Here is a 72,089-nt window from a genome sequence, read left to right as displayed (position 1 = left end):
GGACCAATAAAAGATAAACAATACTAATCATTTTTTTTCAATTTTCATATTAAAATAAACTGAGTTTCAAAGGTTTGAAGATGACCTACAAATTCGAAAATCAAATAACCCACATATTCTAATTAAAGATTTATAACCTCGAAACAAAAAGGCCAGCTTCCTTTCCCCGTTTGACAAATGCAACCAAACGGCTATTTTTGCAAATGTGGCCCCTTCCAAATCTCACATGAATTTTGAGGCCGGGGAGGATTATTTTGACACTTTACAAACTTGTCCGTTCTTTTACGAAAATAGCCTTTTGACAACTGAAAGATACTCTAAGGCTATTTCGGCAAGAACGGTTTAAGACGCGGCCGAAGCTGGCTCGGCTTATTTTTGACTAAAAATCCAAACGGTATTCACCTGACCGCTGACTCTTTGTTTTTTTCTTTTCAAATTACAATAAAAACCTGGTGTTGCAAACACGGCCCTTCAGCACCTCGGGGACGAAGATTTTTAAGGCTGTGTGGGTCAACTGGACCAAATCTTAAAATGACCCAAAGGTGGTTGTTTATCCAAAGTCAGCCTTCCGTCGTCCCTTTTGGGAACATTCGGCTATGTCTTGATAAAACAGTGTCACCCCACTTCTTTATGACAAAATTAAAATTTGACATATTTTTTTTGGCTATTTTTTTAGCAAAAGGGGAGGTTGGACATCGCCTGACTTATTTATGACAAAAATTAAAATTTTGACACGTTTTTTATTTATTTATTGGTTTTTGGCTATTTTAGCAAAAAAAAGGGGTTGGACCCGATGAGGGTTGCCTACGTATCTAACATCCGGTGAGAATCAAACCCGCGTAGTTCGGGCCAATTAACCGAACTATTTTAAAACAGGATTTTTTTTCTTTTTCAGCAGCAAATAACAAAACCACTTTCCAAGCACGACTCTTTCATTTTCATTTTGGCATTTTCAGAAAATAATAATAAAAAACTATTTTAAAAATAAGATTCTTTTTTCATTGTCATTTTTCAAGGGAAGACAAACTATTTTCCCCGTTTTTTTTTATTATTTTTTTGAAAAAATAAGACAGAACAACGATTTTTTTTTCTTTCTATTTTTCTTTGCTTTTAATAAAACAAACTAATAAGACATTTTTTTTTTCATTTTCTCAAATTTTTTGCAGAGTTTTGACGGTATTCGGGCATTGAGTTTTTTCAAAAATAAACAATCAATTCCCTAACCGCTATTTTTTCAATTTCAAAATATTATTCCTTATATTCAAAAGTCAGTCAACACACAAGTCCGAATCAAATAAATGCGCAAGTAGCAGCAAGTAAGATGCATCAGGATGGTCATTTTCATTTTTTGGTATACCTGTCCTAGACAGACCCAACCCCTGTGTTGAGCCTCCAAAGTCAAATGCACGTGATGCAAACAAACGTTCCTACTAGGGATCCGGCATGAAGCTGAGTTATTCTAAGTGAAAAACCTGAGGCATATTGTTCTAGCCCTGGCTTACCCAAGTGGACAGCTTGAGCCGAAATGGGGGCAACGTACCGGGAGCACGAAAGTCTGCCCGGCCTAGTTACTTGTCCCAACTTCGTCTTATTTGGTATGACTTCTAACAGAAAGGTGGGCCACGCGCACATGTACACCATAAATTCAGAAGACTCAGAAAGAAGAAGGGTTTCGTAGCAGTTTTATATACACAATTCAGATAATATTAAAGCGGTAAAAAGCAACATTTAGCACGTTAAGCATAAACATGTAAAAACAGATAATAAATAAAGCCAACTATAACAGTTATTTTAAGCTCGAATTCTTAAACCCTGAACCAGTGGTTCTCGGTTACAGAAAGATATCCCCAGCAGAGTCGCCAGAGCTGTCACACCTCCTTTTGCGCCCCCGCGAGGGGTGAAGGAGTTTTTTCCAATTAAAGGACAATCGAAAAGGGATTTGTTTGTTTATTTCAGAGTCGCCACTTGGGAGATTTAGGGTGTCCCAAGTCACCAATTTTAATCCCGAATCGAGGAAAAGAATGACTCCATATTATAGTCTGCGTACCCGAAATCCGGATAAGGAATTCTGTTAACCCGGGAGAAGGTGTTAGGCATTCCCGAATTCCGTGGTTCTAGCACGGTCGCTCAACTGTCATATTCGGCTTATTTATCTGATTTTAATACAAATATGAACTTATGTGTCAATTTTAACTTTTTACCGCTTTATTATTATTATTTTAAAAGGATGTGAACATTGTTTAAAACATGTCTTTGGAATACGTCACATGAAATGCACCCGCAATCCGAAACACATTTTTATTCAATGTTTTGGGATTTGGATTTGGGTCGCATGAAATGCACACCCGAGTTTGAGAAGGTAAGCTTATTAAAATGCGCGCCTGAAGCAATTAACGTATTATTATTTCTGGGTAAGGCCGTGGAATTTTGCTAAACGGCTCATCCCAAAGTCTAATTAATTTTAATTAAACATTTATCGAGGGCCCCATAATTTTGTATTTTTATTCGGCGAGGCTTGTCTCATTTATTTTTAAAAGACAATCATAAAATGCCTACATTATTCTCTATTAAATTTGTCTCTACAAAATAAAATAAAAAATGTCTTAATTTATTTACATGCTGAAATTAACCAATAATATTTAATTAAACAACATTCCTCCAAGTTCCAAAATGGTCTATTTTGATAAACTAACGTGCTTTTTGAGACATGGTAATCATCCAACAATAGCGAATTAACTAGACGAAGTTACTACACCATTTATTTATTTTAGGCAATATATAGATAGTTCGTCCGTTAAGCTATCATCCGATGTTTCACTATATATATTAAACAGCTACATGATTCTAATTAGAGTAAGCTAAACAATTTATATATACAAATAAAATTTAGAATATAATTAAAATAAATCTGAAACTTCAACTCTTCATTTTCGTATTCATGCTACATGTTTCAGTTTACAATAACCAGCGTGTCAGTTGTGTACCTGATATTGGAAGCAAAAGAAAATGAAGATGAGAATCAGCAGCAGTAATAACAATACAGCACAGCAACAACAGTCCAGCAACAGTAACAACCCAGGAACAGACCGGTGGAGTAGTAATCCCAAAACAAAAGCTTCAAGCTCTTATGAAACAACCAACAATTAATGCTGATTTCAAAACAATGAATGAAAGCAGAAGATTTTTTTTTTTTAGTTTTTTTTTTTATTTTTGAAAGTTTAAATATTTTTCGGAATTTTTCTTTCTCTCTTAAATATTCAGCCCTTTTTTCTCTGTCCGTTTTTTTTCTGTCTCTGTGTTCTCCTTTCTCAGATTCGTTCCCTATTTTGATTCAAGACCTCTCTATATATAACACATTCCCAAAATCAATTAAAATCAATCACTTTCTCCTACCAAACCCATTATCTTCCCACTCACCCCCATTACATTAAATAAATATATCAACCCCACCCCATTACATTTTGTCCCTCATGCCTAACATAAACAAATACAAGATTCCTCCCCACTAAATTTTGTCTTGTCCTCCCTTTATATTAAACAACTATATCACAACCCACCCTATTATATTTTGTCCCCCATGCTTCACATAAAAAATTACAAAAATGTACAATTCCTATACTACCCCTCCGACCTTATTGCAATTACTATTTTACCCCCAAACGTACTGCGATTTACCAAATTACCCCCATCAGCTATAACAAATCAATTAATCAAACTCAACCAAAATATAGCCAATATGACCAATTTCTACATAAATTCAAACAACAAATCTCATGAACATGATTTCTTCAACATTTCAACAACAAATCACATGAACATGATTTCAACAACAAATCATATGAACACAAATTGAACAACAAAGAACAACTAAAATTTGATTGAACAATATTTTTAGCAACAAACAAACCTATTTTCAGATTCAACAACAATAATCAAACAAGTATATTTAGATTTCTAAATTCAATAATATTGAACTTAAAATCAACTCTAACAACATTACAACAAACAATTCCTATATTAAACTTTAAATAAGATTATGAGACAAATTCAAGAAATAATCATAAATGGTAAACAAGAAATCAAGCTATACAAATTTCGGATTCAAGAACAATCAAACAAAGTATGAACATGAATTAAATCTATTTTAAACAACAAACATGACGGATTAAATGACTCAAACAACATTAATAATTTCTGGAAAATACATAACAACATGAAACAAATTGAAGAAATAATCAATTAAATTTCAATTTGAATCTAACAAACATTAAACTAACAAATTTTTACCTAAACAATAAAACAAACATGAAAAACAAATTAATTAATTTCCCATTTGAATCTGAAAATTAAAATCAACAAAATACATGAACAAACTAAAAATTAATTCAAACGATAGACAAACAAAACAAGAATTGAATTATTTATAGATTCTGGATCTGAAAATGACGAACAAAAATTACGGACAATAAATGAGATTCATAAACCAACTAACCGGAAATGAAACGACGAACAACGATTGTAAACAAATCTGTCCGGGCCTCGACTCAACGAAAGACCTTCGAACTTTGACGAAACGAAGAAGACGAAGCAACGTGAAGCACGGAGGAGCTGGAGGTCGACGAATCATTCGTCGTCGATGACTGGATGTAGCAGCTGGTCGTTTGGACTTAAGGTTGAAGGCAACCATGGACGTCGAGCTCAAACTCGAGCTTGACGTCGAACGACGAAGATGAAGCCGCGATGGTGGTCGTTTGGTCGGAGACGGAGGCAGCGGGCAGTCCATGGCTGCGTGATGAAGAGGAGGGTAGCCATTGATGCTAGGGAGGGGAGCTTGAGGAAGAAGAAAGAAAAAGAGGGGGGGTGGCGGATAGCTTAGTCCTTTTAGGGTTTTTCTTGGTTTTTTTTTTTTTTTTTTATGAAAAATGAAAGACAAAGGGGGTTTGGGTCTTTTGGGTTATGGACTGGGTCGACCCAGTTCGAAATGGACTGGGTCGACCCAGTTCGAAATGGACTGGGTCGTTTGGGAAGATTGGGTCTCTTTGGGCCTATGACTTAAATTTGAGCCCAATTCCGATTTTTTTTATTTTTTGCTCTCTTTTCCTCTTTTATTTTTTCTAAAACTAAATTATAAAAATACTTAAATTATTATTAAGAACTAAATTAAGTTATAAAAGCGCAACTTAACTTCCCATAACAATTAACGCACAATTAAGTAATAATTAAGCATAAAATTGTATATTTGGACATTAAATGCTAAAAATGCAAACGATGCCTATTTTTGTGATTTTTATTTTTTGTAAAACAAACTTAATTACTAACAATTGTAGAATTAAATCCTACATGCAAAATGCGACATATTTTTTTATTTTTTATTAATTTAACAAATAAACATGCACCGACAAATACAAATAATTATTCAAAATATCACAAAATATAACAAAATTGCACACCAAGGAAAATTATTTTATTTTTGAATTTTTTGGGAGTAATTCTCATATAGGGCAAAAATCACGTGCTTACAAGTATTATTTAATACATCACTACAAGATGCCTAGTTATGCAAAGCGACAAAAATTTACAGAATAATAATACATGAAATAGTCTAAATACAATTAGTAAAAGAAACAAAGAAAAAGCTAAATTAAAACTTCAAAGTTCAATTCTTCATATGTATTCATGCTTTCACATTTCAGCTTACAATATGCCAAAGTTACAGTTGTGTACCTGGCATTGTCAATACAAGAAGAAGAAGGTCAGCAAAGTAGTATATAACACATCAACATACAGCAGCAGAAAGCCCAACACAGTAGCTTCAACACCTCAATCCAGAAATCTCAGCAACACGGAGAAAACTAGTAAAAATGGAGAAGAAAAATAGTCCGGAAATCTCTCTTTATTTTTTCTTTCTAGCTTTGAACTCTCTATGGTGTTCTTCCGCTCTCAATATTTCAGAAAATTTGGTTCTATCTTTTTTACTCTCTCCAAAATGAATTATGTCCCTGTATATCCAGTGTATCCAGAGTATATATCGAATGTATACCGCTCTCTACGCCCCCTCTTTTTTTCTTCTCTCTATCTATTTTTTTCTCTTTTTTGAACCCCCTTCTTCCTAAATTTTCTTTTCTATTTATAGCAAATTTTTTGAAATTTTCAGATTTGTTTTTTTTTATTTTTTTTTAATTAAAAGAAATCCCACTTACAAATTGCTTTTATTTTTTTAGAAAAATAAATCCCAACTTTATTTACTTTTATATTTAAAATTCTAAATTTAATTACTTTTATCTTATTTAAAATCCCACTCTTTATTTTTTTAAAAGAGAATCTCACTTTATTTAACTTTTCTTTAAAAAAAAACCACTATCTTTTCTTTTTCTTTTAAAAATGCTACTTTCAATTACTTTTAATTTTTTAAAATTTTTAGATACCTTTATATTTATTTTTTAATTCCAACCTTATTTTACTTTTTAATTTTTTTAAAATTTCCACAAAACTTTTATTTTTTAAAATTTTCTACATTCTTTTACTTTTTTTAAAAGAGAATTCCACCTATTTTTACTTTTATATTTTTTTATTCAATACTTCCCTTTTTCTTATTTTTTAAATCATTCCCGAATTTTTATTTTTTTTTAAAAAAAAATAAAATAAATATTTTCGGATTTGTTTATATAAAAAAAACAAATAATAATAATAAAATATTAATAGTGATAATTCACCTTTTAATTTTTTTTTTTTGGTATTTTTATCATATAATAAAAAGTGTAATAAAGCTAAAATAATAGTAGGTTAAAACCCCCTAAAATATTTACATAAAAGAAGTGATAAAAAATATTAGGTGTTCACAGCGAGTTCTGATGAAGAGACGCCTGCATCAGCTCGTGACTCTGTTGAACACCTCTTTTCTCGTGGGTTTGATGATGAAAACTCCAACTTGATTTATGAGGAAGCGCCTCTTGCCTCTTTTCTTGTATTTATTCCAATGGAATCCCATTTGCCTACTCCTACTGTTGCTGCTACTACTCCGCTGGAAGCTATTTTGACTTCTTCGACCGTTCATACTGCCAATACTTCTCGTACTGAAATTGGTTCTTCAAGTGGAAGTAGGGCAATGAAATAGATTACCATTGAGGTTCCTACCGATAGTAATCTTCTGAAGAAGTCAGGTCAGGCTGACGTGTGGTTGAAACCTTTAATAGGCCCGGTTGAGAAGTCAAAACTGGAAAGTCATAGTTCTCTAACTTGGATGAACGACATTATGCAGTCATCCTTGAAGGTATAAATTCCTACTTTTTATCTTATGTGATTTTCCTTTCGTTAGGATCTCATCCCTTTTTTATGTAGGTCAATCTCATCGGTACGGAGATGATGAAAAGGGTTGCCCATACGAAGCAGTTAATGCATGACTACCATACTGAGGCAAATAATTGGAAAGAGCAGTACGAGAGTCTTTAACTTGAGATGAAGGTTTTAGAGGAGAATAAATGTACCTTGGAGCAGCAGATAAAAGTTATGGTAGCAGAACTAGCAGTTGAGAAAGCCTCTTCCAATCAAGAGGGCAAGGACAAGAACCTTCTTGAGTCTTCTTTTGCTGAACAGCTTTCTAACGCCGCAGAAGAGATCAGAGGTCTGAAGGCCCTGTTGAATAAGAAAGAAGTTTACGTTGGTGAGCTTGTTCAAACGCTCACCCAAGCTTAAGAAGATCTCCGGGTGTCTTCCGATAGGGTCCAATTTTTGGAGAGTTCATTTGCCCCCTTATAGGCTTCTTATGATGTTGCCTTAGCTGAGAAGGAAGAGCTTAGGAATGAGATTGAGCATTGGGAGAGAGATTACAAAGCTCTTAGGACAAAGCTTTTGTTGAAGTAAGTTGGGTTTTTTTGAATACACGCCATGATACTCTTATGGAGGTAAGCCGGGAAGGTTTCAACTTGGCTGCTGAGATAGCAAAGATTAAGGAAACAATTGAGAAAACCCAGCAAAGCCAGAGTTTTTCTTCACCCGTGGCTGATACTCCCGAAGGTGATGAGGCTAATCCTAGTGAAGTGGTTGTTCAACCTTTTTCTGCTCAAGCTGCCCATCCTGGCCGTGATGATACCGTTGTCGGTTCAGATTCTGCCCCCCAGTGAAAAGTTTTTAAGGAAATTTGAATTGTTTTTTTTATTTGGTGGAACAGTTGAAGGTTTACCCTTGGTCCCATTTAAGGGTAATGTTTTTTGCGAATATCATACCCCTAGTCCGTTTGGATTTTTTTTTTTGTAAAGACAATTAAGTTGGAACCAAGTTTCTACTTAGTTTTAACTAAGTTATTAAGATATTATAAAGTTTTTTGTTCAACTTTTATGATATCTTTATTTTGAGTTTCTGTTTTACTCTTTAGTGGACTACCCATACTTTTTTCTTTGTAAGTTTGGGGCTTTACTTTCCACTTTAATTTTAATACGTGGGTTTTTATTGTACCCTTTAACTATTGCATTGAAAAATGCTTTGTTAATTTCGTGACTTTTTGAATCAAGTACGAATTATAAAAGAAGGCACTTTTATATACAACACTTAATAAAGAAGACGTCTCAACTTCATAATGGTGTAAATATACGAAACAAGAAATAGGAACACACATGTTTCTTTGAACGACTTTGAAAAAAAATTTGTATCATTCAAACTTTCGAATTAAGTAACACTTTACATGTATTTAAGTATCATCTATAACTCTTTCATAATTATTTTCTTTACAACAAATTTGTAAAAAATTTCAAAGGGTATATCTTGGCAACCCATGACTAAATATTGCCTTTAACCTTAACATTCGTAAGATTTTGGAATTTATATCCATGAGTGTATTCTTCATAGGTTTTTGAATCAGGCTTGTGTTTTTGTCTTGTAGCTTTGCTCTGAACTTTTAATTTGTTGGGTAGACTTTAGGCTTGACTTGAATTCTAATTGTTCCAGTCTTCTAAACATTCCCTATACATATATTATATAGTCCCCCAAGTGTTTGAGCGTTGAAGCATGAAATTTCGAGCACTTGATTATTCCTTCCACGCGGCCTTTTTTCGGAAAAGGAAAATATACGGGATTCGGAGGTATAACTTAGATGAATACTTCTTAACCCTTTATATTTCATCAAAAAATTTGTAACCCTAGACCGAGAATTATATTTTTTTCCGCGTGTCTTTTAGGTCTAATATCATCATTTGGTGTGAGCTAGCTTTTTGCCTATCATCTAAAAAATTTAGTATAATTTTAACTATTCAAAAATAAAAATTGTAATTAAAGATACCTGACCGTGGGTATTTTCTTTTCTTAGAAATAATACTTTTTCAGGTGAACAACATTCCAACTTGAGGGTAGAACCTTTCCATCAATGGTTTCAAGTTCATATGACCCTTTTCGTGCGATACCTCAAACCTTGTAAGGTCCTTCCCAATTTGGACTCAACTTTCCTACATTGGATGCTCTTATTGATTGAAAAATTTTCTTGAGTACGTAGTCCCCAATCTTGAAGTATCTAAGCTTTCCGATTGTAATATCGCTCAATAACTTATTTTTGCGCAACCATCCTTATCAAAGCTGTTTCTCTCCTTTCTTCAAGCAAATCGAGATTTACCCGCATCTCCTCTACATTTGACTCTTCGGTTGCTTGAGCATATCTCGTACTTGGATCCCCTATTTCAACTGGAATTAAGGCCTCAGCACCGTACATAAGTGAGAATGGTGTCTCTCCCGTACTTGTTTTTTCTATTGTTCGGTAAGCCCACAAGACTCCAGGTAGCACCTCTGGCCACTTGCCTTTTGACTCTTCTAGTCTTTTCTTCAAGTTATTAACAATAACTTTATTTGTTGATTCAGCTTGTCCATTGGCTACTGAATGATAAGGTGTCGAAGTAATCCTTTTAATTTGCCAATTTTGAAAGAATTCTGTGATTTGCGCGCCTATGAACTGCGGGCCATTATTGCACACAATCTCTTTTGGAACTCCAAACCGGCATATGATGTTTCACCAGATGAAGTCTCTGGCCTCTTTTTCTCATACATGTTTGACGGCACCTGCTTCTACCCACTTAGTAAAATAATTAGTGAGTACTAATAGAAATTGTACCTTGCCTTTGGCTTGTGGTAGTGAACTTACGATATTCATCCCCCACTTTATAAAAGGCCATGGTGCAACAACCGGATGTAGTAATTCTGTTGGTCGATGCATATTGTTACTATACCTTTGGCACTTGTCACATTTAGCTGCAAAATTTTCTGCTTCTTCTTCCATTTTTGGCCAGTAGTACTCTAGTCTAATTAAAGTTTTCACCAGGGATCTTCCTCCGGTGTGATTTCCATAATGTCCTCATGTACTTCCCTCATCACATATTCCATTTGAGAAGGTCTGAGACACCTTGCTAGAGGGTCGCCGAACATTTTTCGATATAGATTGCCTCGATCTAAATAGTAATGAGTAGCCTTTCGATGAAGTGCCTGAGCCTTTTTCTTATCTTCAGGTAGTATTCCGTACTGCAAAAAAATGACAATCTCATTTCTCCAATCCCAAGTTAAATTATTAAAATTTACCTCATTTTTATCTTGGTCGAGTACCGAATGAAACAAATGTATTACAGAAGCGTTCTCTTCATTTGTCACTTCTGCAACGGATGCAAGATTAGCTAACGTGTTTGCTTCGACATTCTCATCTTTTGGTATCTGCACAATATTCCAAGTTCGGAATTGTCTAATTAAATCTCGTGCCTTTTTCAGGTATTGATGCATTCTTGCCTCTCTAGCTATATAAGTCCCCTGCATTTGGTTAACCACGAGCCACGAATCGCTTTTGATTATGACCTGCTCTATTCCGAGCTCTCGTGACAATTCTAGACCTGCAATCACAGCTTCATATTTTGCTTCATTATTAGTAATAGGATGTCATTTATGGCTTGTTGTATAGTCTCTCCCACGGGTGGGATCGAGATAATGCCTAAACCTGCTCCTTTTACATTTGAAGAGCCATCGGTAAATAAGGTCCAAGTACCTGGATTAGACCCGTTAAATACCTGCAGTTCTTTTTCTGCCTCTGCTACCATCCCTGGGCTAAAATTTGCCATAAAATCTGCTAAAATATGTGACTTTATTGTAGTTCTAGATTGATATTGATGTCATATTCACTTAGTTCTATATCCCATTTGGCTAACCTACCTGATAACTCTTGTTTATGCAGTATATTACATAAGAGGTAGGCATTTACTGCAAAGATGGGATGACATTGAAAATAAGGCCTTAATTTTCTATATGTCATAATTAATGCTAGTGCAAGTTTTTCTAAATGAGAATTTCGAGTTTCAACATCCAATAAAGACTTGATAACATAGTAAATTGGAGATTGTTTACCTTGGTCCTCTCGAACTAATACTGCACTTACTGTCACTTCCGAAACAGCAAGGTAGATGAGTAGTTTTTCCCCGTCCTTTGGTTTGGCCAGCAATGGTGGGTTTGACAAGTACGCTTTTAAATTTTTGAGCACTTGTTGACATTCGTCAGACCATTCAAATTGACTTTGCTTTTTCAAGGTTGAAAAGAACTTAAAGCATTTTTCCGATGAATTGGAAATAAATCTTCCCAACGCTGCTATTCTACCTGTCAAACTCTTCATTTCTTTTTTGACCCTAAGTATATCTGGTATTTCTTCAATAGCCTTAATCTGCGTGAGATTTACTTCAATGCCACGGTTAGAAACAAGGAATCCAAACAACTTACCTGACGACACGCCAAATGCACATTTCTTAGTATTTAACTTCATGTTGAATTTGCGGAGAATCTGGAACGTATCTTATAGGTGTTGAATATGTTCCCCTACTTATTGTGATTTGACCAATATATCATCTATATAAACCTCCATAGTTTTTCCTAGATATTCTTGAAACATCTTGGTCACGAGCCTTTGGTACGTGGCCCCAGCATTCTTTAGACCGAATGACATAACTTTATAACAGTAAGTCCCTTTGTCTGTAATAAAGGAAGTTTTTCCTCACCTAGAGGATCCATCTTTATCTGGTTATATCCTGAATAGGTATCTAAAAATTTAATAGCTCATATCCTTCAGTAGCATCAATTAGTTAATCTATGAGCGGTAATGAAAAAGAATATTTAGGGAAAGCTTTATTTAAATCAGTATAGTCTACACAAACTCGTCACTTACCATTCTTTTTGGGCACTACTGCCGTATTAGCTAACCAATCAGGATATTTTACCTCACGGATAGACCCAATTTTTAAGTGCTTTTGTACTTCATCCTGAATTACCTGATTCTTGAAATACCCTTGCTTTCGTTTATTTTGTTTCACATATGGATATGTTGGATCTTCATTCAGCTTATGGGTCATTACCTCCAGAAGTATACCTATCATATCTGAATGCGACCAAGCAAAACAATCTGGGTTAGCTTTTAAAAATTCAATTAACTTACTTTTCATCTCCGGGCTGAGATTTGCTCCAATGTATCTGTCCGGCCAATCTATAAACAATACCACAACTTCCAGTTCCTCGATTGTTGTTTTGATGTTTTCATTTTCTTTTGGTTCTTGAATAGTATCGGGCCTTGAGTCTATATTTGTTTGTCCGTTTACAGTTGAAGCTTGCGTTGCTAAGTCCTCAACTGAATTCTGTAATTGCTATTTTTCATCGCTTTTCGCGCTTAAGTCTGCTACTAAGTTAATGCTTCGAGAAGCCTGTTGGTCACCACGGATTTGTCGTATTCCCCATTGTGAAGTAAACTTGATAACTTGATAGAGGGTAGACAGAACAACATCCATTTCGTGAATCCATGGTCTGTCGAGAATCATATTGTAAGTCATATCCATTTCTATCACTTGAAATTTGATGTCTTTGACTACTCCTTCTGCGAATGTGGTGAGTATTATCTCCCATTTTGTTACGACGCTCGAGTTGTCAAAACCAGACAAGGTTCATGCCTTGGGTATCAACTTATCATTGGCTTGCATCTCGTTTACCACTCTTAACAGAATGATATTTACAGAACTACCTGTATCAATCAAAACTCGTTTTACGTTAGTATCATATACAAGTAAAGATATTACCAGTGCATCATTGTGTGGGATCAACACGCCATCTGCATCTGTATCATCAAATATTATACTATCTTCTTTCGAAACTTGACGAACTCGTTTCCTGTGGGTAACTTTGATTTTTGACACCTTCTTTGTTGCCGTATATGTTACGCCATTGATCTCTTCCCCTCCACTTATGACATTAACCGTTCTCTTTAGAGATGGAGGTTTCGGCAGTTCCTGTCTATTCTTCATATATGCTTGTTTTCCCCTTTCACTAAACAATTCAGTTAAGTAACCTTGTTTTAATAGATGCTCTACTTTACCTTGTAGCAATTTGCAATCCGCTATTTTGTGACCGTGATTGTTGTGAAACTGGCACCAAAAATTGGTATTTCTCCTATTTGGGTTCGATCCCATTTCTTTGGGCACTGTACCTTATCTCCCATGCTTCTTAAAACAGCCACCAACTCGGATGTGCTAACATTAAAACTATAGCCACCAATTTTTGCTTTTGAACCTCTGTCGTCATCTCACGTGTCTGGCATGTTTCTCTCCTTTCCGTACCTTGACGACGAACCCGATTCTCTATCCCTTGATCTAGGGTCATACCTTCGATTTTCCTGTTTTGAACGTGAATCCCTTCCTGCTGGTCCCATATAAGGTTCGTACCTATTTTTACCATACCTTTTTTTCAGTTTCTACCCACCTTGAACTTACTACTTCATCTTTCCGAGACTGAGTGATAGTATCTTCTTCTATCCAACTTTGTGTTGTATCTATTGTAAACATCATTCCAAGTTGTTGTAGGAAATTCTCGTAAGCTTTATTTGAGTCTCCTCGTGGCTTCCGAGCTTTTTTCATTCAGATTAGTGGCAAAATCCATAGCCGCCCAGTTATTGGGTACACGTGGCAGCATCATCCTTTCACGATGGAATCTGTCTACGAATTCCCTAAGCAGCTCTATATCTCCTTGTTTTATTTTAAAAATGTCTTCCATTCTTTTTTCAACTTTTTGAGCTCCTGAGTGTGCTTTTATAAATGAATCTGCAAGCTCAGCAAAAAAATCAATAGAATTTTTAGGTAAAAGAGAATACCATGTCAGTGCTCCCTTCGTGAGTGTTTCTCCGAATTTTTTGACCAATACTGATTCAATTTCTTGCTTGGTCAAGTCGTTTCCCTTTACGCCAGTTGTAAATGCAGTAATGTGATCCCGTGGATCAGTTGTTCCAGCGTACTTCGGGATATCGGGCATTTTGAATTTCTTTGGAATTGGTAAAGGAGTGGCACTTGGCTTCCAATGTTGTTGAGAGTATTTCTCCATATCTATTCCCTTGATTACAGGCCTAGGTATCTACTCTATGTGATTGCTCTGTTCCTTAAGCTGTTTCTGCAAAGTTAGTACTAAACTTTGTAAATCATAATTAACTGGGTTGCCTGACCCTCCATCACGAGATTCACTGGGAGTTCCTCTTCCATCTGAGTTAACGAGCCCTGAGCGGGGATTTTCTATGGTTGCGGTGTTGTTTGGAGGTAGAGTTGGTGGTACAGTCGACAACCTGCTAACAAAAGCTTGAAGAGCATTATTGACCTGTTGGGCGATTAATTGCTTCAACGGTACATCAATGGCTTGATCATTCTCATGTTGGTCATTCATATTCGATTCAGATCCGTCAGGAGTCCCCTCTTGAGATTGTCGAGGAGAGTTTCGTGGTGAGGCAATTGGAGTTCCATCTCCTTGTTGATTTAGCTGATTCAACTGATGTTGTTGAGTTTGTTGGTTTTGTAAGTTTTGTTGGTCGTTGTCGTTGACGTTCGACATGATTTTTTGACAGAAGAATGAATTTGGAGTGAGAAGATTATTAGATTTCCGGTAACGGAACCAATTTATTTAATCAGAAAATAGGAATGTCGGTTAAAGCTTATTTTAAGAAGTACTCGGGTTACTGATAATCAAATAAAAGGATATTTTTGCAATGGAAAAATAAAATTAGAATGAGAAATAGCAAAGCAATCGATATAAAGCAAAGTAAATAAGTATATTCCAATAGTAATCAGAGCGTATCCATACAAATGTCATTTCTCTCCCTTTTATAGCTATTTCTAAGTACAACGCCCCTTTACTCTCATAATTGTGTCATAATGAGAAATTAACGATATTAATGAAACGTTATAATTGGCAATCGTAATTGTTTCATGAAGATTCTGTAACGTTTCTAATCATTCACGCTCATTAAGTGAAGGTTAACTAATATGTACTTTTTGCGGCCCTGATTCATTCCGCCGGTGTCTCTTCAAATTATGAAAAGACTCGAGCAACCGTTTCTTCTTGTCTCTTAGACGCCTTGTTCGTACCTATTAAGACTCGCGTCTCTTTAAGTACTCTTCTCCAGCTATCGCTTTTCTACTGGTCCACGTGTGTTGCTACATCAGCCACATAATTAATTACAAGTATAATATTGATTTTCCCCAATATAGTCTTCAAATTAAAGAGTGACTTGTAGGACAGAAGAAGCTAGTGACATGCCGAATTTCTTATCTAAATATCGCTTGACTTGCAAGGACTAGTAAATCAAGAACTATATGTATAAATTACAATGAAAGATGAACAAAAACAAAAACTAAACTACAATAGACAAGGATAACATCACAAGCGAAACTCCCCCCTTGAAAAAAAAAAATACAAAGGAAAACGATCATGCTACATCCTAAGTACTCCCTACACATCTCGAAATTCTAAGTTAGTATTGACTGAATTGCAAAAGAAAGCACGTGCTAAGATTGATTGGGCAGTTGTAACTCAAGTAAACAACGTAACATCTTTAAAACCCTAGTGACTCCCATGAATCTAAGAGTAAGCTTGAGGTATTCCACTATTTTAACCAAGAGTTTATTGAAGGCAAATTTTAAAAGTCAAAACATTGAAACAGTAGCCTCTCCATCAATCTAACCACAAAATCACAAACAAGTCAAACTTCTGATGTAACTAGCCAAGGGATTTTTCTCCATCAATTCATTCACAAGAAAAGATGTAATGAAACGTTAATTCGTCATCTTAAAACCAAATAACTCCCTCCGTTCCCTTTTGCCTGACACGTTTTGACTTTTCACGCCCCTTGAGAAATAATAAATGAAGTTCATAATTTACCATGATACCCATATTAATTGATGCATATTTTATTGGATTTGAGAAAATGATTTGAAATGAGTAATAAATATTGTGCATATAACATGAAATTCTTTTTATCTTCTCTTGATATGCGTAAAGTGACAAGTAAAAATAAAAATCTATTTTTAATATACATGCCAAGTAAAAGTGAATGGAGGGAGTGTATTACAATTATATATTTTAGAAACTTTCAAGCATTAATGGAAGAATAAGCAAGTTGCATTTCCCTAAAACCCCTTTATATTTTCGGAAATTTTTTACTTTTTTTGGAATCAGTATTTGGCCATGAAACTTCAAATTTTGCTTGAAGTTGAATTTATAAATTTGTTAGAAATTTGAAAAACTTTAAAAAGTTGTATTTTAAAATTTCACTTCAAATCACTCACAAAATTTCAAAAATAGCTCCAAATTATATTCATATCCAAACAGAACTCTAATTTTCAAATACCATTTTTACTTGAATTTTTTTTCGGAATTTCAAAATTCCTAAGTCCAAACGCCCACTAAGATGTCCCTCTACCACCCCATTTTGTGTTACTTTTCTTCAACTCAATTAGACGTGTTGTCTAAAAGATGGCAAGTAGTTTTAACGTCATATTTTTGCCATTACCAGAAAATTAAGTATAATTTGCACTATTGTAGTAATGGTGTAAACTGTAAGTAGTACTCACCAAAAACCAGTTTATGAATATTTAAAGCAGAATGATGGGCAATAAAGAAAAAGTTGGAGGATTTTGGGTTCAGGAGATTCAGAAATTAATTACAGTAAGTTAAAAGAATGTCCTCATTAATCATGATTACCCCCTAAAAAACAAATTAAAAGCGCAAAGTATTTACATTGGTAGGTAGGTTTTATGAGTACTGAGACTGTACAACTTGGAAACATAGGTTTCTTGAAGGAATGCACAAATTCCAAATCTGGTGAGTTAACCTTTTTCCTTAAAAGGAGGTTTCTTGAATGGAAACACAATTTCCAAATCTGATCACCACAACTTTTTCTATTTTTGTACTCTTGAAAAAAAGAATACACAGGCTTGGTAGGGCAATTATAATAAATAGATTGACAGTAACAAGACAATGGGGTGGTGGGGTAGGGGGTTTGTGTGGGGTGGGATAGGGGGGTAGGGGGTGTATGACTGACTAGCAAGTCTGACTTAGATTTTCATCCCCTAACAAAACCAAACAAAAGCCAAGACAGTTGAAGAAAGAGCATATTATTACTCATTGAAAGGGGAAAGCTGAAGGTTTAATTTCTCTTTTTCAAAATCCATCAAAGATCTCATACATTTCATTGCTTTTGGTATTTCACGCCAAACTGTATCAAACACTTTGCATTGGGATATGAAGTTAAACCCCTCAAACAATTAATTACTGATACGACTACCACTTAATAGTACTATGGCAATGATAATATTATTACAAAGATGTTTTATTATTTCTCTGGTGTTTAATTAAAGAAGTACGTTAGACCAGGTGACACTTGGAATTTTAGACAAATCGGGTAAAAATGTTAATAAGAATACAAAAGAATAGTTGCTGTGAACTTACAATGTTGACAATAGCTTTTGCACCGAGTTTCTTTCCTTTCTTCTATTTTTAGATGTTGAGTACTACTCCCTCCGTTTCAATTTAGATGGCACATTTTCTTTATTAGTCCGTTTCAAAAAAAATGACATATTTCTAATTTTAAATTTTTCACTCTACCTGATTTATCCTTAATGAGAAGTTTTTATGATCACACAAATATCAATAGCCCCTTTAAGCATTTAGCACCACATATTCTTTTTTTCTTTTCCTTAAACTTTGTGACAAGTCAAACTATATCATCTAAATTGTAACGGATGAGTAGATTAAAGGAAATTTATCTGCTTCTTATCAACAACTGGGAAACTAGCATTTACTCTACGTTGATGGAAACAAATTCAAATATTTGACCGGACAATAATAAATAGTAGTAGATGATTTTTAAGTTTTGAATTTTGCACTACTCCAGCGTGATCTTGTAAAGTCTTATCTATAGCTTCCATGTTTCAAGTATATTCTATTTTCTTTTGGTTTTATACGAGAAATGAGAGAGTTACTACAGATTTTTCTTATTTAATATCATATAGATGATTTAAAGATATCAAAAAGCTTGACAAAGATTGCAACGTTCTTAAATTAGTTCTAGTCTTTAAGACATACCCCTATGTTAAATTTTTTCTAATCTTTTCGGAGTACAAGAATTACATTGGCTAATTTTTCGATTTGAATTCGTGCATAAATTCTTTAAATTTTCTGAAATAAAATTTACATATTTAGAAATTACATAAAAAGTGTTATAAGTCACAATAGTAACAATTTAAAATATTTTAAATTATTTACAAAAAATATGGTCAAAAAAATCTTGTTTGACTCCTTAAATAGAAATATATTCATTCTTTCTGAAACCGAGGGAGTATAGTTTTTCACACTAAGTTCCTTAGTTTGACAAAAATATTTGTACAGGTTAGGGGTGACAAAATGATTAAAAGAAAACAATTAACCATCTATATTATTCACTAAAAAATGGGTTGAATAGTGAACTTTTTAAAAACGAGTCAAATATGGATAAGAACCATATTATCCATTTAGAAAATGGATAATCAATGGATAAATAATGGGTTTAACTTTTACATTTGTAAAACCTCAAATTGGGGGTTCCTAATTTGGGAGACTAGGAATTCTCCCAAAATTGATCATATTCATGAAGCCATGGATAATATGGTTAATTACCCATATTATCCGCCGGTTAACCCATTTTTTATCCGTAATAAATATGGGTCGGGTCGAATAATTTATCCATTTTCGAGTCGTCCCATATCCCACCCAACCCGCCCGTTTGCCACCCCTAGTACGGGGCATAAAAACATCCCAAGCCTTTTTCTAAAAAAAAATTGAGAAATATACAAGTTTTAGTTGGTCTAAAAAAATGATAGCCTATTTAGATATATATTCTAGACTATTCCAACTCCAGCTCCAACTCAAACTCCACCACTCCAAGTCTATTCTAGACGTCCTCGACCTAATTCTCAACCTACTAATCCAGTCGATGCTTCTGATCCTAATGCAGGTACACAAAGCCCATCGGGTGACTCATTGCCTTCTCCAGCAATATCTCATGCTTCGGTTGAGCACTCATCAAATGTTACTGATCTCCCCATTGCTCTACGAAAAGTTACTAGAACTACTGCCAATCAAACTCCCTCTTATACCTTTTTAAGTTATCATCGTTTATCACCTTCATATCATGCCTTTATTACTAGCTTATCCACCGTCAAGGTTCCACAGATTGTATAAGAAGCAATGGCCCATTCAGGTTGGCGTCAGACTATGATTGAAGAGATGACTGCCTTGCACGATAACGGTACTTGGGAGATAGTCCCTTTACCTAAAGGGAAAACCACAGTTGGTTGTTGATGGGTGTTTACAGTTAAGGTAGGTCCAAATGGAGAGGTTGATCGCCTTAAAGCAAGACTGGTTGCTAAAGGGTATACTTAGGTGTATGGCATTGATTATGGTGATACTTTTTCACCAGTTGCAAAGATGACATGTGTTCGTCTTCTTATCTCTTTGGCAACGATAGATCATTGGCCTCTTTTTCAGTTGGACATTAAGAATGCATTTCTTCATGGAGAACTTGTTGAAGAAGTATATATGGATCAACCACCAGGGTTTGTTGCTCAGGGGGAGTCCGGATTAGTCTGTCGACTTCGTCGATCTCTTTATGGTCTCAAGCAGTCTCCTAGGGCATGGCTTGACCGTTTCCGAACTGTTGTCCAACAATTTGGAATGACCCGAACAGAAGCTGATCATTCAGTATTCTATAGGCTTTCATCTCATGGCAAATGTATCTTTCTAATTGTTTATGTTGATGATATTGTCATCACAGGTGATGATCATGAAGGTATTATCCAACTTAAGTAGCATCTTTCAAGTCAATTCCAGACTAAAGATCTGGGAAAACTAAAACATTTTCTAGGCATTGAGGTGGCACAATCTGGAAGCGGCATTGTCATCTCACAAAGGAAGTATGCCTTGGATATTTTGGAAGACACTAGTATGTCGAACTGTAAACCTGTGGACAGTCCCATGGATCCAAATACTAAACTTTTTGCAGGACAAGGGAAACCTCTAAAAGATCAAGGAAGATATCGGAGACTTGTTGGCAAACTCAACTATCTTACGATCACGAGACCTGATATCTCATTTACTGTAAGTGTGGTTAGCCAGTTTCTCCAGTCACCTTGTGATAGTCATTGGGATGCAGCAATTCGCATCCTAAGATATGTCAAAGGTTCTCTGGGACAAGGTTTATTGTATGAAAACATGGGACATGCAGACATTGTTGAGTATTCTGATGCAGATTGGGCAGGTTCTCCCTCTGATAGACGGTCCACTTCAGGTTATTGTATTTTAACTGGAGGCAACCTAATATCCTGGAAAAGTAAAAAGCAAGATGTGGTAGCTAGGTCAAGCGCAGAGGCAGAATATCGGGATATGGCATTGGCTACTTGCGAGCTTATATGGCTAAGGCAACTTCTACAGGAGTTAAAGATCGGAAGGGACGAGCCGATGAAATTGATTTGTGATAATCAAACCGCATTATATATCGCTTCAAATCCAGTATTTCATGAAAGAACGAAGCATATTGAAGTAGATTGTCACTTCATTCGACAAAAGATTGAGTTCGGGTGCATTGTTACGAGTTTTGTCAACTCAAAAGACCAACTAGCAGATGTCCTCACAAAATCTCTCTGAGGATCCAGAATTGGCGATATCTGTAGCAAGCTAGGAGCATATGACTTGTACGCTCCAGTTTGAGGGGGAGTGTTAAATATGGCAAGAATTGATATTATATAATTATGAAAAGATACACAAATCCCTGTAATCACACAAATCCCTATAATTAAGTAATTAGGAGATTTTGTAGGCTTGTAATTGTAGTTTTTCCTTATTAGTATTTCTGTCAAAGGTTATTTAAACCCAACAACTTGAAGGAATAATCAAGCACTCTATATATAATACACACACACATTTTGGGTCTTATTTTGTTTGTACACTTTTTCCCCTGGTAAATAAAATGCACAATTACCAAAAAAAATACATATATTTTATATTTGTTTGGCTAACGAATGCAATTAATTTCAACTGAACAATTTTATATTTGTCCAAAAAGCTTTTGATTAGGTTGAAACCCAGCATGTACCCAATTCATTAAGACTCAAAGTTTTGGAAACCTTGGACAAACTTATAGTAACAAAGTCTTGGTCAAAGACTATAACTTAAGTAAGAGCTCTTTTGTAGTTTAGCTTCTCTTCATTTATTGGTCTGTATGCAAATTTAATATCTTCGTCTTCACTCATGTCATGCCACTAAAAAAGTAAGGTACTCCTAATAAATTGCAACTTTATAAGGAAGCTGGAAGTTCCTTGGACACCTCCCCCTCCAAAAAGGAGAAACAATACGACAAGCCTAAAGACCAGCAGGACGAAATAGTAAAGCAAATATATATTATATGCAAAAGATAAAATTATGGATTGAAGGACAAATTATTTCTGTAAAGCCTTATAAGATTTATATCGCCAACAAAATTACATATTGCACCATTATGAATCATTTTATTTGGTAATTAAATCTCATGCATGTCTGTCGTAAAGCAGTAAATATAATGCAAAGCACAAACACTAAATAGACGAACGGAATTAAAAGAGATTTTAAGCTATATATGCTCTAACGATGTAAAAATGATTTATACTATCAGGACACTTACAAGGTAATTATAAATAAATATTATAATAAATATTAACCAATAACCTAGTAAAAAAGGCAAACAATCAATTATTACAAATTATACTATATTGATAGATTAAAAAAATTATCCTATTAATATATGTAACTTAAATTCAGTTGAATATATATAACTACGAAATTCTTGGTCTCTAAGGTTGTGTACTCGTAAACTCTCTTTAATACTTTTAGTTTTCTTTAACCATTTGACATTTAGAATCCACTAGCTCAACTAGTATAAATTGGCATGATGGGGCTCGTTTAAGGGAAAAACGCTCAAGAATATATTAGTGTGTACTTATTCGTTAGTTAATAAATAAAAGAAGATCTAGCACGAATTCTGTCTTTCTTCGTACTTGTGGTCTAGACTACCACTCAAGTAAAACTTTTCGTAGTTTGTCTTTTCTTTATATATATGGCTATACAACTTAATTAGTCTTCAAACACTACGCACGTTTGAGGTATTAAACGAAAAATTAAAAAAACTAACGTTGTATGTATAGACGATATATAAAATATTTACACATTTAAGTTACATATAAAACATCAATAATAAATATTAAGTAATTGATGACTTGATAAAAATAGTAGTAATATATAATCAATATGCATGGTACAAAGGTTAACTTGCACTGTTAATAATACCCTCTCCGTTCCAATTTATGTGAACTTGGGCACAAAGTTAAAAAACTGAAGACTTTTGGAACTTGTGGTTCTAAATAAGTCAAAAAGTGGTCCAAAATATTTGTGTGGTTATAAAAGCTTCTCATTAAGGGTAAAATTGTAAGTTTAACTTAAATTGTTACCAAATTAAGAAATTAGTCATTCTTTTTGGAACGGACAAAAAAAAAAATAGGTTCGCTTAGACTGGAACAGAGCGAGTGCAACCTTTTTTTTACACTATTCAAAAGTATAACTTAAATCCACAAGGAAAATAATAAGAAGGCTAAAGAACCACACATAAAGGAAGATCAAATTCCCTATAAAAGAAGATAAAATCCCAATATTTCCTTGTGGGTGTATGTGTGTGTTGTCTGGTTGTCTGTTGAACTGCAGTCTGCTGACTGTCCTTCCTTCCTCGGCCAATTGACAAGAAAGCACTGAAATGATAGATGTATCCATCAAAACATGACTTCCACTTCTCCTTTTCTCTCTGCAAAATGCAAAAAACAATTTACAAAATAAAAAATGATGGAAAAAAAGGCTGCAACTTTTCTATATAAACACTTGTTTCCCTCTCCCAAAACAAACCAAGAATCCGAAAGACAAACAGAGAGGCCAAAAAGAGACTTCTCTCCTAGTTTTGTTTAGTTTTCTGCCAAGATCTCATATCTCTTTCCTCATTTTCTTCCTCTTTAGTGAAACTCTCTAGCTCCTTATATCTTCCACTGAATTTGAGAAAGAAAAACAAACCCCTAGTTCTTGATTGTTAGCTATAAACTAAAACCTTAACTTTCCCTTTACGCTGTAGTCTCTCTTAGCTCCAAACTTGAAGGCAAAATTCAGAATCCCTTTTGGTACACAAAAGAAAAAAAAATGGAAGCTTTTCATGTACCTATTAGCTTTCACTTTCCCTATGCTTTTCCTATCCCAACACCAACAACAAATTTTCTTGGAACTCCACCAAATCCATCAATAAATGGTAGCCCTTGGATGGATGCTAGAATTTGGAGCAGACTTCCACATAGACTAATTGATAGGATCATTGCTTTTCTTCCGCCACCTGCTTTTTTTAGAGCTAGAGCTGTTTGTAAAAGATTTTATGCCCTTCTTTATTCTAGCACTTTTCTTGAATTGTACCTCCAAATTTCCCCTCAGCGCCATTGGTTCATTTTCTTCAGGCAAAAAATCCCAAGAAACAATATTTACAAGAACAGTAGTAATGCTTCTGGTACCTCTGATCATAGAGTTGAAGGTTACCTCTTTGATCCTGATAGTCTTTCTTGGTTTAGGCTTTCCTTTGCTTTAATCCCACAAGGGTTTTCTCCTGTTTCATCTTCTGGTGGATTAATTTGCTTTGTTTCAGATGAAGCTGGATCTAAAAATATCCTTTTGTGTAATCCTCTTGTGGGATCTATGATTCCTTTGCCACCAACTTTAAGGCCTAGGTTATTCCCTTCTATTGGTTTAACTATAACTAACTCATCAATTGATTTAGCTGTGGCTGGAGATGATTTAATATCTCCTTATGCTGTTAAGAATTTAACCACTGAATCATTTCACATTGACGGGAATGGATTTTACTCAATCTGGGGTACAACTTCTTCACTTCCAAGATTATGCAGCTTTGAATCGGGGAAAATGGTGCATGTTGAGGGCAGATTTTATTGCATGAATTTCAGCCCTTTTAGTGTACTTTCCTATGACATTGCTACTAACAATTGGTGCAAAATTCAAGCACCCATGCGACGATTTCTACGTTCGCCATGCTTAGTAGAAGGAAATGGGAGGCTTGTTTTGGTTGCAGCAGTTGAGAAAAGCAAACTGAATGTGCCAAGGAGTTTAAGGCTATGGGCATTGCAAGATTGTGGGACAATGTGGGTGGAAATAGAGAGAATGCCACAACAACTCTATGTACAATTTGCAGAAGTGGAAAATGGTCAAGGGTTTAATTGTGTTGGTCATGGACAATTTGTGGTCATAATTATAAAGAATTCAGATAAGGCATTGCTGTTTGACTTTTGCAAGAAGAGGTGGATTTGGATTCCTCCTTGTCCATTTGTGGGAAATAATAATTTGGATTATGGTGTTAGTAATTATGGATCAGAATTTGGAGGGGAATTGCATGGATTTGGTTATGATCCTAGACTTGCTGCACCTATTAGTGCACTTCTTGATCAGTTGACATTGCCCTTTCAGTCTTTCAACTGATTGTTAAACTGTTTCAAGTGGAGTAGCAGTATTAGTACTATGAATAGTAGTAAGTTGTTTGGTTATTTTATTTTGTGTCTTAATTTTAGTGACTGCTCCTTCAGTTATATATAACTAAGAAGTTTGTACTCTTAATTACTCTAATTGGCTTATTATGAGTTTTTGGACTGATTAGTTGTTTTCCTCTCAATTGACAAGTTTAACTTTGTTTTTAAAAAATAGAACAATTTGTCTACCAAGTTGCGTACTCTCTACCCTCCTCAGACCCCACTGGGTATATGTTGTTGTTGTAACTCAAAACAATTGAGGTCATGACCTTTTTTTGCTGTGGTGGTCGTTACTAATCCAAGAGCATTTTCTTGCATGATTTCAAACCTTCTAAATGATAGTAACAGTTTTCCATTTAGGCTAATAGACCTGTAAATTTTGAATTTACAACTTATAAAAAGATAATTTCCTTTTTCTAGCAAAAGAAAGAGTTTACTCTGCTATAATAGTTCAGCAACAATAACAAACTCATCTATTCACTTAGGTATTTATTTTTACTTGATCACTTTTCAGTTTACAATTCTTTTTTATAGTAGATGAAAACTACTTAATAATGAGATAATTCAATCAACAACGCATAGAAGATTAACTAGCTGCCTTAGGACGACTTTGAAAAGGTTCTCTCGTCATTTTCAATTATTTACAGTAGTTTTTTTTTAATCATCTTTAATTTGAAACTACTTAAAAACTGTACTCCCATTTTCTCATGTATTGTAACAGTAGTAAATAGTACTAGTATAATACCAGCAACAGTAAACTAAATAACTACCGAGAACAATAATAAGGTTTAGAAAATTTCATACCATGGAGAAGAATTTGCTTTGCCCTTATAGATCTTCTGCAGAGATGTATTTCTTGTTTGTTTGTTTTTTTTGCCACGTCTAACCTCATCGCTATAAGAAAATTAATTTTCAATCTTATAAATGAAACAAGTTAATTAAATGAAATAAGCTTCTGATTGATTTGTTTTTCAAATAAATGATATCATTAGTGCTGAGGACTGCTAAATACTATAATTGCTTCCTAAACGTAAAAGACGAGACTTCATGCTTGTTTTCTAAATATCCTTATACTCCAAAAGTATAATTTTTGTTCTGACATTTATTTATCTCTTCACCTAACTAGTTTCGATCATTCCTAGGTTGGTCCATATAAATCTTGGAAATTGGTAGTAATACTGTATTTGTAGGACGATGAATAATTTCATTACAACACTAAAGTAGGCTGAAAGAATCTACGTTGGAAATAGAGGCTAGCTAATAAGACATTTTCTTTCCAAAATGTGAAACTGCAACTACTTGACTGTATTTCTTATTTGGCTAAAAGACATCTATTATTGATTTTAAGAAGTATAAAATTATATTTATAACTTTTAATTCAAGTGGAGCATTCCCCTTAATAGAAACACAATTCTCAAGTGCACAATGAGTGATCAAACTCATGATAAGCGAGAAATCACGTTCACATGATTTAGCGGTTTGCTGCGCGATGTGATTTAGGTTCTTTTTTAAAAGAATTGGATTTGTTGCGGACGCGACACAATTCAAGAAAATATCCAAGTATTTTTTACCAAAATAATTGCGTGGGACATGGAAGAATGGTAAAAATAGCACAGGTTAGCTAGTTTTCGGACTGGTCATTGAAAAATAGCCACTATTTTGCTGCAACACGGAAAGTTCCAGCATAACATACTGGAGATCGTGCACCTGTGTATGAAACTTCCAGCATATTATGCTGGAACTCCAACACGTGGAAGGTTCCAGCATAATATACTGGAGATTGGAGCATGTGTATGAACTTTCAGCATATTACACTGGACCGGTATATTCAACTGGAACTCCAGTATATTATGTTGGAAGTCCAGTATATTATACCGGAGTATTTTTTGAATTTTGAACAGTGTTTTCGTTCATATTTAATTTTATATGAAAATGGCTAAATTTCGATTGCTTTTGAAACTGTGACTAATTTTAAATGAACACTTATAAATTTGGCTATTTTTGAATTTTTCCCGGAAGAATGCTAAGGAAAAATGGCCTCTCAAATGAGTCTACCGATCTGCTAAGACAATACTCCCTCCTTTTTGAATAAAGTCTTAGCATATTCATTAAAAAAATCATGTAATAACATTAATCTTGAAATATTTTGTGGACCAATTTATTTTATTAAGTGAAAGATTAAAGGACCGGAGGGAGTATTTATTAGCTCAAAATGACAAAAACTATTTTTTCCATTACAATATAAGTAGTAGAGTAATTTTTTCTCATAAAGAGTAAACTGTTCTTCTTTTTGGTCCAAAATTATCACACCTCAATCAATCCTACATTATCTAGAAGAATACTAGTAAGGATATGTATATTATGACCATTTTCACCATTACCATGTAAGCATCAGCATGTTTGGCTGGTAACAAAAGGTATCGTAACTAATTTCGATTAGGTAGAGTCTAAATAAGGAAGAATTGGAGTAAGAACAGAAAGTACAGAGGTGAAAATGAAACAATTTAAGGAATTCAAATATATTGTAAGAATTTTAAACAGAAAGTACATAGCTCAGCTAAGGCAATAGAACTTGGGGCTCAAATTTATTAATGCAATTGAACTAACAGGACACCCAATCTTACTCTAGTGGAAAGAGTATTGTACCCTTAATCCAACACGAATACAATGCCTAAATTTTGTCCTTAAATCTATAGCAAAAGAATATGAATGTATTCAAATACAAGGGAAATTGAACTTCTCCATATTTTGTATCGGAACAACATAATATGATATGCTTTGGAAGATTGTTGTGTCAACTCACAATTGCTTTGGTAAAAGGACAAAAAACTGGAGACCTCTCTTATATATACATGCAAAACAAGGACATGGTCTTTGATCTCATGATTTCACTCTAACCATAAGAACTAGATGGATGTTTCTCTTGAATATCGATCTTAACTCTTCATTTGCCTCGATACCTATTCTCCTGCACCAAATTAACAGATATACAACGTTATAGCAATACAACTTTGCCCAAGCGAGATCATTCATGTTAAACGGCACTTTGCCTAAACAAAAATAAAAGCTATGCTTTCTATAAGCAATAAGACATTGTGCAGCCCATCATGTTCTCTGTTTTGGCCCAGATATTAAGCAGAGAAGTCATCCACAGCTACTTCATGTTTTTAGTATTAATGAAATAATTGGGAAACTGTATCTGAAAGAACATTACCCTATTTTGGAACCATTCTTTCCTACGAGAATCTTGCGTTGGCTTATCTTGTGAGTGATCAAATGCTGTTCAATTCTTAGGGAACCATCACGTAACTCCTTCCAGTCCATCAGGCGATGTTCAATGCCATACGGGATTTCCTAAATAGACAAATTAGCAGGTCATTTTCATGCTTATCTTTGTCCCCCTGCTGGTCAAAGAAAGCACATCCTGTTTAAGTGTACAAACAAGACGATGGAATACCTGATGTATGTAATGTAGCAACTTTTCCCTGACAACTTCCATTGAAATATTCTTCATAACTTCTTCACTCGTGACAAGTGGATCTTCATCCCATGGTCTTTTCACTGCCTAATCATAACAAACAACACGGAATACAAATGAGGCACTAAGAAGACAGATTATGAGACTAAGCATCCAGTTTCGTCACTGAAAGGAGATGAATGCATTAACAGAAAGGTCAAAGCAAACAATAGAGCAACGAAAAGAACCTCTTAACTTCACACATGTACAATAACATATATGAGAAACAACAAAGCAACCCATAGCTATGCACCCTCTTTTACAGAGTAGTGCCTGCAGTAAAGAGGGGAGAAAAGGGTGTGTTTTATTTTTTGAGGGGTGGGGGGTGGGGGAGTGTATCGACATGATGATGAGGCTGACAAGTAAACCAACTGGAGTTCACTAATGCAATGCGCTTTAATATATAGCAAGACGTGTACTGCCCTGCACAAAACCAAAGTAGGCATCTAAACTCACAAGCTCGAAGTAGAAAAAACTTGATCACACTACAGATGTCACAACATAATGGCATCCACACTCGTCAAAAAAGAAGAATATGATGTATTAGGTTCAGGTTAAATGGAAGTATATAACCATATAATCTGGGAATTTCTAATCTCTTTTTTCCCCGAGAGATTAGAGATATTGAATTCCTTGCTCATGTCAAGGAGTTCACGCCTGACAAGGTATGCAGCCTTTCAGCCGTCCAGCAACATAGAGGCTCCAGTACATGCCATGCACATAAGACCTCCCAAAACAACAATATTACCCAAATTCCATCATTAAAAGCAAAAGGATCACCTTCAATAAAATAATTAATCATCAGCATCTCTTTGGGAGCTGGAGGACTGGGAGGGAAGATTGGCATCTCAAGAAACATTTTTCTGAACATATTAATTTTCCAATATTAGAACAGGGGATATCTCATTGAAAAGAGAGAGAGAGAGAGAGAGAGAGAGAGAGAGAGAGAGAGAGAGAGCTTGGGGTGGAAGGGTAGGGTATTAAATGTTATGGAAGTTCATCATTTGAAATTTTTCATGTTGCATTCTCTTTAATCAAGATGTAGACAAAGAAAACTTCTAAGATCAAATCACAAGGAAGCAAAAGCCACAACCACAATAGACTTGTATACTTAACCAGCTCAAATGCCTAGAATGCACCATTTACTAACATACAGAAAGGTAACCCCCCCCCCCAACACACACGCAGCCTCATACATAAAACATGCCTGCTCCGTCAAGTATTGTGTTAGATCTTTCACTCCAGCTCCCTTTAGTCCCGATATCGTAAAACACCTACAAATGAGAGATCAAGAAAGCACACACCATATTGAGCTTTAATCTCAATTAAATTGAATAAGGGATAGTGAAATACCACATTATGAGAAGTAAAAGGTTACCTCTCATATCCAGGAAGTTCTTTGAATTCCTCAGCAACTTTCAATATATCTTTCTTCTTCTCGATAAGGTCAACTTTATTGATACACAGTAAACGTTTCTGGTTTGGGTTAACCTCAGAACCCATTCTCTCAATCAACCTCACAACTCTGGAATCAGGCCTATACATTTGTATGGTAAAATGTTACGGAAACATCTATTTCAACGAATTAGACTGAAGAAATCATGCATGCAAAGTTCTGATGAATCTACTCAGTGCTATAGATACATTCATATATACACCATTCACTCCACTCTAAACATTTTTTTTCCTCGATAAGTTCACTTTAACATGGAAACCTATACCTACGTTTACTGTGCAGAGCTACTTAAGGTGATCCAGGCAAAAGAAATTCCAAAGCCTCTCATTTGGGTTAAAGGATCCAGAAATTTACAGTTCACACCACAATCTCAATATTTGGAGCTCTGTTAGCATATATACAAATACGAAGATAGGAAAACCTGACACTTAGCAAGCACAAAGCTATAGAGAATAATTTCATAACTCCAGATTGGAGTTTGCAAGTTAAAAATTGTATTTCCAAAGACAAAAGGGAAAGAAGGATTACATAAACATAAATGGCACTCCAACTTGAGAAATTAGAGACAGACATTTGGAAAATAACACATCGTGTTTGACTACACAGAAGAAAGGAAACCCACTCTATGTGTCACATACTCTACAAATAACCAAAATGGAAGTCCTCACATTTCTATCTCAGCAAAAATCTTGGAAGGTCTCACATTTCTATCTCAAGTGGCAGCCTGCTCTTTAAAAGCGAGAAGTTTATCTAGGTTTATAATAACACACGACTTGAACCCATGTTTTTGCATAGGGAGACAAGCTTCCCCTTGAGCAAAAACCAAAATAACTTTGGTCAAAATGAGCCCAGAAGTCAAATTTGACAAGACTTTTACTTGGACCATAAGATTACTTCACCAATCATCTTGATCCTAAACATGATTTTTGGATATATAAACCTTGACCAGCATATAAGAACTTTATCCAAGTCAAATTTCGATGCAGAGTTGCTCAAAGACCGTTAAAAAGCTTAAAGTAACAAAATTCACAGAAATTGGTCCGCTGACCCTCAAAAAACTTAAAGTGCTGAAAGATTTGAAATGGGAACATAGTTTCCTTCCTTCAGCTGTGGAAAACAATGGTATCACATCATTGATGTATTTCAGTCTGATTTTCATTTCTGGAACTCTGATCTCACCTCTATGAAGCAATTATACAGCCTTCTACCTCTCAAAATTTCCAAAGCAACATTATCCGTGCCATCACCTTTTCACCTCAACAATCACAAGTACGGTTGTTCCACTTAGTTTGTTTTATTGAATAGTTTTTATTGTAGTTTGCGGCCCAACTTGCGCACACCTCGACTAATCCACCCGGTACTTGCTACTTTCCACCAGTAATTGTACTGGTAGCTCTGCCCACTAAGAAATCACCTAGAGTTAACATTTGTCTTTTCTGGGACTTGAACCCTGGTCTACCAGAGCCTTTGCCACTTTATTGACCACTATGCCAGAGTGCATGTAGAGTTGTTCAAGCAGTTTAACTTGTTAGGATTTACAGTGTTACAATTTTGTTAAACAAACTATCTGTTAAACACCAATGATATTAGTAAACCTAAACTATAATTTCAGAGGTTCATTATTATTGGAGATCTATCCCTTGAAATTTCATGTCTCAATGAGAATCTTTTTCAGAAGCTATAATCCAATAATATATATCTTTACTTTCATATTGGTAAATCCAGCGTTATCAAAGGTGAAAAGCGCAAAAAAAACTCTAAGGTCCGTTGGAGCTTTAAGCGCAAAGCGCAAATAAAGAGTGAGCTTTAATATAAAAAAAATGGTGCAACTGGAGAAAAAGTAAAAATATGTATATGTAGTCTAAGACTAATAATAATAAGCATGAATAACAAATATATAGACAAAAAAATGGAAAAAAATTACGATAAAGTGAAATATCAATTGTTTAATGTTGCCTTTTCAGGATTACACTCATTGGCAAGTAAAAGTATGCCTAAGAAGAGACTTGATGCGATACTAAAGCGCCCACAAAGCGAGGCGAAGAGCTCAACATGTTTTGAGCCTCGCTTCAGGGCTTAAGCGCGCCTTTGACAACAGTGAATGATTTAAGAAATGCTTTTAAATGGAAATCTGCAATGACAAATCTTTGCATGCAACTCCTAAATGCCTTCTGTTTCATTAATAAAAATCTTATTTACAGAGGGAAAAAATATGCGAGGAGAAAAGCCCCATTTGTTGGAGCATGTCAGATGATGTGCATCATCATCAAGAAATTCTACTCTCTCCGCCCTATATTATGTGACAACAATTAGCTCTGCACCAAATTTAAAATGTCAATTGACTTGTACCTTATATTGGTATTGGTGAATGCAACATTATGCAGGGAACTGTTTGCTTTATTACTGATCAAAAAAGGTGATTGAAAATTTATATGGGCTAATGCACCAATCAGAGAGGTATCTAGACCAAAGATACAAGCCAATAAGTGTGTGCATCCTTAGGGTAAGGACTGCCAGTATTGAACAGCATCTCCATTTCATTAAAGAAATGGAAAACCAAATCTACCTTTTTCTATGAACTCGGGGTAATGAATGAAAATCTGAAGATTAGAAATAAACATATCCATACTAAAAAAGTAAAGCACATTTTGCCATAATTTTTTTCCTTCCATTAGTAACTTATTTCTCACAGGTAATTATTGATAAAAGTTATGCATATAAAATATCATGAGATGGAGCATATAATTATTACAATAAATATAGAAGATGGAGTTTTGGAGTCAAGTAAAGAAAAAAAACTAACTTGGTAAGATGCCTATGAGCATCAAATATGACAATCAGTACATCATATAGATTAATAGACCTCCATGCACTTTCAATACGTGCTTTCATGTCCTTGTAGGGAAATCCACTTTTCTTTAGCATAAGCCCAGGAGTATCAAAGAAACACTGTAAAAGAATCCATCAAATATGTAGCAAACCCAAAAAAGGTCTTGACATCTAAGAAAAGGATTACTCCAGCAAAAAATAACTTTTTTTTCCCTCAATATTTAGATGCACAAAATACACTTCAACCTGCAAGATTAGCAGATGAGGTCCGACATTTTTCACTATTAGTCATACTTTGTAGTTTGCTTCTTTCCTCTTTTGTGTAAGGCTTCTCTTTAAATAAATAAAAGTTGTTCAAAAAGGAAAAATAAATAAAAAGTTCTGTAAATAAGACATTTGATGTACAATCATTTCTCTCAAAAAAAAAAAAAAAAAGACGTTCGATGTAACTGTAAGAGTAAATATTCCCTTTTCAAAAAGAATGATGGCTGAATCAAGCTTGTGTCAGCTTAATCAAATAACTGACATTTATTAATCTTAAGAAACTGTGATTGTAATCTTACTCCAAGAAAAATACTTTTTCGATCAATTAGTGAGTTAATTTCACGTGTGGTTACTGAACTTTACCCTCGTAAAGTCACATTATCTTTTTGTCACATCAAAGTAACTAAACTTTACTCACAGTAACAATAAAATCTCAAAACTGATTCTAGTGAATTATGTGTGAATTGCTTTGAAAATACAAATGAATGGAACGTTAAATTTCCAAAACCAAGTAATCGTTTCTTTTTAAATATTTGATTAGTTGTCTTTTGTTTTAAATATGGGTAGTCGAACTTTTACAAGGTGAGTTTTTTTCTTCAGTCATTTGCATTTTCTAAGTCGAAAATTTGACCTTTCGGTCATTTGTATTTGTGAGCCGAAAATTTGACCTTTCGGTCATTAGTATTTCTGAGAGATTCACACACGGTTCAGTTACTTTAATGTGACAAAAAATAGTTATGTGACTTCAGTGTCATAGGGGGGTAAAATTTAGTCACCAAAATGTGACAAAAAATGGTTTAACAGCTTTATATATGGTCATGTTGGACACTAAAGTTCATTTTGGCAAATAGATGCATCTCAAGCTAAGAAAAAGAACGAAGGTCAACAACCAGAGAAAAAGAGAGAAACTGAAACCTAGTAATTCTAAGTACACTTACGATTTGTGTCTTTCCTTTAGTCATCACACCTAAGACTTCATGAATAGTGGTATTCGTCTTCCGTGATACAGCAGAAACTTTGGTCCCAACCTACAGAAAGAAAAAGAGGTAAGACAGACAACAAACAGCAAAAAGACTACTGCAGGGATTAGTTGCCAATAAGAACATAATAACATTCTGTTTTGGGTAAAATAAGAGCTATAACAGCTTCATAGGGCATACTCTATCGCGAATACAACAGCAACAAAGCCTCAATCTCATACTAGTTGAGGTTTTTATTCAAAAAATATATGTTCAGCAACAGAACAAGGTAAAAGTACTTAGGCATGTGATTGTCCTAATAAGCATTGACCACCAATATTCGCAAATTAGTCATCACTATACTCATATAACCAACAACGAAGATAATGGAAATTTATCAAGATGAGTCATCGAACTATGCACTTGAAAATACTAATTGTATGATAAACAAATTTATATATTTTCAGCAACAGAACAAGGGAAAATTTGTTAAGCATATGATTGCCCTAATCAGCAATTACCACTAATACTTGCAAATTAGTCATCACTATACTCATATAACCGACAGCAACAATAAAGCATGGAAATTTATCAAGAAGAGTCATCGAACCATGTAGTTGAAAAACCTCATTGTATGTACAAAATTTTATATACTTAGGAAGACAAAATAATCTAAAAGTACCAAAGCATGTCATTTGCCCTAATCAGCATTAACCACCAGTATATCATTCAGCAGGAAAGCCTTGTGCTTTTTCTAGCTTTCATTAGGTTTCTTTCTTCTTTGAATTAGCTTGGATCTCCACTGAAATAAGGAAAGCAGAATGAAAACTCTAAGCCTGCATCTCCATATATCTAACATTTCATCCATTTTAGCTAACATTAGCAAATTAGTCATCACTATACTCATATAAGTATATAACCAACAACACCAATAATATTAAAGCACGGGAATTTATACAGAAAAGACGTCAAACCATATAATTGGTCAATGAAGATTTGCCAGCATTGGGAGCTCCAATAATTCCAACACTCAATGACATTTGATCTTCTTCCTTCACCACCTCATCATCCCCTTTATCTTCTTCATCTCCCTTTTCATCAAGTGCAGCTTCTAGAAGACTCCTAGCCAATAAAGCAGCTCTTCTTCTCTTCTCCTCTTCTTTAATCAAGATTCGTGTACTCTTAATCTCTGAAGGGTCTTTTTCACCAAAGACATTATCTTTCACTCTTTCTCTATACTTCTCGTCCCAAGTGGAGCTGTTGCTGCTTACACTGTTTCCTGAATTAACATCATTGTTTAATTCTACATCGTATTGGGAACTGTCGAAGACTGAGGATGATGACGTGTCATCTTCTTCAGAGGAAGAAAGACCAGTGCTTGTTGGGTGGTCTTCTTGAGGTTGGGCTGAGTAAAGGCGACGAAAAATGGTTGAATTAAAATGGGTTTTGCTTGGATTTGAAGAGTTCAATGTCCTAAAAAATCTTAAGGCTTTCATATCAAGAATTTCAACTTGAGCTTATGCAAAATCCTAATGCAAACGAATTCGGAAAAAGCATGCAGCTTTTTAAGAACCCGGATATCGCTTTTGCTCTACTTTGGTGTAGAGAAGGAGATGGTGCCGGCCGGGCGTAGGGGTTGGGGGGTGGGGTTGCCGAGGAAATGGACAAACGGGGTTTTTGAGGGTTTTAGAAATGAGAGAGAAGGGATAAATGGGGATTTGTTTGTCATTATGAAATTGTTCCAATTTGGGCTTATGAGCATTTGGGCTTGTAATTGGGCCAGTATATACATGTGGGTGAAAATGGCGTGTAGTAGCCACTAAATAAGGGTGTATTTAATTTTTATCCACTATTTAAAATGCTTATCAAAAATAGCCACTACTAAGGGGGAAAAGACACAATTACCCTTTCTCTATTTCTTGTATAATCCCAAAATCGACGAAAACCCTTATTTCATTCCTTCATCTTCTCCGTCATCTTCCGTCATCTTCATCTTCATCTTCTCCGTCATTTTTTGTCCTTCATCTTCTCCGTCATCTTCCGTCATCTTCATCTTCATCTTCTCCGTCATCTTCTGTCCTTCATCTTCTCCGTCATCTTCTGCGTCATCTTCATTTTTCTTTATTTGTAAGTTGGTTCAATGCCGTGTGAAGTATGTGTGAAATTTCAAAAATTAGCATTATATGTTGATTCAGTGTAGTATATTTTGTGTGATTCTGTTTTTGATAAATTTTTAGTGTGTGAAATTTGAAATGTGTTTGTGGTTGATTCAATATATTTGATTATGTAGGTATATTTCATAAAAATAGTCGTAGAAATTCATAAGCTTACTGATTATGAATTTTCAGTTAACTGTGTTCATTAAATGTAAAGAAGAAACGACATTAAATTTTGTAGTTGGAATTCAAAGTTAAGGACTGATTGTCCTTAACTTTTGCACATGAAACTTGAAGTTAAGGACAAAGTGTCCTTAACTTTGGATGTTGAAAGTATATGTTAAGGACTGTATTTCCTTAACCTATGCACTTACAATTTAAAGTTAAGGACTGATTGTCCTTAACTTTTGCACATGAAACTTGAAGTTAAGGACTAAGTGTCCTTAACTTTGGATGTTGAAAGTATAAGTTAAGGACTGTATTTCCTTAACCTTTGCATTTACAATTTAAAGTTAAGGACTGATTGTCCTTAACTTTTGCACATGAAACTTGAAGTTAAGGACAAAGTGTCCTTAACTTTGGATGTTGAAAGTATATGTTAAGGACTGTATTTCCTTAACCTATGCACTTACAATTTAAAGTTAAGGACTGATTGTCCTTAACTTTTGCACATGAAACTTGAAGTTAAGGACTAAGTGTCCTTAACTTTGGATGTTGAAAGTATAAGTTAAGGACTGTATTTCCTTAACCTTTGCATTTACAATTTAAAGTTAAGGACTGATTGTCCTTAACTTTTGCACATGAAACTTGAAGTTAAGGACAAAGTGTCCTTAACTTTGGATGTTGAAAGTATATGTTAAGGACTGTATTTCCTTAACCTATGCACTTATAATTTAAAGTTAAGGACTGATTGTCCTTAACTTTTGCACATGAAACTTGAAGTTAAGGACTAAGTGTCCTTAACTTTGGATGTTGAAAGTATAAGTTAAGGACTGTATTTCCTTAACCTTTGCATTTACAATTTAAAGTTAAGGACTTATTGTCCTTAACTTTTGCACATGAAACTTGAAGTTAAGGACTAAGTGTCCTTAACTTTGGAAGTTGAAAGTATAAGTTAAGGACTGTATTTCTTTAACGTTTGCACTTAAAATTTAAAGTTAAGGATTGTATTTGCTTAACTTTTAAACTTGAAATTTTAAGTTAAGTCCTAATCTTTGTTTGTTTTTCCTTCTTTTCTAGTGTTATAATGGAAGGCGATCATTTTTTTGATTTTGACGATTGGCGTAATTTTCTGGTATATTGGAAAGGAGATTTTCAATATAAGGAAATAATTAAAAGTTTTCTGTCGAATGGCCAATGGAAGAAATTGAGGGAAAATATTTTTGGCAACTTCTTCAGATTACAAAGTGTGAAGTTCTCGGGTAAACTTATGCACTGTGTATTGCTTTCTGAAATTGTTAGTAATGAACCTGATTCGATGACCTTCAAGGTATTTGACCGCGATATTAAGTTTACTCGTGATGCATTCCATATTATTACTGGTTTGAAGTCTTATTCATCGCTTGACATGAAAGGTTTAAATGAGAAAGAGAATAGGCTTTTAAGAGTCTATTTCCCTGGAAAGGACAAAATTGAGTTGGCTGATTTGTATAGTTTTATTTCTAGTCGCCCACATGGTACAACTTCATCATTTGCTGGCAGTGATGATGATGCTTTGAAGTTGGCAACACTCTATTTTGTTGAGTCGGTTTTGATGGGCAAGAGGAAAAATAGGAATGTGTCGGAGCAAATAATGAAAATTGTTGACGATGATGCACTTTGCGCTTCCTTCAACTGGGGATCTCTTGCTTATGAAACGCTATTAAAATCATTGAAGAGTTGCTTGAAATCAAATGAGAATGATGTTCAGAAGGAGAAAGAGAAAGAAAAAGATATTGATAGCTACACTTTAGTTGGCTTTCCTTTTGCGTTTTGTGTCTGGATTATGGAAGTACTTCCTATTTTCCAAGAGAAACAATTTGTGAACTTCAAAGAAGTTGGTTATCCTCGAATGTTATGTTATTCTGAAATGAAGTCTCCACAATTTGATGCTCTTTGTAGAAAATATTTCCATAATAAAAAAGTAAGTTAATGTAATTACTATCTCTTTTTTTGTTTATTTGTTTTAGTTATGTATACTTATGTTTAGTTTTTCTTATATAATAGGTGTTTAAGTTGATTGAGGTGTCACCCTTTATTCCCGTGGAAGAAGAAGATACACAGCCTCTTTGTGTGGAGGAGCCAGTTTCACAAGATCAAGGCTCAAGGTCTTCTTCCACACAATTTGACGAAGGCGTACTTAAGGAAATTGTTAGAGTATGTGTTTCTGCCTTTGAATAGTATTAGTTTTTTATTTGATTATTTCTTGCTTACGAACACCTTTTTTTATATTATGTTTTTTGATTCAGAGATTATCAGAGAGTTTTAAGAAGGATTTGCAAGCAGAAGTTACCAGAGTTAATCAGAAAATTGTTGTATCAGAAAAAAAATTGAGAACGAAATCAAGGTAATTTCAGTTAGTCCAACTTTAGGATTTTGTGTCCTTAAATTTTGAACTTGGAATTGAAAGATAAAGACTTCTTGTCCTTAACTTTTGAACTTTGAAATGAAACTTAAGGACATCATGTCCTTAAGTTTTGAACTTGGAATTCAAAGTTAAGGACTTGTTGTCCTTAACTTTTGAACTTGGAGTTCAAACTTAAGGATTGCATTTCCTTAAGTTTTGAACTTTAAGTTCAAACTTAAGGACTGCATGTCCTTAAGTTTTAAACATGTCCTTCTCTTTGTAACTTAGTTGCTTTCTCAGGATTTAAAGAAAACTCTAGGATCAAAGCTTGATACTTTGATAAACATGTTTGGGAAAGCTGATCAGATGAACACAGATAGAGAATCTAGTGTTCCAATTAGAAAATATGGAGTTGATGATCATTGTCGTGCTACTGAGCGTATTATATGGATGTGCATGCAGAGGGTCAGTATGAAAGAGAATTTAGAGATGCACATCTAGATGATGAAACTGAAAATGTTACTGATATTGGGAAAGGTTAGTTATAGATTTTTATTTTTATTTTCGTTGAAATGTATATTCAATAGATTAATACATATAAACTATGCATGTGCATGCAGAAGTTTGTGGAGTGCCGGAGAAAATTTGTAGAGTTTGTGGATTGCAATCACAGGAGGATTTAACAAGTCCATTGGGGACAAGTGTCAGCGAGATTGTATGCAAATGCTTAGAAGGAACGTATGATCTCTCTACACCGCTGTCATACAAAGAAAAATTTGGAGTTCAAACTTGTGCCAGTCAAGGTTAGATAAAATTTTCATTATATATTGTATCTTTATTTCATTATATATTGTATCTTTTGAAGCAGCAAGCAAAGAAGCTGGAGTGCAGTATCAAAGAGAAAACTGGACTACAATCTCAAGACATAGGCAGAAGTGAGATTGGTTCCAAATCTATAGATGCAATATGTGATGATGATGATGTAGCTGGAATGATCTTGGATATTGCAAATGGTTAGGCAGTGCTTTTTAAATTTTATATATGTTTGTTTTAATTAAAGATTATTAACATGTTAGCTGTTGTAAATATTTTTGCAGAATCTTGTCAACAAGCATCTAAAGATCATGGTGAACAACTGCAAGATAAATAAAATGTGGAATTGCAAGAAAAAGAAAATGTTGCACGCAATATTTTAGCTGAGTTGTCTCTTGAAAAAACATAAGAAGGTACTGTGGAGAGACAGTATTGGTTATGATGGTCCGTCATTTTCTCTTCTTACTCCTACTCCTCGAAGTATACAAATGGACATTGATGCGACTTTGACTATGGAGGGTGAAGGAAATGTTGAAGAAGAACTTGGTCGAGGTAAAAGGAACAAGAAGTTAAGCTGGCAGTTGAAATCTCCTTTTGATAAGGAAGGAAAAGCAGTAAGTTCCAAGGCAGACAATCAAAATACTCTGAAGAGTTCAGGTTGGATAAAATCAACCTATACTCGTAGGTGTATTTTTCATTATGCCAAAGAAGATGAAAAATTAGTGAAGAAATTCATTGTGTGGTTGGGCAAGGAGAAAAGGAGAGGTCGCAAAAAAGAGTAAGTCTCTTAATGTGTTTCACTACATCCTTAACTTCTGTGATTGTAAGACTAATTTTAGGACTAACTGTCCTTAACTTATAGATTCAAGTTTAAAACTTAAGGACTTCTTGTCCTTAAGTTTGAATTCAAAATTCATAAGCTAAGGACATGCAGTCCTTAAGTTTGAGTATCAAATTCAAAAGCTAAGGACACTTGGTCCTTAAGTTATAGATTAAAGTTTTCAAAATTCTAACTTGACATTTTCAAAATTTTCAGGGGACAAATTGATTTATATGCTGATGATAATAGTTTGAGGAAAAAACCATACAAATTGTATTCATCAAAAAATCAGTAGCAAAATATTTTTCCTTGAGCTTTCAGATAGCAAATTTGTTCTTGATGATAAGGTTAGATAATTCACAAGGCATTTATTTTTTCTATTATTAATTTATCATTTTTTCATTATTTTATGACTGATTTGTTATTGATTTGTTTTATTTTTTGCCTTTTTATGAAGCATATTGACATTGCTCTCTATTATCTGAGAAAGAAGGAATGCTACCACCCTCGCGATCATCCTTTTCGATGCACAACTACTGATGTTCTTTTTGATAATTATATGCACTTGTGTATAAAGATTTCAGTGAAGATGCTAGTGATGAGTTTTGGTATGCTGGTGATAATCAGTTATTTCTGACACCATATGTGTGGGGGGACAGCCGTAGATGTGGAATTGTATGGACTGAGGTTGACAAAATCTTTTTTCCATGTCGGCTTCCTTCAGAAGATGATGAAGCTGTGACACACTTTTTGTTGGGAGTATTGGACTTGAATCAAAAAAAGATTGATGTATATGATTCCATATACAGTGAGCCATATGAAGCAGGAATGAACTACATGCAAATGTATGCACGCATGATCCCCCATTTGCTAAAGTTCTCACAGTTTGACAAAAATCACAAGTCTTTTGGGAATGTCTTCAACAAATTTGATATACAGTGGCAAAGATCACCACACCAAACTGGATCGTACGTGTTATTATTTGTTATATTATTTATATGTACTTAAGATTTATTGTTTAATTCACTGCATATCTTACATTTCTCTTAGGACTGATTGTGGTGCATTCCTGATCAAATTTGCCGAGTTGCTGATGATTGGAAAGGACGTGCAGCAATTCCAACCCGAAGACATAAAAGACTTTCGAAAAGAACTTGCTGCAAATCTTTGGGCACATGGTGAATGGAAAAGAAATTCTGGTTATGATACTCCACCAGAAAATGTTGGTGATGATTATGAGAGTGAAAATGAAACATTCTGTCCAAAGGAGTTGTAAAGAAATTGTGGTGTTATTTTTGTATAAAATTGCTGTAAAGGTGACATCTGAATTATGACAGTTTAGGATAGTTCTGAAATATTCTGTAAATTTGTGAAAAGGCACTTATATTTTGTTTTGTTGGCATAGCGTAATTTTTTGTAACAGCTGTAAGCACGTGATTTTTGCTTCGCGGGGATTACTCCAAAAAGAAAAAAAAATCCTAAGTGTCTTTTGTCATTGAGTGATTTTAATTAATGTTGAAACTGTGCGTTAATTACTGTAAGCTGTTAACCAATATGTGTGTAATTGTATTTTTAATTTTACAATTTATTTGGAGTTTAGTTCAATTTTGGTAAATTGAAGAAAAGAAAAGAGTGAAGAAAATATGTTTGGGCTAAAGAAATGAAACTAAAATCAGGCCCAGACCAATTAAAATTGACCCAGCCCAAACCAGGCTGCCCAGGCAAAGCTCAAACGACGGCGTATCTGCGCCTCAATCTGAGCCGTTGATTTGTTGCAATCAAATGGCCCAATGCAGCCCCAGCCAAGTCAAAACGACGCCGTTTAGGCAAACTCAATCTAAACCACTCATCCACATCAATCCAACGGATCCAGGCCTTCCCACTAGACCCGTCAAAATTTGACCTGATCCAGTCCCCCACCCGGTCTCACCCACCACACACCTAAACGACGTCGTTCTTCCCAAGTGAATAGATCCTGGCCATAGATCTCACTTGATCCAACGGCCAGGATCTAAACCCTCAATGCATATATAAACCTAACCCTTTTACCCCGCCCCCTACCCAAGCCCCACCCCGTTCCTTCGTCTCTCTCAGAAAGGACCCCAAACCCCCGAAACCCTAGCAGCCGCCCTGGTTCCCTTTCAACATAAATCCGGCGGCCAGGATGACGGTGGCTACCATAGTTACACCACGGGACCTACGAGCCACCCTGAACACAAATCCCTAACCACTTAACTTCGAATCACCTCCAGGGTGCTCGAATCTTCGATCAAGGATTCGAGCCAAAACACTTAACCACTTAAGTCACCGGATGAGTCCCAAATTCACCCTAGTCACTCCCCTAACATCCCTCAGGCCCTAATCAGCTTTGGTTCTGGTCAAATACAAGCGAAACTTTTCAAATCCCAAATCTGAGTTCAAGAACCCTAAAAACCAGACCTGTCTCGTTTTGAGGTAAGTTTCCGATGTAATCGTCTTTTCTTTCCTTTTGTCTAGGCGTTATGCATATGTTCATGGATTTGTTCTAGATTTTTGACTATTTTTCTGTCCATCTTCAAGACCCTTTTGTTTGGTCGATTTCTTTTCTTAAGTGTTAATTGTGTGTTATAAGATGTCTATTCGCTTCGATTGACGTTGTCGACTAGTTAAGTTTTGTGAATTCCATGTTAAATGACCCGAGTTTTGAAATAAAATTGGTGCCCTGTTTATTCAATGTTGTTAGTCGATTAATTGTTACGTATAATAGTTCATATAGTCTACCTGAGTAGCGTCGTCACATAATTAAGTGTCGTAAAGTTCCATTATTACCCGAGAAATGCTTGAATCACTCAGTTTGTTCTGTTTTGAGTTTAGTTGATTAGCGACTAATTAGTATACGTTATAACTCACAAAGTCGACTCGACACATGTTGTCGTTTGTTTCACAGTATTAAAATGGTGAACGACCTAACTCTTACTGGCTGATTTAGTTGAAGGGTTGTGTTGGACTGATTATAGGTCTGTTTGTTAGCTGTGGGAGGGGTTCGAACTAGTTCTCAAATGGGTAACAACCGGCAGATACAATAGAATGAAAGGGCGGGGCAAGGCAGTAATGATCAAGGGCCTTTTGGGTAATCTTGGTTGGGCAAAGACTGATTAAATATTCAGGATTAATGGGCTATCAATTGTTTAATCAGAAATACTATTAATCTAGTGTTAGTGGGGACAAAACATAAGAGTATGGGAGTTTAATACTTAACTAAACCCATGACTCTTGAATAGAGCAATAGGCCAGGCGTGGGGAACAAAATGACTTGCATCAAGAAGATGCTTAGGCATGGGGAATGAAGGGGATGGGCAGACCTTAGGCTGGGAATTCTAGGCAGACCTGAGGGGGTTCTCTTTTAGGTTATAAATAGAGCTATTTTTAGCTAAGAGGGGGCCGGACATTTTTTAGTCTTCAGAGAGGTTTTTAAGCTAAAAAAAAACTGAGAGAAAGAAACATAAAGAAAATTTCAGAATATTGTAACTAAACACTATCTGAAAACTGCGTAAGAGTGCAAGTTGGTCAAGCTGTCTTTGCTAATTGTTGTTGGGTTAGTTGCCGAGCTGTTTGCGACTGTTGAACTGCTTGTGCTGTTACATTGAATATTCTGGGTCTTCTGCTGTTTTACACTCTGTATCTGGGATTGTTTGCTTGGTGCTCGACCACCTGTTGGGTTTCCTTGTTGTTGAAACTGCTGTTGTTTGTTTGTGGACTATTGGTGACATTTGTTGCCGATTGTTGTTGCTGTTGATTGTGGACTGTTGTTTACCTGTTGTTGTTGTGTTGTTGCATACTACTCAGCTGATCATTCTCCTTCTTTTGTTTTCCCATACCAGGTACACGACTAATACTGTCCATGTAACTTGAAAGTTGAGCATGAATACAAAATAGAAGAGTTGAAGATTGTTTATTTTTAGACATAGCCTGTATACTGAATATCACGGGGTGTATAGTAGTTTTACATTTCTGTTTGGATACTGGAGTTAGCTCTCATACATAGTAAATGTCAATTGTAGGGTAACTTGATATTTTATTATGCGTGTAGGTTTATAGATAAAAGGTTTGACAGTATGATAAGCTATAACTTAGAAATTAGCTATGTCTGTGATTAGCATGTCCATTAATGCATGAAAATTATCCATCATTAGTTAATCTCCTTCCCTTTTGACAAACTGCCTTATTATAATTGATAAACCACACCTTTAGAACAAAGAACACAAGTTTACGGTCTCAACCTCACGAAGGTCGAGCCCAAGTTGAAACGAACCAAGCAGGCCCTCGTCGGAAAATCAGTGGCCCAGGCCTGGCCAATCCCGCGTAAGCTGGGTTTGGGCCCATGAGATTCAATCGCTTGCCCGTAGGCGTGGCCCTGTTTCTGATTTTTTTTGTAAAAGCATTCGGAATCCTGCTATAAATAACCTGCAAGCATGTAATTAACTAGGGCTATTTCTGCTTCCAATTAGTAGAGACAAACGCGACAAGAAACGTGGCTACTATAGGGCATCCTTTTAAAATGAAGACGAGATGAGCCTCGACAAATAAAAACGCACAAGCTGCGGGGCCCTCGTTAAATGTATATATCAAAGCACTTAGCTTCCAGGGCGGGCCGTTTAGAAAATCTCACGGTCTCCCCAGAATAATAACGCGATAGTCTCTTTAAGCGCGTATTTAATAATGTTATCTCCTTAAACTCGGGTGCACATTTATGTGACCCAAATCCAAATCCCAACGGAATCGAAATATGTCTCTAATCACGGGCACATTGATTGTGGCGTGGTCCGAGATGCATTTCCATGACGTTGTAAATTCTTTTTAATAATAAATGAGACGAGCCTCGACAAACAAAAAATGCACAAGGTGCGGGGCCCTATAAATGTATATATTAATACTTAGAATTCGGGACAGGCCGTTTAGCGAATTTTACGGCCTTCCCCAAAATAACAATACGCTAGTCGCTTTAGGCACGTCTTTAACAATGTTATCTTCCTAAACTCGGGTGCAACATTTATGTGACCCAAATCCCAATCTCAACAGAGTTGAAATGTAGCTCTAACCGCTGGTACATTGATTGTGACGTGGTTCGAGATGTGCTTCCACGATGTTGCAATTCTTGATAAAAATAACAGTAAATGATAAAAGCGGTTTAAAAGATAAAATTTGCACATAAGTTCATATTTGTATAAAATCAGATAATCAAGCCGAATATAACAGTTGAGCGACCGTGCTAGAACCATGGAACTCGGGAATGCCTAACACCTTCTCCCGGGTTAACAGAATTCCTTATCCAGATTTCCGGTACGCAGACTGTAATATGGAGTCATTCTTTTCCTCGATTCGGGATTAAAATTGGTGACTTGGGACACCCTAAATCTCCCAAGTGGCGACTCTGAAATAAATAAACAAATCCCTTTCGATTGTCCTTTAATTGGAAAAAACTCCCTTGTACCCTCCCGGGTACGGAAAAAGGAGGTGTGACAGCTCTGGCGACTCTACTGGGGATTAACCCAAAATAATTGTTATTATTTGGCTTTATTTATTATCTGATTTTTACATGTTTGAGCCTAATGTGCTAAATGCTGCTTTTACCGCTTTGATATTATTTGGACTGTATATAAACTGTGCCGAAACCCTTCTCTTCTTACCTCCGGGGAGAAGCTCGCTGGTCGAGACTCCCTATTCTGTTAGTGTCAATACCCGAAATAAGAAAGAGGACGGATAAGTTACGAAGCCGGACGGCCTTTTGGTTCCCGGTAAGTTGCCCCCTCCTCGACTCGAGTTGTCCGCTCGGGTACACTGTCTAGAACACTGACCCAGGTTATAAACCTAGTATAACGAAACCTCATGTCGGATCCCTAGTAGGAACGCTTATCTGCATCATGTTGCATTCGACATAGGGGACTCAACACAGGGGTTGAGTCCGTCTAGGACAGGCAACCTGAAATGAAAAGACCATCCTGCTGCATCCCGTTTGTTTTGCGCATCTATTTGCTTCGGATCTGCATGCTGACCGGTTTCCGAAAAATTTTCAAAAAAAAAAAGGAGAAGAGAATAGTAGGGTAGGGAGATAATTACTTATTTTTGGAGAAATAAAACCAATATCCAAGTAATGTCAAAACCTCGTCGGAATTTTTCTTAAAAAAAAATGAAAAAAAAGTAAAATGCATAAATATTTCCTTAGTCTCTTTTAAGAAATAAAAATATATATATATATTCTTTTTTATTATTATTTGTTTCCCCCAATTTCTGATCCGCGAGAACTACGCCAGTTTGATTCTCGCAGGGTGTGAGATACGTAGGCAACTCTCATCGGGTCCAACCTCCCATTCTACAAAAAGGAGGAGTCTTGAAAAAAAAAGAGATCTAGATAATTTTATTTTTTGAGTCTAAATAAAAAAAAATTCTTCATTTGGCATAATCACCCTAATAAATGTGCAGGATGAGCACGATACAAAACGAACCTTTTTCAGTAATGACCAAGATCCCTTTTGAGTTGCGATTATGGTGGAATGACTTAGGCAAAGAGGGGCAAGACAAAGTAAGGAAATATCTGAAAGATCTCCCGGATTTACTAAACGTTCAGCCTCAGAGTGATATTATCAGATCATTGGTCACTTGTTGGGATTCAACACACAACGTGTTCCATTTTTCGGACTTTGAGCTCACCCCGACATTGGAAGAAATAGCAGGATACATTGGAAGTGATGAAGCTCCTTTAAGGTTCAAATACTTGATTGCACCTAGGGCTGTCACGGTACACCGGTTTCTGGATTTCCTAAAAATACCTCGAACGTTCCACCATCCAGATCTTGCCAAAGGATTCTGCAGTCTCCACCTCATATATGCTGGATACGACCACGTGGGCGGATTCAATAAGCCGGATTTCAAACTATGCAGTAGAGGCAACTGACAAAAGTGGGACGAACACAGGCTAGTAGCTTTTATGACAGCCTTTCTGGGTCTTATAGTGTTCCCAAGGAAAGACGGAAACATTGATCTAAAAGTAACCGATGTCGTCAATACTTTGCTTACCCAAGATAAAAGTACTCTGGCGCCTATGATTATGGCTGGCATTTTCCGGGCTCTCACTGCTTGTCGAGCTAGGGGTGACTTTTTCGAAGGATGTAACCTACTGTTGCAAATGTGGATGACCGATCATTTATGCCATCGCTCCTCGCTCTTGGGTTATGGTTCGCCCGAGAAAACTTGTATTGGAGAATTCTACACGAGAATCAAAGGGTTCAATTTACCTGAGGGAGTCACATCATGGACCTCATTTCTCCGAACTCTCACTGCCAGCCAAATCCAGTGGACGCTCGGATGGTCGCCTATTTAGGAAATCATATACATGCCGGCAACCAGGGCCCACTTTCTGTTGATGGGACTTAAAAGCATCTAACCCTATGCACCATATCGGGTTTTGAGGCAACTTGGGAGGTATCAAGTGGTGCCAAAAGATGAAGATTTGAGTACCCAAGTGATTGAAATCAGTCCGGACGGTCATTTCCCTGAAGAAGAAGTTCGCCAAATCTGGAGTGAGTGCCAACATCTGACAGCAAACACTTGTGTGATTGATACAACAAAAGGAGAAGTTGCTCCGGGGTATCACGCTTGGTTTAGAGGTAGCCTGTCCTACGAAAGACCGGCTAAGAGACCGCATCTCAAAGATTTCGTAGAATCATCCCAAGGGCAATGGAACTGGTTAGCAAAAGAAAAGGGTTATCGGGCAGAGATCGGTGATTTGAAGCTACAAATTGATAGTCTGAAATTCAATAACAGCATACAAATTGCGGCGGATCGAAGCGAAAAGAATAGATTGATCCAAGAGAATGAATAACTTAAGGCCCAAATCCAAAAATTGAGATTGTCTCTTGATGAACAGCCCAGAAGTCGATCAGACCAGCAGTTGATAAAGGGTTTGAAAAGAGAAATCACGGAATGGCGAGATGGTTTAGAAGAATCTAAAAAGGTCATGGCAGAGCTCAAGGCACAGTGGGGAACAAGAGTAGATAAGCATCGCCGATACTTGAACCAATTGAAACGTGACCACGAGAAAACTGTTGCCAAAATAAAGAGAGAGATGGCTACACTTGAGTTTAAAGCAGTTAAGCAGGCCGAGGATTTCCAATTGGAGAGTAGATACTATTACGACTTGTTGGCCCAAATGAAGACAGAAGTGAGGCAGCTGAAGAATCAGCATATACAGGATTCTCAGGTATTCAAGACGTGCAGTGATCAGATAAGACGCCTACTCATAGAGAAGAAACAAACCAGAGATAAGATCAGGGCCATTGCCCACGCCATCATCAGACGGTGTCTACGGTGTGAGAACATGACCAGTGTTACCGTTCTCTCAGCAGTGATGGGTTATGTCAAGCAGACCATGCACGAGTTGGAGCAACTCGAAAGGGATCTCGCACCTAGAACCGCGAAAAGGCCGAGTGATGCCTTGTGGGCCCCTAAGTTGGGAAATTAATCTTTGGACGAGTCTTGTCCATTTGGCTTTGTGCTTTCCCATATGTTGTTTTCTTTTCTTTTAGCCAAGTCAAGTTAAAACTGTGGAGTCTGTACTGTTGCTATTCTTTGTTTGAAGTAATTTGTAATAGCAAGTTTTGATGATGAATTTAATGATCCCAAAAGAGAATTTTGTGTGTCTTTACCTTATGGCAGAACTATGCCTGGTCTGATTCGCGCGGGGACGTGATACATAGGCAATCCCCATAAGATTCGACCGCCTTTAATAAAGAAAGAAAAAGAAAAAAATAATAAATACAAGAATAAAATAAAATACAAGGTTTCCCAAAGTGTTTTAAAAGGACAAATGAGCAAGCCGGGATGACGCATGTTGTTTGAAGCAAAGCATGTTAGAAACAGTTAACTGCCTAGGAGCATTGCATCCTCAATGTGTTGTTATCAAATTTGTCAAGCCCTAACGCTAACAAAGTTTGTTGTTGTTTGCATCCAGACAAGTTAGTTGTTAAAGAATTCTGGCAACATACTCTTACCAAACCAGATCCAAAGGACCAGTAGCAACAAGCATGACTACTTCAGAGAATAGTAACGAGGAAGAAAGGCTGATGAGCAAGTTGTTAAAAGAAGTGATGGAAACGATTGAAAGGATGGGACTAGAGATGAATGCAATGCAGCTAGCTCTAGCCAAAGCACAAAAGAGCCCTAAGCCACTGGGGCACATGCCGGAATACCCTCACTCCGGCCCTTCAACAAGCCTCCCGAATCCCCGTTATCATCAGGAAAGAAGCCCACATGATTCCCAAGCTCCACCACCCCATCAACCTCTCCCAACACCAAATATTCCCACTTTTGTGGGACCCACATCAGCCACCCTGCAGAGAACGGCCGGCGAGCCATTGTTTCAGGCTCCCGATACGCAATACTATCCCCCTGAGCCTACATTTCATGCCTGCGAACCACATGCCTACAATACGCATTTGGAGGTACCGGCAGAAATTGAAAAGCCGGTTAAAGCCCCAGAACAAGATGAGGTATTAAGGAAGTTCAAAAGCCTGGAGCAGTCCTTCAGGAACCTGCACGGATTGGGCAACCAGGTCAGCGTGGCCTACAAAGATCTATGCCCTTTCCCGGACGTCCAACTCCCGGCTGGGTTCAAGATGCCTAAGTTTGATTTATATGAAGGGCACGGTGATCCCATGGCGCATTTGCGGGGAATCTGTAGCAAAATGAGAGGGGCAGGCGGCAAAGATGAGCTGCTGATAGCTTATTTCGGCCAAAGTCTGAGCGGATCTGCACTAGAATGGTATACCAGGTAGGATTCCAGCAGATGGTACACTTGGGATGACCTGGCGCAGGCTTTCGCATGTCATTTCCAATACAATCTCGAGATAGTCCCTGACCGTCTCACATTATTGAGGACCGGGAAGAAGCCCGGGGAAAGTTTTCGCGAGTACGGGTTCCGCTGGAGAGAGCAAGCAGCTAGAGTGGATCCTCCTATGAGAGAGGGAGAAATAGTGGACTACTTCTTGCAAATACTGGATCCAACCTACTTTGGTCACTTGGTGACAACGGTCGGAAAATCTTTCAACGAGGTAGTGAAGATAGGGGTCATAATAGAAGAGGGTCTGAGGTCTGACAAAATCCTGAATTACTCGGCACTCAAGGCCACGACCCAGGCTATTCAGAGCGGCACGGGAGGTGCGCTGGGAAGAAGAAATTGCCACGATTGAGGCAAGCAGTTGGGCCAGGTCTGGCAAACCCCACTACAATCAACCCAGGCCCCACGAGCCAAACTACCCATACAACCCACCACAACACTACTATCCACCTCGAGAACCACATTTCTCCATACACCAAGCCCAGACATACACTCAGCCTCCGGTTCGCCCGCAGTGGCGCACGTCGGCTCCCCAGAACACATATGCACCACCCCAAAACACCTATCCTCCACCGAGGTCATATAGAAACCCTCCAGGGGCAGGCTTTCGGGGAAATCCAGATGCTAGGAATGACAGGCTGCGGAAGCACAGAACTTTCACGGAGTTGGGAGAAACCTACACCGTTTTGTTCCACAAATTGAGGCAGTTGGGTTTGGTTAGTCCTGTCCAGACTCGAGAACCAAATCCCCCACCCCAGAATTTGGACCGATCAATAAGTTGTGAGTACTGCTCAGGGATGCTGGGGCATGATACCGAAAAGTGTTGGAAATTGAGGCATGCCATACAGGATCTTATTGATACCAATAAGATCGAGGTCCAGACACCGGAAGCTCCTAACATCAACCAGAACCCATTGCCAGCGCACCACGAGACTCACATGATTGAGTTGGTGTATGAGGGAGGAGAATTGAGAAAACCCTCACAAACAGTGATGATGATCCAGGTCGCTTCGAAAGAAGGACCGACTAGTGGAAGAACAGGGGTACAGTCCCAGGGAGAAGGCGTCAAGCCGGTAGTGATATTGGGGAAGAGCCCGTCCGCCATAACAAGCAAACCCGAGCCAAACAAGTTGGTAATATCAGGGACTCCGCCCACACCTGCAGTTGTGTTAAAAGGGGTATACAGGGAACTGGTCACAATAAAGCCCGTAGTTCAGTTGCCGATGGTTGATAGTAAGGCTGTGCCTTGGAAATACGAGAGAGCAGTGGTGATGTACAAAGGAAAACAAGTGGAGGAAGTTAGTTGTGAAGCGCAAGGGCTGACTCGATCAGGTCGATGTTTTGCTCCGGTGGAGCTAAGAAGAACCAACCCCGCTACAACCAAGAAACCTGTGTCCGAAGAAGAGGCTGAGGAGTTCTTGAGGAAGATGAAAGTGCAGGATTACTCCATGGTCGAGCAGCTGAGGAAAACACCAGCACAGATCTCGCTGCTATCATTACTGATCCATTCTAAGGAACATCGCCGGGCCCTGATGAAAATACTGAACGAAGCTCATGTACCCAACAAGATTTCTGTAAACCACCTGGAAACCATTGCCAACAAGATTTTCGAAGTGAACAGGGTAACGTTCTCAGATGATGATCTGCCAGTGGAAGGTACGGAGCATAATAAAGCTCTCTATCTGACTGTCAAATGTGAAAATGCGGTAGTTACTCGGGTATTGGTGGATAACGGGTCAAGTGCCAATATTTGTCCATTATCCACCCTGAACCAATTAAAGATCGACCACGGAAGAATCCACAAGAATAGCATCTGCGTCCGAGGGTTTGACGGAAATGGAACAGCCACTGTGGGGGATATTGTACTTGAATTGACCATCGGTCCAGTCCTGTTTACCATGGAGTTCCAGATGTTAGATGCCACAGTATCTTATAACCTTCTGTTGGGACGACCGTGGATTCATGCATCCAAAGCAGTGCCTTCCACCCTATATTAGATGGTTAAGTTCGAGTGGGATAGACAAGAGGTCGTACTGCACGGCGAAGACACGGCGTGCACCATGGGTGGCGCCATTGTGCCATTCATAGAGACCGATGATGACAAAGGTCCTTGGGTCTACCAGATTTTCAATACAATGTCAGTAAACAAGATTTCTGAGGGTGAGATCCTTCAGTACCCTAGGGTAGCTTCCGCAACAATCATAATGGTCTCGGAAATGCTGGGCAACGGGTTCGTGCCGGGAAAAGGCCTGGGAGTTGAGCTTCAGGGGATTGTCCAACCTGTCTCCCTGCCCAAGAACTTGGAAACCTTCGGTTTGGGGTTCAAACCAACTGCGGCAGATAGGAAGCAAGCGCAAAAGATGAAGAAGAGAGTTTGGTTTCTGCCCAAGCCGGTGCCACGTCTTTCAAGATCTTTTGTCAGAGCAAGCGCCAAAGGGCCACCGGTCCCAAAGATTCTAGGACCATTGATTGGTATGGATGGAGACCTGAATCAGGGTTTTGAGAGGCTATTCGCTGATGTCAGTATGGAAGTTGGGGAAGGTTCCAGCAGAGCAGAGATACAGTTTGTGGGGCCTGAGGCCAAAACCAACAATTGGACGGTTACTCCTCTTCTTGTCCGGGAGGAGTCTTGGTAGTAGGCTTTGATTTATGTTTTTGTTTGTTTTGTTTTGTTCGGATTATTCCAGGGTGTAATCCAAATTTTACTTTTGTTTTGTAAAAGTGTGAACCCTTTTATCCCGCAAGTTTAATAAAGTTCTCTTCTTTTGTCTCATTTTAATTTTGTTTTGTTCTTTTTCTTTCTGAACAGTTCTCTTTTTACTGGTTCTAATGACATGGCATGCACAGCGGATCTTCGACCTAGTCTAATAAATCAATCTGAATCCGACTCAATGATGCAAGAGGTCGTTTGTGATGATGAATCTGAATGTGACGAAGGTGAAGCCTTCGAAGAGATAAACCGAGAACTGTGCCAATTTGAAGAGAAACCCAAGCCTAACCTAAATGACACTGAGGCTGTGAATCTAGGAGACGCTGATAACGTCCAAGAGACCAAAATTAGCATCCACATTGAGCCGAATGTCAGGGAAGAATTGATCAAAACCCTCATGGAATTCAAAGATGTTTTTGCATGGTCATATGACGATATGCCTGGATTAAGCACCAATTTAGTGGTTCACAAATTGCCCACTGACCCGGCATACCCTCCGGTCAAGCAAAAGCTAAGGAAATTTAAAACAGAAATGAGTGTGAAGATCAAAGAAGAGGTGATTAAGCAGTTGCAAGCAAAGGTCATTCGGGTCACTCGATATCCCGAGTGGTTGGACAATGTGGTACCAGTTCCAAAGAAGGATGGGAAAATCAGGGTGTGCGTCAACTACCGCAACCTCAACAAAGCAAGTCCCAAGGACAATTTTCCATTGCCCAACATCCATATCTTGATTGATAATTGCGCTGGGCGCGAGATCGGATCTTTTGTGGATTGCTATGCGGGTTATCATCAGATCCTAATGGACGAGGAAGATGCAGAAAAGACAGCATTTATCATGCCATGGGGAACTTACTGCTATCGGGTAATGCCGTTCGGACTGAAGAATGCCGGGGCAACGTACATGCGAGCAATGACTGCTGTGTTTCACGACATGATACACAAAGAAATTGAGGTGTACGTAGATGATGTGATCATAAAGTCTTGGCGTCAGGAAGACCATGTAGCAGACCTAAGGAGATTCTTCCAAAGACTTCCGAAGGTATGATATCAAGCTTAACCCGGCCAAATGCGCATTCGGGGTTCCATCAGGAAAGCTGTTAGGATTCATCGTCAGTCGACGGGGTATTGAGTTAGACCCATCTAAGATCAAATCCATCCGAGATTTGCCACCGCCAAAGAACAAAACAGAGGTAATGAGTCTGTTGGGTAGACTCAATTACATCAGCAGGTTCATCGCTCAACTCACAGCAACTTGTGAGCCCATATTTCGGCTGCTGAAAAAGGATGCTGCGGTAAGTTGGACGGTAGAATGTCAAGAGGCTTTCGACCAAATTAAAGGGTATCTGTCTAATCCACCCGTGTTGGTCCCGCCTAAGCCAGGGAAGCCCTTTATTCTTTATCTGACGGTCCTGGAAAATTCATTTGGTTGTGTACTGGGGCAACACGATGACACAGGGAGGAATGAGCAGGCCATCTACTATCTTAGCAAGAAATTCACAGTATATGAGGTCAAGTACACTCAACTCGAGAAAACATGTTACGCCTTAACTTGGGAAGCTCAGAAGTTGAAACACTACCTGTCCTCGTATACTACTTATCTCATATCCCGTTTGGACCCATTGAAGTATATCTTCCAGAAACCTATGCCCACAGGGAGGTTGGCAAAATGGCAAATTCTGCTCACAGAGTTCGATATCGTCTATGTGACGAGGACAGCCATGAAAGCCCAAGCGTTGGCCGACCATCTGGCAGAGAATCCCATTGATGAAAAATATGAGCCTTTAAGAACGTATTTTCCCGACGAAGAAGTGATGCATACAAGTGAGCTGGAGTTACCCGAGGAACCGGGTTGGAAGCTTTTCTTCGATGGAGCCGCGAACGCGAAAGGGGTTGGAATAGGAGCAGTACTCATTTCTGAAACAGGACGCCACTATCCTGTTACAACTCAACTACGCTTCTATTGCACCAATAATATGGCCGAATATGAAGCTTGCATTTTGGGTCTGCGATTAGCTGCGGACATGGATGTCCAAGACGTTTTGGTCTTGGGAGACTCGGACCTCTTGGTACATCAGATTCAGGGTGAATGGGAAACACGGGATTTGAAACTCATACCGTATCGACAATGCTTGCACGATCTGAGCAAGCGATTTCGATCGGTGAAATTCAAACATATCCCGAGAGTTCATAACGAGGTTGCGGATGCATTGGCCACCTTAGCATCAATGTTGCACCACCCTGACAAAATGTATGTTGATCCTCTGCACATCTAGGTTCGTGATCAGCACGCTTATTGCAACGCCATAGAAGAGGAAGCAGATGGCGAGCCCTGGTTTCATGATATCAAGGAATACCTCAGAATGGGGATATATCCGGAACAGGCCACTGGAGACCAAAAAAGAGCCCTTTGGCGTCTGTCGAATGGTTTCTTCCCCAACGGAGGAGTGTTGTACAAAAGAACCCCGGATTTAGGATTGTTTAGATGTATAGACGCCGGTCAAGCCACGACGGTTATGGCAGATGTACATGCTGGAGTTTGCGGGCCACATATGAGCGGATATGTATTGGCAAGGAAGATCCTCAGGGCAGGGTATCATTGGCTCACCATGGAACACGACTGTATCACTTTCGTAAGGAAATGCCATCAGTGTCAGATACATGGAGATCTGATTCATTCTCCGCCAACAGAGTTACATACGATGTCAGCACCCTGGCCGTTTGTGGCATGGGGCATGGATGTCATTGGACCTATCGAGCCGGCAGCATCCAACGGTCATAGGTTCATTCTAGTAACCATTGACTACTTCACCAAATGGGTTGAGGCTAAAACCTTCAAGTCGGTAACTAAAAAGGCAGTGGTGGATTTTGTGCACTCCCATATCATCTGCAGATTTGGGATCCCAAAAGTAATCATCACGGATAACGGTGCAAATCTTAACAGCAGCCTGATGAGAGAGGTATGCCAACAATTCAAGATTACACACCGCAATTCCACCCCGTATCGTCCCAAGGCATGGAGCGGTCGAAGCAGCCAATAAGAATATCAAGAAGATACTGCGGAAGATGGTGGAAGGGTCCAGACAATGGCACGAGAGATTACCCTTTGCTTTGTTGGGTTATCGCACTACCATCCAGACTTCCATAGGTGCAACTCCTTATTTGTTGGTGTACGGAACTGAGGCCGTAATACCAGCGGAGGTCGAAATTCCGTCCCTCCGAATTGTCGCTAAAGCCGAAATTGATGATGATGAATGGGTCAAAGCTTGACTAGAACAGTTGAGCTTGATAGCCGAGAAAAGATTGGCAGCAGTGTGCCATGGTCAGCTATATCAGAAGAGAATGACAAGGGCATACAATAAGAAGGTACGCCCTAGGGAGTTTGAAATAGGGAAGCAGGTATTGAAGAAAATCCTCCCACATCAGGTCGAGGCAAAAGGCAAGTTCGCCCCAAATTGGCAAGGGCCTTATATCGTGACCAGGGTATTGTCCAACGGTGCTTTGTGTTTGACGGATAGCGAGGGGAGATGTGTTAACATGGCTATCAATTCAGATGTAGTCAAAAGATATTATGCGTAATTTCTTTGATTATGGCAATTATTGGTTCGTTTGTCTGTGCTTGGTACTTATTGGATAATGAAATGACGGAGGCAATTCTTTCTTCTATCCAAACACTGTTAACCCTTGTTTCCCCCTTTTGAGCCTTAAGTTATTCTTTCATACCCCTCTTTTGGAATCACTAATGGAAGATATGAAAAGGAGAAAGAAAAGAAAAGAAAATTTTTAAAAGAAAAAAAAAAGAAAAAAAAAACAAAAAAAAATAAAAATCACAAGAAAAGCAAAACCGTAGGAACTACGTTTGACCTGATTCCTCAAAGAGGATACGTAGGCGCCTCACGGCTCGGTCATAGTGTGCATAGTAGGCACAGTGTGCGTAACGCACGTAGCTCAACATAGTGTAAAAAAATAAAATCCCCCAAGCAAGAAAACTGGGGCAGGAGTTATGTTTTAAAGCTCCAGCAAAAGTTTGATTCCAAAAGTTGTAGTGGCTCACCCGTCAGAGTTATTTCAAATTTTTGATAGCTTTTCTTTGGCCCCACACCAAAACCAACATTGATGTCCAGAAAAGACCTCCCGATCAACCTCCAAGAGGTGCCAAGTCAGGCAGATAAAGCCGAGAATAATACACTGATCCCCGGCAAAGAAGAGGATCATGAAACTGGAAGTGAATTGATAGTCCAAAGGAATCTCCAGAAGAGAGGGTCATATCGGCAGCACTCCAATTCTCCTTTGAAGAAATAAAATGAGAGAGTCTTGGCGGTGAAAACCTTCGCAGGCATCACAAGACGACGAAAGATGAGAGATATGAAATGAGAGAGTCTTATCGGTGAAAACCTTCACAGGCACCATAAGGCGCCGGGAGCTGAGAGAAAAGAGAGAGTCTCATTAGTGAAAACCCCTCGAAGGGCACTATGAGGCGACAAGACAGATCAACAAAAGGTTCCCCATTCGCAAAGAAATGGACACCCATTTATCCCCAGCAAGTAAGACCATCAGGCAAGATGATTGATACAAATAGGCTGGGTCGGGAATCTATGGTGCACGTCATGATCATAAGGACCAGTCATGTCATCCAGATAAGTTTTTTGGTTCAGAAAGATTTTTCTCCTTTTCTACCTTTTTCATTTTCTTTCTAAAAATTTGTTTTGAAAAGGATCTTTCAAAGTTTACTACCAGAGACCGAAGGGGTCCAAAAGCAAAAATACGAAAGGGGTAGGCCAAAAACCGAGAATAAGACAAAAGGCGTCGGTCGCAAAACCAAAGGACGAATTGCGTCGAAAGAAGGGTGACGTAAAGAGAGCGGAAAATGACGGGTGAAGGACTCGTGGACCAAGTTCCGAGAGGTTTCCTCGCAGAATGTCGATAAATCACGAACCCAAGTCCGAAGTGGTCGGACTCCACAGGAAAGAAAAATTGATCCGATGCAAGATAACCCTAACAGTCCCAAAGGTTATCCCCAAGCAATAAAGTTCTATGCCTTGCAGTTCCGGGAGGAAATAAACTCTTAAGGGAGTGGGTTCGGGAGGGAAGCAGACTCCCACAGTTGGTTCCGTAAAGAGAAAAGCAGAAAAGGGGGATAAATGGAAAACCATCCCCATCAGACGGGTCGCCCCCAGCAAGCAACTTTGTCCACCAACCAGTTGTGGGGGCACAAAGCAAGAAAAGAGAAAGAGAGAAAAATCATCACCCACCGGAAAGACATCGCTGCCCACCATGATTAAAACTAACTAAATCTTTTTGTCTGCTGCAGGAAAATAAAGGTTGATGATGGCAGCAGGACGCGATGCCAGGGAGATCACCAAAACCGGGGCAGAAAATTTTATGCCGTTGTCAAACAATTTCTCGGAAGAACGAGGAAACAAATGGAATACATTTCTGTTCTAGGTCGCCCACCAGTATAATGCGGGAATACATTCATGTTCTAGGTCGCCCACCAGTATAATACGGGAATACATTCATGTTCTAGGTCACCCACCAATATAATGCGGGAATACATTCATGTTCTAGGTCGCCCACCAGTATAATGCGGGAATACTTTCATGTTCTAGGTCGCCCACCAGTATAATGCGGGAATACATTTCTGTTCTAGGTCGACCACCAGTATAATGCGGGAATACATTCATGTTCTAGGTCGCCTACCAATATAATGCGGGAATACATTCATGTTCTAAGTCGCCCACCAGTATAATGCGGGAATACATTCATGTTCTAGGTCGCCCACCAGTATAATGCAGGAATACTTTCATGTTCTAGGTCGCCCACCAGTATAATGCGGGAATACATTCATGTTCTAGGTCGCCCACCAGTATAATGCGGGAATACATTCATGTTCTAGGTCGCCCACCAGTATAATGCGGGAATACATTCATGTTCTAGGTCGCCCACCAGTATAATGCGGGAATACATTCATGTTCTAGGTCGCCCACCAGTATAATGCGGGAATACTTTCTGTTCTAGGTCGCCCACCAGTATAATGCGGGAATACTTTCTGTTCTAGGTCGCCCACCAGTATAATGCGGGAATATTTTCATGTTCTAGGTCGCCCACCAGTATAATGCGGGAATACATTTCTGTTCTAGGTCGCCCACCAGTATAATGCGGGAATACATTCATATTCTAGGTCGCCCACCAGTATAATGCGGGAATACATTCATGTTCTAGGTCGCCCACCAGTATAATGCGGGAATACTTTCTGTTCTAGGTCGCCCACCAGTATAATGCGGGAATACATTCATGTTCTAGGTCGCCCACTAGTATAATGCGGGAATAATTTCATGTTCTAGGTCGCCCACCAGTATAATGCGAGAATACATTCATGTTCTAGGTTGCCCACCAGTATAATGCGGGAATATTTTCTGTTCTAGGTCGCCCACCAGTATAATGCGGGAATACTTTCTGTTCTAGGTCGCCCACCAGTATAATGCGGGAATACGTTTCTGTCTTTTCATTCATGTTCTAGGTCGCCCAGCAGTATAATGCGGGCATATATTTCATAATTTTGCATTCAGGCGCCCACCTGTATAACAAGAGGAATACTTTTTAGTCTTATACTGCAGATTTTGGAATCAGTAACCCTACCAGAAGGCGGAAGGTTACAGCAGGAATGCCCAGTAGGAAACAATAAAAAATCCCAGCACCGGGAAGCAGAAGGTTGCAAACTCAAGTGCAGGTGTCAAAAGAAAAGATGTGTCTGCTGAAAAGGACGCATTTTGAAAAAAAACGGCTTGTGAACATCAAATCATGCCCAATGTAGCAAATCTGATGAAGAGAGTCGCACCACCAGAGGAACCACTAAAAAGCTTAATGAAGAAAGCCATGTCCCCAGCGGACCAAGCAAAATGATGAAAACTGGCATTCAGAAGGGCAAAGGACCAGTGTCTTCCCCAAATTCATGGGAAAAAGCACCGGAGGAAACACAAGACGACAAGAAAGCAAGGCAACAAGAACAAGTTGAAGATAGATGAGATCTTATGATCCGTAGTCTAGCCTAGCTTCTTGTTTTTATTTTTAGCACGGTGTAACAAGGAGATCGGTAAGCGGTAACGTCCTCAGCAGCATGCAACAGCACGCAACAACAACGAACATGACAGTCACACGGTAGTCCCAGCCACCAAAACTTCCCGAACTACATTGACCTGATTCCTGTTCAGCCCAGGATATGTAGGAAACCTCTGAAGCAAAGGTTCGGTCAAATCTTTTTCAACAAAATGTTTCACACGGAGCACTCGAATAAGAAAAAATCGCTCGCTTATCTTTGCACAAAAACCCTTCGTGTCTTCGGGCAAAGAGAGGCAGTTGTAAGCACGTGATTTTTGCTTCGCGGGGATTACTCCAAAAAGAAAAAAAAGAAAATCCTAAGTGTCTTTTGTCATTGAGTGATTTTAATTAATGTTGAAACTGTGCGTTAATTACTGTAAGCTATTAACCAATATGTGTGTAATTGTATTTTTAATTTTCAATTTATTTGGAGTTTAGTTCAATTTTGGTAAATTGAAGAAAAGAAAAGAGTGAAGAAAATATGTTTGGGCCAAAGAAATGAAACTAAAATCAGGCCCAGACCAATTAAAATTGACCCAGCCCAAACCAGGCTGCCCAGTCATAGCTCAAACGACGGCGTATCTGCGCCTCAATCTGAGCCGTTGATTTGTTGCTATCAAACGGCCCAATGCAGCCCCAGCCAAGTCAAAACGACGCCGTTTAAACGGATCTAGGCCTTCCCACTAGACCCGTCAAAATTTGACCTGATCCAGTCCCCCACTCGGTCTCACCTACCACACACCTAAACGACGTCGTTCTTCCCAAGTGAATAGATCCTGGCCATAGATCTCACTTGATCCAACGGCCAGGATCTAAACCCTCAATGCATATATAAACCTAACCCTTTTACCCCGCCCCCTACCCAAGCCCTACCCCGTTCCTTCGTCTTTCTCAGAAAGGACCCCAAACCCCCAAAACCCTAGCAGCCACCCTGGTTCCCTTTCAACATAAATCTGGCGGCCAGGATGCCGGTGGATACCATAGTTACACCACGGGACCTACGAGCCACCCTGAACACAAATCCCTAACCACTTAACTTCGAATCACCTCCAGGGTGCTCGAATCTTCGATCAAGGATTCGAGCCAAAACCTTAAGTCACCGGATGAGTCCCAAATTCACCCTAGTCACTCCCCTAACATCCCTCAGGCCCTAATCAGCTTTGGTTCCGGTCAAATACAAGCAGAACTTTTCAAATCCCAAATCTGAGTTCAAGAACCCTAAAAACCAGACCTGTCTCGTTTTGAGGTAAGTTTCCGATGTAATCGTCTTTTCTTTCCTTTTGTCTAGGCGTTATGCATATGTTCATGGATTTGTTCTAGATTTTTGACTATTTTTCTGTCCATCTTCAAGACCCTTTTGTTTGGTCGATTTCTTTTCTTAAGTGTTAATTGTGTGTTATAAGATGTCTATTCGCTTCGATTGACATTGTCGACTAGTTAAGTTTTGTGAATTCCATGTTAAATGACCCGAGTTTTGAAATAAAATTGGTGCCCTGTTTATTCAATGTTGTTAGTCGATTAATTGTTACGTATAATAGTTCGTATAGTCTACCTGAGTAGCGTCGTCACATAATTAAGTGTCGTAAAGTTCCATTATTACCCGAGAAATGCCTGAATCACTCTGTTTGTTCTGTTTTGAGTTTAGTTGATTAGCGACTAATTAATATACGTTATAACTCGCAAAGTCGACTCGACACATGTTGTCGTTTGTTTCACAGTATTAAAATGGTGAACGACCTAACTCTTACTGGCTGATTTAGTTGAAGGGTTGTGTTAAACTGATTATAGGTCTGTTTGTTAGGTGTGGGAGGGGTTTGAACTAGTTCTCAAATGGGTAACAACTGGCAGATACAATATAATGAAAGGGCGGGGCAAGGCAGTAATGATCAAGGGCCTTTTGGGTAATCTTGGTTGGGCAAAAACTGATTAAATATTCAGGATTAATGGGTTATCAATTGTTTAATCAGAAATACTATTAATCTAGTGTTAGTGGGGACAAAACATAAGAGTATGGGAGTTTAATACTTAACTAAACCCATGACTCTTGAATAGAGCAATAGGCCAGGCGTGGGGAACAAAATGACTTGAATCAAGAAGATGCTTAGGCATGGGGAATGAAGGGGATGGGCAGACCTTAGGCTGGGAATTCTAGGCAGACCTGAGGGGGTTCTCTTTTAGGTTATAAATAAAGCAATTTTTAGCTAAGAGGGGGCCAGACATTTTTTAGTCTTCAGAGAGGTTTTTAAGCTAAAAAAAACTGAGAGAAAGAAACATAAAGAAAATTTCAGAATATTGTAACTAAACACTGTCTGAAAACTGCGTAAGAGTGCAAGTTGGTCAAGCTGTCTTTGCTAATTGTTGTTGGGTTAGTTGCCGAGCTGTTTGCGACTGTTGAACTGCTGGTGCTGTTACATTGAATATTCTGGGTCTTCTGCTGTTTTACACTCTGTGTCTGGGATTGTTTGCTTGGTGCTCAACCACCTGTTAGGTTTCCTTGTTGTTGAAACTGCTGTTGTTTGTTTGTGGACTATTGGTGACATTTGTTGCCGATTGTTGTTGCTGTTGATTGTGGACTGTTGTTTACCTGTTGTTGCTGTGTTGTTGCATACTACTCAGCTGATCATTCTCCTTCTTTTGTTTTCCCATACCAGGTACACGACTAATATTGTCCATGTAACTTGAAAGTTGAGCATGAATACAAAATAGAAGAGTTGAAGATTGTTTATTTTTAGACATAGCATGTATACTGAATATCACGGGGTGTATAGTAGTTTTACATTTCTGTTTGGATACTGGAGTTAGCTCTCATACATAACAAATGTCAATTGTAGGGTAACTTGATATTTTATTATGCGTGTAGGTTGATAGATAAAAGGTTTGACAGTATGATAGGCTATAGCTCAGAAATTAGCTATGTCTGTGATTAGTATGTCCATTAATGCATGAAAATTATCCATCATTAGTTAATCTCCTTCCCTTTTGACAAACTGCGTTATTATAATTGATAAACCACACCTTTAGAACAAAGAACACAAGTTTACGGTCTCAACCTCACGAGGGTCGAGCCCAAGTTGAAACGGACCAAGCAGGCCTCGTCGGAAAATCAGTGGCCCAGGCCTGGCCAATCCCGCGTAAGCTGGGTTTGGGCCCATGAGATTCAATCGCTTGCCCGTAGGCGTGGCCCTGTTTCTGATTTTTTTTGTAAAAGCATTCGGAATCCTGCTATAAATAACCTGCAAGCATGTAATTAACTAGCGCTATTTCTGCTTCCAATTAGTAGAGACAAACGCAACAAGAAACGTAGCTACTATAGGGCATCCTTTTAAAATGAAGACGAGATGAGCCTCGACAAATAAAAACGCACAAGCTGCGGGGCCCTCGTTAAATGTATATATCAAAGTACTTAGCTTCCAGGGCGGGCCGTTTAGCAAATCTCACGGTCTACCCAGAATAATAATGCGATAGTCTCTTTAAGCGCGTATTTAATAATGTTATCTCCTTAAACTCGGGTGCACATTTATGTGACCCAAATCCAAATCTCAACGGAATCGAAATATGTCTCTAATCACGGGCACATTGATTGTGGCGTGGTCCGAGATGCATTTCCATGACGTTGTAAATTCTTTTTAATAATAAATGAGACGAGCCTCGACAAACAAAAAATGCACAAGGTGCGGGGCCCTATAAATGTATATATTAATACTTAGAATTCGGGACAGGCCGTTTAACGAATTTTACGGCCTTCCCCAAAATAACAATACGCTAGTCGCTTTAGGCACGTCTTTAACAATGTTATCTTCCTAAACTCGGGTGCACATTTATGTGACCCAAATCCCAATCTCAACAGAGTTGAAATGTAGCTCTAACCGCGGGTACATTGATTGTGACGTGGTTCGAGATGTGCTTCCACGATGTTGCAATTCTTGATAAAAATAACAGTAAATGATAAAAGCGGTTTAAAAGATAAAATTTGCACATGAGTTCATATTTGTATAAAATCAGATAATCAAGCCGAATATAACAGTTGAGCGACCGTGCTAGAACCACGGAACTCGGGAATGCCTAACACCTTCTCCCGGGTTAACAGAATTCCTTATCCAGATTTCTGGTACGCAGACTGTAATATGGAGTCATTCTTTTCCTCGATTCGGGATTAAAATTGGTGACTTGGGACACCCTAAATCTCCCAAGTGGCGACTCTGAAATAAATAAACAAATCCCGTTTCGATTGTCCTTTAATTGGAAAAAACTCCCTTGTACCCTCCCGGGTACGGAAAAAAGAGGTGTGACAACAGCTATGCAAAATTACAATTTCAAAAGTTATGTTAAGGCATTTTGTTATTTATTTCATTGTTTCTCTCAAGTGTTGATTTGTCCATTGAGTTTGTTAGTATTTGTTCATGACTAAGTGTAAGTAAACTTCAAATTCAAAGTTAATGACCAAATGTCCTTAACTTTTGAACTTGAAATTCAAAGTTAAGGACCGACAGTCCTTAAGTTTTGAACATGGGACTATAACTTAAGGACCTCATGTCCTTAACTTTTGAACTTGTATTTCAAACTTAAGGACTCCTGTAGTTAATGACAAACAGTCCTCAAGTTTTTAACATGGGACTATAACTTAAGGACCTATGTCCTTAACGTTTGAACTTAAAATTCAAAGTTAAGGACAGACAGTCCTCAAGTTTTTAACATGGGACTATAACTTAAGGACCTCATGTCCTTAACGTTTGAACTTAAAATTCAAAGTTAAGGACAGACAGTCCTTAAGTTTTTAACTTGTATTTCAAACTTAAGGACTCCTGTAGTTAATGACAAACAGTCCTCAAGTTTTTAACATGGGACTATAACTTAAGGACCTATGTCCTTAACGTTTGAACTTAAAATTCAAAGTTAAGGACAGACAGTCCTCAAGTTTTTAACATGGGACTATAACTTAAGGACCTCATGTCCTTAACGTTTGAACTTAAAATTTAAAGTTAAGGACAGACAGTCCTTAAGTTTTTAACTTGTATTTCAAACTTAAGGACTCCTGTAGTTAATGACAAACAGTCCTCAAGTTTTTAACATGGGACTATAACTTAAGGACCTATGTCCTTAACGTTTGAACTTAAAATTCAAAGTTAAGGACAGACAGTCCTCAAGTTTTTAACATGGGACTATAACTTAAGGACCTCATGTCCTTAACTTTTGAACTTGAAATTCAAAGTTAAGGACAGACAGTCATTACGTTTTTAATGTGGGACTATAACTTAAGGACCTCATGTCCTTAACGTTTGAACTTAAAATTCAAAATTAAGGACAAACAGTCCTTAAGTTTTTAACATGAGACTATAACTTAAGGACCTCATTTCCTTAACTTTTGAACTTGAAATTCAAAGTTAAGGACAGACAGTCATTACGTTTTCAAAATTGCAAGTTGAACTTACTGACTCCTGTTAATAACTTTTAATTGTTGAACTCAAAAGAAATTAAAAGAAGGTAACAAGATATAAATATTGAAAATCTAGGCATCCGCTCAAATTAGAATAATAATGAATACAATCTATAGCAAAAACTTAAAAGAGTCGATAAACATAAGTGTATATTTCTACTCTTCTCTATGCTTTCTTGAAAATGGATGGAGTGCCGGAGAATATATACAAGTTGTTCTATTATGACCAATTCTCTTCTGCAACGACCACATTTGAATGTTATTTTTGATGGCTCGGTAGCAGGAATATGCCTTTTCTTTTGCCTTCTACCTGGTGGCACTTTGAAATCTGGAGGTTTAACAATTTGTGACTTAATACTCTCTGGTACAATCCATGAATCAGTATGTCCTACGGGATGTATTTGTCTTTCATATGTTTTCAGCCAAGATTCCTTTAAGTACCAGTGCGAACAAAAGTCAGACTTCTTGATGTTTCTCTTCTCGATAGCTGCAATTGCATGTATGCATGGTAATTCATCAAGTTGAAATTGAAAACAATCACATGTTCTTTTGTTTAAGTCCACCAAGAAAGTTATTCCTTCTTCTTCAACTCTAGAACGCCATGAATCAACAGGGAAGACCTTCAATGTTGAAAAATTATAAGTGAGTACATTATGTTAAAAAATGTCAAAATCATAATATAAACATAAAACATAATACTTACGTTCAAAGTAAATGCTAAATCTATTCTGTTCTTCAATTCCTCCTCTACCCAACAAGAAACATCATAAAATGTTCCTTCTGCTTTATTTCTTCTTTCATAAAACCAATGTTGTAGCTTCACTTGAATGAAATCCATCATTCTTAGTATAGGCAGCTCCCTTGCTTCTAATAGCACTGAATTCATCGACTCAACTATATTTGTTGTGAGCATGTCATATCTTCGTTGTGGACTACAAGAACGTGCCCATCTTTTCCGGTGGTTCTTCCATCAAGTAGTCATAAGTTTTCTTATCTACATTTGCAATATCTGACATGTATATGTCAAATTCTTTACGCTTGTATACTCTTGCAGCACTTTGGAAAAGTTTTATGACCTCACTTTTCACCTTTCTTCGCTTTAGGTTCTGCTCCAAATGATAGATGCAAATCCCATGATGGCTTTCAGGATATACCTTTACAATGCCATTTGCAATAGCTTGATGCCTGTCTGATAAAAAAATCAAATTCTCACGGCTCCCAATTGCATTGCGAAGCTGACTAAAGTACCACTCATAGGAATTGTTGTTTTCAGATTCTGCTATTCCAAAGGCTAATGGGAAAATTTGGTTATTTGCATCTTTTGAAACTGAAATCATTAAAACACCACGATATTTTGACTTCAAAAAAGTCGCATCAATAGCAATCACTGGTCTACAATGATTCCAACCAGCTATCGATGATCCATATGCGTAAAACATATAAAGAAACCTGAAAATACAATATAAAACAAGGTTAAAATACCCGAAGTTTAGGACAGTCAGTCCTTAACTTACATTTATAAGTTATAAAGTTAAGGACATGATGTCCTTAACTTTTATTTCAAAGTTCAAAACTTAAGGACTGGAAGTCCTTAACTTTTAATTACAAGTTCAAAACTTAAGGATAGGCAGTCCTCAACTTCTGGTTATAACTCAAAAGTTAACAAGGCTAAAGACAACATGTCCTAAATTGTTTACCTGTTGTTGTCGTCTATCTTTATGTTAGTATAAGTTCCCGGGTTTTTACTTGTCATCATATACAAGTATGAACACAATAATTCATAATTTTCTTCGGGACTTCCTCTTATTAAAGCGGAAGCATGTTGAATAGCACGCCACGCCTTGTGATATCCAATGTCTAGTCCATGCAATTTTTGCATCTCTGCCATGACAAAAGCTGGTGTAACTTCAAATCTTGGGTCCCGAAGATTATCGATAATGTAACCACTAATCAACTTTGAAGTAGCATGCCTTTGATCTGCTTTCCTAGTGTTAACAGAGCAGTCATGCTTTTTCTCAAGCTTTACTATCTTGAATAATGTTGAGTCTTTAATTCTGAAAGCACGCACACACCAACGACACCTATCATCATTGCATGTCAACGAATATCTTGTTGAGCTTGATCTAACAACTTTGAATTCAAAATGTCCTTTGATTGCTACATTAGAAAAACAATTAATTATGCTCTTCTTCTTGTCAAATACTGATCCGACTTTTATTTGATCCAAAGAAGCATTTTCTCTTAATATCGTAGTTGGGGATTCTTTTTGTTTCAAATTTGATCTTCGTTTAGTTATTTGAGTGCATGTTTTGTCAGCAACTACTTCGATTACCGGTGCACTCTCTAAGACTTGAATACCCAAAGCTTGTTCGTTGTCAATCTCTATAATGCTTTGTCCTTCTACTTGAATAGAATCAAATGTTTGATGCACCTCTTCATTTAATGGTTGAGCTTCAACCATATCTACTTCAACTATCTGTTGGCATCGCTCTTGATTGTCATGTTGAGTTTTTGTGTTGGCATGTTCATTGCTTGTTGATGCAAAAACTCTTTCCGAAATATCAACTATGAAACGACAGCTCTTGAAGAGTGAATGAGTTTTTAGCAACTCTATACATGTGTGAAGATCTAAATCTTTGGATACAAGCATTCCTTTGCTTGTTCCAAGGTTGATATCAAACCATATCACTATTTCAAACTTTTCTCTATCCAATTCAATAAGCTCAAAAATCTGTTTAACGAAATCTTCAAACTGAATTGACTCAGGTGCTAGGAAAAGCTTTGTTTGATGATCAAGATATTTATAGTCTTCAGTCCATCTACCATTAAAAGCAACTATTTTATGCATATTGTTTCCATCCTACAAGTCAAGAGAATGGGAAACAAAGGACATACGTTATAAAGCAATCCTTGTAGAATTAAGAACAAGTGTACTGTAAGTGCAAGACCAAGTTAAGAACTGCCAGTCCTTTAACATTTAAACATGTAATTAAAGTTAAGAACTGTCAGTCCTTAACATTTAAACATGGAATTAAATGCTAAGGACTGCCAGTCCTTAAGTTTTAAACATGGAATTAAAAGTTAAGGACTGTCAGTCCTTAAGTTTTAAACATGGAATTAAAAGTTAAGGACTGTCAGTCCTTAACTTTTGAACAAGAAATTAAAAGCTAAGGACTACAAGTCCTTAACATTTAAACATGGAATTAAAAGTTAAGGACTGCCAGTCCTTAACTTTTAAAGATGGAATTAAAAGTTAAGGACTGTCAGTCCTTAACTTTTGAACCAGAAATTAAAAGCTAAGGACTGTCTGTCCTTTAACATTTAAACATGGAATTAAAAGTTAAGGACTGTCAGTCCTTAACATTTAAACATGGAATTAAAACTTAAGGATTGCTAGTCCTTAACTTTTGAACCAGAAATTAAAAGCTAAGGACTGTCTGTCCTTTAACATTTAAACATGGAATTAAAAGTTAAGGACTGTCAGTCCTTAACATTTAAACATGGAATTAAAACTTAAGGATTTCTAGTCCTTAACTTTTGAACCAGAAATTAAAAGCTAAGGACTGTCTGTCCTTTAACATTTAAACATGGAATTAAAAGTTAAGGACTGTCAGTCCTTAACATTTAAACATGGAATTAAAACTTAAGGATTGCTAGTCCTTAACTTTTGAACCAGAAATTAAAAGCTAACGACTGTCTGTCCTTTAACATTTAAACATGGAATTAAAATTAAAAGTTAAGGACTGCCAGTCCTTAAGTTTTAAACATGGAATTAAAAGTTAAGGACTACCAGTCCTTAACTTTTGAACCAGAAATTAAAAGCTAAGGACTGTCTGTCCTTTAACATTTAAACATGGAATTAAAAGTTAAGGACTGCTAGTCCTTAACATTTAAACATGTATTTAAGAGTTAAGGACTATCAGTCCTTAACATTTGAACCAGAAATTAAAACATACAATTTGAAACTCAAGCTACAGGACTTTGTATACAGAAGAACAACAACAAAGTGAAGGACATTTTGTCCTTAAGTTTTTTTATTCAATTTGCAAAATGAGGCCAGTAGAATCAAAGTTAAGGACATAGTGTTCTTATTTTTTTGAATTCAATTTCCAAAATGAAGACACTATGTCCGGAATACAGAATTATCATAGGAGGCGGTGTCTATAAATTTATCAATCCAGATATTAAAAAAAAATCAAATTCTTATCTAATATATAATCAAATCAATACAGATCTAAAAAAGTATAACTATAGCGAAATAAAAATTGATAGAAACACATGAAATTACAACTTATTGTTTATCTATGTTATTTTTTTGGATTAGATTGCTGAATTTTTGAAATCGGGAAGAGAAATGGTGGTTCGTCCTCAGTTGATCGTCGCTGCTGCTGTTGCTCGCTTCTTCTCTTTGTGTAACTACTGCTTGTGTTGATAGCGTAGGTATAAGTTATACCAGAAGGGTATTTTCGTCTAGCCAGGTATAAGTTTTTTAAAAGGAGTGGCTAAAGTCTAAATACATTGAAAACAGTGGCTTTAAAATAAAAGCCACAACTTTTAGTGGCTATTTGTGATGTTCGCCCTACATGTGGGCTATAGTATAAGCCCAACAGTGGACCTTGGTTAGATTTCGTAGAAATGGCGTGGGATAGTCACTTTTTAAAATGGTATTTAGTTTTTATTCAGTATTTTTAATGCTGAGACAAAAATAGCCACTACTTTATTAAAATGAAAACAAAAAGATACTTTTACCCTTTCTTCATGAGTGCTGTATAAATATTAAGGACATGGTGTCCTTAACATTTACACTGCACACATGAAGTTAAAGATGCCATGTAAGGGTGTAATGTGGGTCGTGTCCGGGCCTAAACGGGCCTCGTGGTCCGGTCCTAAGTGGGCCCGGGCTTCATGGGCCGTTCTTAAACGGTCCCGGGATTCGTGGGCTTTTTGGTAGGAACCGGACCGGGATCGGGACCACGAACTAATGATCCTGGGCTAAGTGGGCCGGTCCCGGGCCAAAGTGGGCCCAACGGTTAATTTCAAAAAAAAAAAATTAAAAATTATTATCTAAGGCAATTCCTTGTAAAAACTATATTATAGAATTGTGAATTCAAATTTAAACACAAAAATATTGTAAAGAGATATTCAAAGCAATGCATTATAATTTTATTATATAGCATTAACAAAACATGGCAATATCTTTCTTAGTATTCCTCCCCCATGGAATGAGCACAACAAAGTGTTAATACCACCATTGAGAAGAAAAAGAAGCTAATCAAGATGTGCCAAAATACAAGTTACATATTAATTTTACATGGTATCTCTTACAAATTTCATAAATACTTCAAGGTTCAGAGGAATTTCCGTTGGTGGTGGCGGAAAATAAGCTTGTTCATCACCGCTTCTGGGGAAAGTTGCATCCTTCGCAAGTTCAGCTAGCATTTCTTCGTAAGCTTCGTCTACCTCTAGTTGTGATTCAGCAAGTCCAAAAATTCTTCATTCTGAACGGATCCAATTTTTGAAAAGTACTAATTTTTCCAAGCTCTCCCTCATAGATGCTCTATAATCACCGAGTTGAAGTCTTGCTTGATTGAAAGCGCTCTCTAATACCATTATTGAAGCTTGAATGGTTAAAATGTCGCGGGCCATCCTTGAAAGAATCGGAAAGTATTTTTCTTTGTCCTTCCACTATTCCAAAATATTAAAGGAGCCGTCGGGATTCACTTCCTCAATTTCCTGTGACAAATAAACTTCAAGCTCATTTAGTTGTGAACAATCACTAGTACTAGAACCTTGAGAACCCCTGAACCCGGCCCAAGCAGTAAGTGCTCTTACTCCCGCAGTTCTTTTAGATGATTGAGAACTAGAAGAAGAAGGAGTTGGAACATTTGGTCTAGCATTATCTATTGCAATTTGATAAGCACTATAAATAGTTTGAGCATTTATTTTAATCGAGGCTTGTGCTTCCGAAAGTGTAGACAACTCCTCATCTTCAAGTGCTAAACCATTATAAACAGTTTGATACCAAAATTGAGGACCTCCTAATTTCATAGTAAGGTTTAACAAGGCAGCAACAACATAAATTAGGGGAATAGGACAAAAATATTTTTTAAATTTCTTTCTCATAGAATCAATAGCTTGTTCATAAATTTTCCCACCCTCTGAAAAATAAGCAAACAAAGTTGCAAGTTCTGCAATATAAACTAAACAGTTAGAAATAGTAGGATAATATTGCCCAGAAAATTCATTTGTAGCAATATGAAATTTTTCTAAAAAATCTACAAGCATTTTAACATTAGCTCAATCCGCATTTGTAAGGTGCTCAACATCACCACTTACATGACCATTAAACGTTGAGTTTATAGGGTTTTTACATTCATATGCAACAACTAAACTTTCGTACATGTAATTCCATCTAGTTGGACAAGGTTTAGGAACCTTTCTTTCTCTTAAGCCAAATTCATCGCATCTTTTAAAATATTCTCTAAGTCTACTTCTACGGTTTGAATAAAAAAGTCAGTGAAGAGCCATTTTAACCTTTTCAATTTCAACATTTAAAATTCTCATATCATCACCCACAATTAAATTGGTAAATATGACAAATACATCTAACATGAAAAATGTTACTAAATGCAGGATTTAGTGTAGTGGTAAGCAAGGCTACAACATTAGTGTTACTAGTAGCATTATC

At 37.3% G+C, this 72,089-nt stretch overlaps 5 protein-coding genes and 1 long non-coding RNA gene across 6 annotated transcripts; 4 read left to right on the top strand and 2 right to left on the bottom strand.

Moving 5' to 3' along the window:
* Positions 1-9,532: 9,532 nt before the first annotated feature.
* Positions 9,533-10,026, bottom strand: LOC138885471 (uncharacterized). Its single transcript, XM_070166422.1, has 2 exons — positions 9,975-10,026; positions 9,533-9,855 (listed from the first exon to the last, which is right to left on the bottom strand). Exons 1-2 carry the CDS (start codon positions 10,024-10,026, stop codon positions 9,533-9,535), a joined length of 375 nt encoding a protein of 124 aa, XP_070022523.1.
* Positions 10,027-23,271: 13,245 nt separating this feature from the next.
* Positions 23,272-25,016, top strand: LOC104225363 (protein UNUSUAL FLORAL ORGANS). The gene has a single exon (XM_009777139.2). The coding sequence runs from the start codon at positions 23,551-23,553 to the stop codon at positions 24,883-24,885; it is 1,335 nt and encodes a 444-aa protein (XP_009775441.1). The 5' UTR covers positions 23,272-23,550; the 3' UTR covers positions 24,886-25,016.
* A 2,411-nt stretch (positions 25,017-27,427) lies between these two features.
* Positions 27,428-35,658, bottom strand: LOC104225362 (GTP-binding protein ERG). The gene is made up of 8 exons (XM_070168168.1): positions 34,932-35,658; positions 33,937-34,026; positions 32,709-32,854; positions 29,828-29,986; positions 29,653-29,723; positions 28,390-28,493; positions 28,147-28,286; positions 27,428-27,900 (listed from the first exon to the last, which is right to left on the bottom strand). The coding sequence occupies exons 1-8, from the start codon at positions 35,451-35,453 to the stop codon at positions 27,813-27,815; spliced, it is 1,320 nt and encodes a 439-aa protein (XP_070024269.1). The 5' UTR covers positions 35,454-35,658; the 3' UTR covers positions 27,428-27,812.
* Positions 35,659-37,359: 1,701 nt separating this feature from the next.
* On the top strand, positions 37,360-38,662 carry LOC138885470 (uncharacterized). The gene is made up of 3 exons (XM_070166421.1): positions 37,360-38,235; positions 38,319-38,468; positions 38,561-38,662. Exons 1-3 carry the CDS (start codon positions 37,360-37,362, stop codon positions 38,660-38,662), a joined length of 1,128 nt encoding a protein of 375 aa, XP_070022522.1.
* Positions 38,663-39,107: 445 nt separating this feature from the next.
* LOC138886383 (uncharacterized) lies at positions 39,108-39,554 on the top strand. Its single transcript, XR_011405095.1, has 3 exons — positions 39,108-39,195; positions 39,279-39,461; positions 39,527-39,554. It is a non-coding gene; the product is annotated as an uncharacterized lncRNA (long non-coding RNA).
* A 1,420-nt stretch (positions 39,555-40,974) lies between these two features.
* On the top strand, positions 40,975-41,642 carry LOC138886382 (uncharacterized). Its single transcript, XM_070167475.1, has 2 exons — positions 40,975-41,259; positions 41,342-41,642. Exons 1-2 carry the CDS (start codon positions 41,120-41,122, stop codon positions 41,565-41,567), a joined length of 366 nt encoding a protein of 121 aa, XP_070023576.1. The 5' UTR covers positions 40,975-41,119; the 3' UTR covers positions 41,568-41,642.
* Positions 41,643-72,089: the final 30,447 nt, after the last annotated feature.

The sequence above is a fragment of the Nicotiana sylvestris genome, chromosome 2 (assembly GCF_000393655.2).
Source record: "Nicotiana sylvestris chromosome 2, ASM39365v2, whole genome shotgun sequence".
NCBI classification, from domain to species: domain Eukaryota; kingdom Viridiplantae; phylum Streptophyta; class Magnoliopsida; order Solanales; family Solanaceae; genus Nicotiana; species Nicotiana sylvestris.
Note: the sequence above shows the minus strand (reverse complement) of the source record. Positions and strands in the feature narration are given on the sequence as shown.

Bases quoted from the DNA above. Each gene is read 5' to 3' on its own strand.
- LOC138886382 (XM_070167475.1), top strand. From the start codon at position 41,120: ATGAACTACATGCAAATGTATGCACGCATGATCCCCCATTTGCTAAAG. The intron at 41,260-41,341 runs GTACGTGTTATT...CATTTCTCTTAG, and splicing joins TCACCACACCAAACTGGATC to GACTGATTGTGGTGCATTCC.
- LOC138885470 (XM_070166421.1), top strand. From the start codon at position 37,360: ATGGAAGGCGATCATTTTTTTGATTTTGACGATTGGCGTAATTTTCTG. The intron at 38,236-38,318 runs GTAAGTTAATGT...CTTATATAATAG, and splicing joins AATATTTCCATAATAAAAAA to GTGTTTAAGTTGATTGAGGT. The intron at 38,469-38,560 runs GTATGTGTTTCT...TTTTTGATTCAG, and splicing joins TACTTAAGGAAATTGTTAGA to AGATTATCAGAGAGTTTTAA.
- LOC104225362 (XM_070168168.1), bottom strand. From the start codon at position 35,453: ATGAAAGCCTTAAGATTTTTTAGGACATTGAACTCTTCAAATCCAAGC. The intron at 34,027-34,931 runs GTTTGACGTCTT...TTCTTTCTGTAG, and splicing joins CTTCATTGACCAATTATATG to GTTGGGACCAAAGTTTCTGC. The intron at 28,287-28,389 runs GTATTCCATCGT...TTGTCTATTTAG, and splicing joins TGCTACATTACATACATCAG to GAAATCCCGTATGGCATTGA.
- LOC138885471 (XM_070166422.1), bottom strand. From the start codon at position 10,026: ATGTATGAGAAAAAGAGGCCAGAGACTTCATCTGGTGAAACATCATAT. The intron at 9,856-9,974 runs GTTTGGAGTTCC...CTTATCATTCAG, and splicing joins TGGTGAAACATCATATGCCG to TAGCCAATGGACAAGCTGAA.
- LOC104225363 (XM_009777139.2), top strand. From the start codon at position 23,551: ATGGAAGCTTTTCATGTACCTATTAGCTTTCACTTTCCCTATGCTTTT.